This window comes from Chaetodon trifascialis, chromosome 9 (assembly GCF_039877785.1).
Source record: "Chaetodon trifascialis isolate fChaTrf1 chromosome 9, fChaTrf1.hap1, whole genome shotgun sequence".
NCBI classification, from domain to species: domain Eukaryota; kingdom Metazoa; phylum Chordata; class Actinopteri; order Chaetodontiformes; family Chaetodontidae; genus Chaetodon; species Chaetodon trifascialis.
This window is the reverse complement of record NC_092064.1, coordinates 11,158,235-11,230,323: the sequence shown is the minus strand read 5'-3', so window position 1 is coordinate 11,230,323 and position 72,089 is coordinate 11,158,235. Positions and strand designations below refer to the sequence as shown.

Below are 72,089 nucleotides of genomic sequence, written 5' to 3'. Positions count from 1 at the left end.
CAGGATAGACTCATCTGCTGAGGCCTGTGACAGAGCCTCTGAGGAATGTGTGTTAAATTTTCTAACACGTGGCCCTGTCTGACTTAGTTTGGTGTCAGTGTGGCACGTTCCAATGAGGTGCACGTTAGGACCTCGCTGGATCACAGTCTGTTGCTGTTGGAGCACTGGGCCACATATTTGAGCCACATGTGTGTTTGAGACAGAGAGCCCAAATGAAACACACATTGGGACACAGAAGTGCTGCGTCTGCAGTTGCATTCCTGGAAGCAGACTCACAGGCTGACAAAGGCGGGATGACTGTCACGGCTGAAATGGTATTCTGGGAATTATTTGATGGACATCACATTGTTATAGTTTTATTTCTTTTATAGTTTGAAATAGTTTGGAAGCTTTGCTACTGTGTCTGTTTTTCATGCCTCGCTGCAGTGGCCTTCATTTTTTGACAGAGGGCAGCAGTAAGCCATTAAAAACCAAACATGCTCTGTTTTGGTCTCAGCCCAGAGCCACATGCCAAAGACAAGCCATGAACTTAAGTTGATCACACTCTGCCTAATTTGTCCAATTTAAGCTCGTTTGATTCATTGGTTGAAAACTGTCTGTCTGATGAGAGCCAAACCACCATTTGCTCCAACTCCAAAGCATATTTGAAAGTCTGCCAGCCATATTTGGGGTTGCATGCACATTACTGCATTGAAAGAATATGTCAGTTTGGATAGTGAGCTTTGAGCAACAAGCAAATATGTTGGTTGACCCATCTTGATATTGTGCAACAAAGTGGATGACAAGGGGAGTTACAGGAGTTACAGGACACTATCAACCTTTTGCCCTTCACATTTTTTTTCTCTCAAATCTTAAAATTGTTGTGTTGGCCTCTTGAGACCTTTTTAATACCGCAGTCTGCCATATAAGAGAATCTAATGGTCCTTAACATCACCCTATGCCCAGTGTGTGAAATGTAATCTTCCCTATGACAGGCTGTAAAGACAGCCATAGGTTTGTGTGCCCTTCTCACTGCACGTCTGATCACAGCTTGAATTTAGGTTCATTTCGTTTGTGGCACTGATTCAAAACACTCGTGCTGCTGTCAGCTACAGACCTCGCCACTCACACTTGAACAGTGTTTCATTTTTACTGGACGCTGAGGCAAAAATGAGATGGTTTGTATGAACTGGAATTGAACTCAACTGGATATGATCATGCTTGGGTGTTCATTCTTCTTGTCTTTTTTTGTGAAATCTGAAAGCAAATGTGACAAATGTGTTGTACTTAAGTTGAATGTAAGGCATCTTCTGTCAGATCACTGTAACAATAGTGAATCACGGTGCGACCTGGTGATCTGTCAACCTCGCATTCTGAGTGCATGTCCATGACAGGCGTCATCTCTGACCTGCTATGTGGATCATAATGTTTCTGATCAAGTGTTTTCATAAGTTTACCTCCCTTCTCCAGCATTAGACTTCTTAGCAGAGTGAGATGGATGCCGTGGTGCCTGTTGGGTAGGACAGAGGGAGGGTAGAACATTAAAATACTCAAGAGAACTGATTGTACTTGTTGGTGTCCCCCAAGGCCCTGACAAGGGCCCGTTCTCTCTTGTCTTCATAAACAGTGGTTACTCAGACACATAGGGGGGAGGGTTCATTCCTGCAAGGGGTCATGTACTTGAGCTTGGCATTTTTCATATTTACATTGCTTGATAGTCTCAGTAGATCTGTTTATGATATTTTCCCCCCTCACTGTTTGTTTGTGGTTCTTTCTTCTGAACTAATGCTTTCCTCCACCTCCCTCCCTCGCTCCCTCCCCTGTTTGCCCTCTCTTTTTATCTCTCTCTTTTGTCAGTGAGATATCCTGCATGGTAGGTTTTTAAATTCAATCTTGAAAATCTCTGTTCAATGACTTTGTTCATTTTTCCCACTCATTAAAATGCATTGCAGCTGATATATTCAACCTAATAATAAATCTTTGTACCTAGCCTGCACCAGGACACGTTTATATTTCAATTGTACTGAAATACTGAAAATATAACTGCAGCTAAAAATGATGGGTGGCTTGTTTTGACAGCATTTCAGACATTTTACAAAAATATAGCTGGCTGTTGTGGCTGTGAAGTGAGACAGAAACCAGACTGTTTGTGATTGCAGCAGAAAGTGTATTTCCCCGGCAAACCTGTAAAAAAGAAAATGGGCCACAAAATTTTGAAGCAGATCCATTTCCACTGCACTCAGTTTACTTTTAACTGTTTCAGCCCGTCTGTCCCACACCTGGGCGCTGAGCGTGGCACTGAACAGAGCACGCTCTGTTCCGCGCCCTGACAAATCTGCCGAGCCATACGGAAAATAAATCAGCTCCACATTCATTAAACAAAAAAGCTGTGGGCAGATTTATTTCATTATTGGGTCTCTCATTTTTAGCATCCGCTTAGCTTTTTTCCCCTCTACCTTCTACTTTTTTCTGCTCACATAGGGCAATTTAACTCTCTAAGGTAATTCTCCATCTCATTCCTTTCGACTCCTTGTGGAGCGCAGGGCCTCAGCCTTGCTTCTCCAGTGGATCCTCTTCAAAGGGAAACAGTGTATTGGTTTTGCGTCTCCACCTCTTTGCTATCTGTTGGGCTGTGGTTTGTGAGGTGCTGTGAAAAATGCTGGCCCAGCCACCTAAATTGCTGCATAATGACCCAGTGAAATGTCCCCTACCAGGAGAGCCTTGGCTCTCTGAAACAACACAGACAAACCTGCACAAATACGCTGTTCTGTTTATGGAGAGGCAAAGCCCTCATGGAAATAATCGGCCTATTAGGGTCACATATTTCAAAGTGTGCTATCTGTTTTCCCTCTTTACCCTCACTCATGGTCTTTGATACAATTCCCATACCCCATCCCCCAGCGGCAGCAGTTCCCTACGATAAAATCCATCCCTCACTAATTCTCTCTCTCTCTCTCTCTCTCTCTCTCTCTCTCTCTCTCTCTCTCTCTCTCTCTCATTTTTTCTCTCTGTCTGTGTCTCTGTCACACGATGGAACGATAAAAGTGTTGATTTGTTATCATTCTGGCTTTGCAATGCTGGTGCACATTGAGGTCACACAGCAGAGCAACTGTGAAACCACAGCGCCCAAATCTGACATTCTTGTGAAAACAAACATGGAGGTATGTCAGTTTCATTTAAAACCATGCAAGATTGTGTTGATTCTGATTTTCACTCCCTTTCCTTTTTGAAACTTCTGCAGAACACTCGGATAATTAAATGGTGAAAGCAACATTTCAGAAAAACAAATAGTGCTTGCAGTTGGGCTTATTATTGTTAGTGGAACATGACTGGGGGCTTTGAGAAGTATCACCTGTTTTACACAAACCTAATGGCCTTTTCTGTGCCTTCCCAGCTGCTGACAGTATAACTAGCTTTGAGCCGCTATCAGCTCCATCCTCCCAGCATCCTTTGAGGAAGGAAGCAGGGCTGGCTGCATTAGTGCCCCACAAGTTTTGCGCTGCCATCTCCTGCAGGGACACCGGTTATTTTTGGACTGAGGGCGGATCACGTTACGACTACGAGAAGACCCCTCAGACAGGAAATCACCCAGCACGCCACCCAGCAGCTCCTGCATTCTTGGCCCTCTGCCGGACTGGCTGAACACTGGTTGGTGATTCAGCCCCGCATGCAGACTGTGGTGAGAGAGAGGAAAGCCCAACAGAACAGGACAGCCATCTCCTTTTCAACTCCGGATGACCTCTTCCCCACCGAAATATCTGCACACACAACCCATAAGCCCTGTGTGACATATATATATAGATATATATATATATATATCCACAGCCAGCAAGCTAGGACATGCAGTAGTTTGCCGTACTTCTGCAAGATATGATGGGTATATTGAATAGAGACTGTTGATTGTTCATCATACATGTGGCCAAAAAAAAAAAACACATTTTGAATTCATAATGAGTGATTTTACTGTACCCAAAAGCACTTTATTTGGCTCAGTACAGCAGGAAAGAAAGAAAAAAAATATCCATCCAAGCCGTCATTTTAGAATTTATAATTTGCAATAAATTTGTTTTTTCCCATCTTATTTCATTTGGTTGGTCTACTTGGCTCATCATAAGGTGACAGATGGGAATACATACTTTTCACATATCTCTCCATCAGTGTCCTGCTAGGCCATTCCTAATTGCACAGTAACTCTAAGCATCAAAAGCTTATTTTAGAGTTTCTCATAATGAGGAGGGCTAATGCCTGTACAAACTATGGTTTAATTCCACAATGGTCTGTGGAAGTAAAAGCAAGATTAAATCAAGTTTCTACATGGCTGAAATATTTCCTGGATCATTACCGTATGCCAGCAAGACACTGCATAATGTAGTCATGTGTTGTGCTATTTATTTCATATGAACATTCCTGGGGTTAACTGAAAAGCCACACAGTTATTATGTGGGGAATATCAAAGGCTGTGTGGCCACCAGGGCTGAAGTGGAGAGCGTGGGAGGTTTGTGACATACCCCCGATTTCTCTCCATCTGCCCACCAAAAACATGCATGTACTGTATTAGTGTGCGTGTGAGTGCAGCTTGCATGTCTGTGTGGCTAAGAGAGGGAAGCCATTCTGCATCTAATGAGGTTGTTTGCTGTTCTGCAGTGGACTTCTACCTAATTTAAATTTAGCGTCATCACACCCTCAGCCCAACACCTCCCAGGGGAAATCCTCAGTAAAGCCATATGAAATGTTTTTTTGATAATGGGTAAACCCTTCACATAAAAACAACATGAATATGCTGTTTTATATGTAAAGTTTTAGAAATGTTGTGTATTTAAAATACAAATAAACAATATCTGGACATTATTCAGTCATGTTATGCCAAGTTATAATTAGTTTTGTTGATGAATGATGAATTTCTGGAAATATATTCATATATTGCCTTTTCAAGGTTTTGAAAGGATTGTCTGCACCTCTGTGTTTTTGAGAAGGAGGAATGTGTGCCAGTGCCTGGTTTATTGGTGTTCACATCAGTCTGACCTCAGGGTGTAAAGGGCTGTTGCTCACCGTTACTTCACCAGCTCAGGTTACACACCGCCCATGCACTCTCAGAGCAAGCAAACCGAAGGTGAAACGGCCTGAAACAGTCCTGCTCTCTCACATGCAAATTGAGAAATGCATCTCCACTACACCACATACCTCGCTGCATTTAGCATCCATTATGGATTGCTATCAATGGGTAGATAAAACTTCAAATAGATCCCAAATGCACCATTCACTCAAGACACTGATCACTCCTTTCAAATACAGACACATATTAACACACAGTCCTTAGCCCCCTTTTTAATATCGGAAATTGGTGTTGTCAGTTGTCATTTGACCCCTGCCTTGTAACCACAACACAAGAATATCACCTTTTGGCTATAAGACAGAGGGGAACATGACACTATAATAAATGCTATAGATGTGCATGTTATGTGTGTATATATATAGATATACATATATGTATTTCAGCTCAGTAAAGGACATTGTTGGCTTTTGCAAGACTTTGAATGTTACTGACACCTATATTACTCAGTATTTATGGGTCAGGTTTCTGAACCTCACCACTACGCCCTCCTTATGTCTCCTGAAATGTGCTTCTCAAAAGATTCACACAAGCCATTGAAGCACAGCCTCCTTTCTTGCCCATTAGCATCACAAGTAAGGTAATGGCTGTAAAGATATGGAAACCTATTTGGGGGGGATAATGCATAACTATAATAGTGTCATTAATCTTATTGTTTTTCTAACTTTAAACAGCAAATAGCCTCACATCTCAGTTTTTGTGTGATGGACGTACTGCTGTCCATCCACTCTGTGCAGCTGAGGAAGCCAGAAAGCACTACAGAGGCTAACTGTAAAGTAATAGATTAAAGGTGAACTTTTTGCCCTGTAACGTTGGACACTGTACATTCCTTGGTTGGAAGGCATAGAGAGAGTGAGGAAGAGGGAGTCAACCATCTCCCCCTCTTTCATCATTTCCCCACTCCCTCCACACTGCTACTGCACCAGAACCTACCTTCATTAAAACTCACTAGAGGGTTATGAATGGGCCTGTCTGGCCCGCTGCAGATTCTTGAAAGCCCAGCTGGTTCCTATTACAGACTCTCAGTGTGTGTGTGTGTGTGTGTGTGTGTGTGTGTGTGTGTGTGTGTGTGTGTGTGTGTGCGGGTGTGGGTGTGGGTGAGAGAAAGAGAGTGAGAGAGAGCCCAGTCATCTGACACTGAGGGGTAACAGGTTCTGGTTAATCCCTGGCAGGTAGCTCTGATGAGACCCAGAATTCAGGTGCTGCCAGAGCAGAGCAGAGGTGGGGGAAGGGGGGAGGAGTGACCGTCTGTAGGTAGAGCAGAGGGGGTAAAGACGTATTACCTTCATTTTCAGGCCATATAGGGTGTCCATCTGAACCTCCACCTTCATCTCCCTCTCCCCTCCCAGTCCCATCCTGCTCATCCTTGTCCTCTACTTTCTCATCTTCCTCCTCCTGCTTCCTCCTTTTGCTGCCTTTCTGCTCTCCTTCTTTCACCTGCCTGCCCTCTGTAGCTTAGAGTAGTAAATAATAATAATAATAAAAGTTTTGTCCTTTTTCTTTTTCTTTTCTTTTCTTTTTTGGCCTGACTTTATTTTCCTGGATGTGATCCAAACACGAGGATGGGATACCAGGCCCCAAGCCAGACATTTTGGGCCCGTTTTTATGAAAGTGTATAAATCTGAGTGAGCCACAGAGGGGAGGTATATACGCTCAGTCCCATGGCCTTTTGTTCTCATGCTGGTCTCTTATTGCAGTGGAGGGGGGCTGAAATAAAAAGGAAGAGCCCATGGTACAGTAGCTTCATGTATCATCCAAACAAGGGTAGACTTCGTACATGTCTGAGTCTTCGTTTTTGAATTTGTTAAGGGTACTAATGGGAGTTACAAGATTACTGAGGTTATAGAACATAATTAAGACATTAATCCGTGTTATCCCATCATCTTTGAATTACATTCCTTCATAGCCTTTAACTCTGTGAGCCTACTTGAAGACAGCCCTTTATGTACATTTACTTCATCTACACAAATGGAAATCATGGTGACCATTAATAAAAAGAAGGAAACATGGGAGCACAGCTGGTGTAAAATTGTATTTGTGTCACCTGTGTGTTGGCGAAGGCGAGGCTGCTTTGAGTGACAGATGCTCGATAGCAGTACATCACTCTGGTCGTGGTGGCAAGGGAGAGAAAGATATGGAAACAGGACATGTCTTTATTTATGATAGCACTTTGTTGGACAATATGGTTTAAATTGAGTCCACTCACAATCACCCTCCCCGACACACACACACACACACACACACACACACACACACACACACACACACACACACACACACACACACACACACACACTTAGTATTCCCAGGCTTGAGTAAATCGCCTCACTTACATCGAGGTTTACATTCTCATGCCCTCCCAACCACCAGCCCCCAGCTCCCACCCCTTACAAACAGATTTTTTTTCCTCCTCTCTTTCTTTCTCCCATCAGTAACACCCTCATTCACAATAGTAACCTATACACCCCCTACCACCCTAAACTGCTGCACAGTGCAACACATGTGCTTCCAATTAGGTTTCCTTTTGTGAAGAAGTGAGCCTGCTCAGACCACCGCCTCCTTTTTGTATTCACACACCCCCACTTTAGTTCACATGAACATGTATGTGTACAAACATTAGGAGCAGCCTCTTAATATTGACTTACACCCCCTTTTGTCACAGTGCAAATTTGAGTCATCTCAACACTCCTTCCCATTCCATAGTTTTAATAGTTTTAGTGCATATTCTTCATCACTGTATTTGTCATGAGACACTATCAGATGTAAATGCACATAAAGAAATGCAGAAGTGCAAAAAACTGTCAGAAAATCTATTTATTTCATTATATACACCCCTAACTATTCATCTTAACTCATAGCAAAACAAATAGCCAAACTATGCAAAGCAAATGACTATACTACTATACTTTTTAAATTCTATTCCATGTTATCATATATACTTTTATACATGGGTTATTTTGGTTTGTCCCTCTGGAGCTGTTACTGTATTGCAGCCCACGAGAGTCACAAAATTTTAAGAAAATCTGCATTTTAATGAAGTTCTGGTTGTGACCACTAGAGGAGCCCCTATGACACATGAACACTACAGTGTGTTCAATGACAGTCGAACTAGTTGCTGATGTAAAAGTCTACAGCAGAGGAGGAATTTTAGATGTCACACTTCAGTGAAATCATTGCAATCAACTTTACAAATCGTCCTCCAACCACTAATGGTTAATGTGGTCTTTTCTCGCCCTCAAACAGCCGAGGAGTCCTGGAGGTCTTCCATCACGTATCGTTCAATATTAGATTGTGCATACAACTTTAATGTAATGGGAACATTTGAGCATGTGCATGCATTCATACGTTAGTTCATTGTTTACCAATGACTCACACAGCAGCATTGTTTTAAGTGTAGTTGTTTTCTAGGCCGCTGCTGCGGTTTGTGATTGAAATTACTGTTGCCAAGGAAACGCTCTAATTTGGCTTCATTGTAGACATTGTGGTTTGAGCAACAGGTGCTTGTTATTTTTGGTTTCTTTGTTGCAGGGTGCTGTGCGTTTAAGTACCTGTGTTTTTTTTTTTTGTGTGTGTGTGTGTGTGTGTGTGTGTGTGTGTGTGTGTGTGTATGTATGTGTGTCTGCAAGGGTGTACGCACGCACATTTGTGTGCTGATGTGTGTCCTACCATGCTACCTTTGCATCTTCAGAGGGACAGAAATACACAGCCGCAAGCTGAGGCGAGGAGGAGCGAATAAGGCTCTGAGCTCCACACCCATGGGATCCATAACATTTGTTTACCAGCCCTCCTTGAACATGTGAGATTTTAAAAAAAAGAGGTTCTTTTAACCTCTGTTCAGTTTGCATAAGCAAATCAGGCAAGAAGGGGAAAAAAAAATCAGGTTAGCAAAGTTGTCAAGTGCTCCGAATCAACCGCCACTCAACTTGACCTTTCAATTTTTCCATTCGTCTGTTTTACTAAGCTGATGTGTGAAGGGTTGAGCTGACAGGTACAGTCTGATTAGACTCCACAAATGCCAGCCCTCTATCTGTGATATGAAACCGAGAGCAGTCCATGCTTGCTTTTAATTTAAATGACAGATGTTAAGAAAGGTCTTCCGACTTTGCAGCCTGTTCACAACCCAAAATCAACATCTTGTTCAGAAATATAACTGATAATTTGGCATTCCAGAGATAAACTACTGAGCGTTCACCACTGCAGACTACAGTATGTTAAGCCAATGCAGAGCTTGAACACATTTCAGTCAAATGGGTCAAAGGGCAAATTTAGAACATATGTATGCTGGTGTTTTTTTTTTTAATGGCTGTGTTCTCTTAGCAATAATTGCTTATGCAAGGCTAACCTACCAGTCCATGTTCCTTGAGGATTTAGTGCCAGACAGTAAGCACTCTTGGTGGAGAGCTGCTATTGTACATCTCACTTCTTATCAGTTGATTGTATTGTTGCTCAACATACTATACTTCTTTGTTTGTACCTTATGTGGAGGTTGACATATTTACGCCCTCCTGGTTCCATTAAGGTGTAATTAACATTAAGATGCTTGAACTGATGAACATGGCTGAATAGGCAAGTTTATTTGTAAAGTGTCTTTCAAACACAGACACAGTTCAAAGTGCTTTATATAAAACATATATTACAGCAGCATTTAAAACACAGCAAAAGAGCAAAACATAAAAAACAGAATGAAAAATAAAAGATGATCAGGAAGTTGACCCCATCAGCGTGCAGCTCGCTTGCTAGTAGTGGCTCTGACTCAAGGCACACTACCAGCTGACAGCTTCCTAAGACCTAAGGGACCTACTGAGTCTGCATTCTTCCAGCATATCAGAAAGTTCTGCACAGTCCTGCCAGTTAAGTCTGACGAAGTCCTAATGGGTGCTTGGAAGAGAGGCTAATGGGTTTTACACAGCTCATCATTTCTGCCCTTCGCATTTAAGTCGGCTGCATACAGCGGCCGGGCAGAATTTCCACCGCAGAGTTGTCTGCAGGTTGCTGCACATTCTTACTGTAAAAGTGCTGAGGGCTTACTAAACTATTCTGATATTAACAAGGTCATACCAAATTCTTCAACCATCACACAGCAATTTAACCTTCTGGGAAGAGCAGCAAACTCATAAACCAGAGGCAGCAGAGAGGCCCATGCAGCGATGTTATCCACACAGCCAGAGAGCTGCTTTGGGCATAGTCCTGCCTGACACACACACACACACACACACACACACACACACACACACACACACACACACACACACACACACACACACACATTCATAGATGCACACTGGCATACACGTGTACACACACAAATATACCTCACTTATGTCTCTTTACACATTCAAAGCATTCAGTGATAAATGTCTCACAAACCGGGGGGCTCCTTTGACCTTAGCCACTGTGTCCACCCACCACAGGCCCTGGGGAGTCCACCTCCCTCTGACCTCCTGCCTGGCTGATCTATGTTTGTGGGAGAGAGAAAGAGTGAGGGGGGGGGGGGGGGGGGGGGAGTTCTCTCACCCTATGACCTCTCTCCGGGCCCTGAGCAGGGAGCAGGGTTGAGCCCACCACGCCACATGAGGCTCCAATGCATGGTGCTTTCCTCCTCTGTTATTTCAACTCTCTGGTTACAGTCCTAAACCCAAGGGGGTCTTTAACGGGGGCCTTGGGATTACAGGCCTGACTGTTAACAGCTCCAAGGTGAAAGGCCTCGGACACTGCCCTAAGCCCTCCATGTTACATACTCCCCTGGCTTAGCAAAGTCCTTGGAGACGTCAGCCTGCTCCTTGGGGTTCTCTTGTTGGCATGCAACGCCTAGTTAGTGACTAGCTATAGAGATTCCTCTGTGTTATATTAGTCAACATATAAATACATACATTCATTTTTCATAGATAATTCAATATCTTTATGTTGCTGATAATCAATAGTGACCTCTAAGTCCAAGGGGAGCCATCAGCAGTGTTTATGCTTGATTCTGGCACGTCACATAAGTCACCCAGCCTCTGTCAACATTGTCTCCTCCTCACAAAATGATGGATTGCAGAAGAGAAAGTGAACTTCTAATCATTCAAATATATGCATGCTTGTCAACTAAATATTCAGCTTTTGTTTCAGCCCTTTCCCTGACCCGCCAATTTATCTTTTTGACAGTATGTCGGTGTTCAGCTGAGGGAAATTTCCATTATCTCTGCAACCATTATCTGCTTGTGTACCACATTTAAACCTGTCAGAATCAATCCAAACGTGGTAATTGATGTGTGATCCGTTGCAAGCCCAATGACCCTCTGCTCTTTTTGTCAAAATTACACTTGTCATTTTCTATCTGAGGACATGCCTCTCAAGATAACAGTTGTTCTTCTTCCACAGGTGTGATTTGTCTCTGTCATTTCCATTTGACCCTTAAGACCCCCCATTCTCAGTTAATCATACTACTTTTAAAGATATGCACTCTAATGTAAATTCAGGAAAACATTTCAAGTTAAGTGTCATTTCATTCACGGCTCCCTGACCAAAGTAAAATAGGATAAACACAGTGCTGGAGCTCATTTGAGGCAATCACAGTATTTTTTAAATTGTCTGACATGTAAACACATAGAGGACATTAACACCCATTATCCTGATCAATATTTGATTGCGTTTAGCCAAATAGAAAGTTAAGAGAACATCATTGACAGCTATTGCATGTCAGTAACTCACACCCAATTGCGAACACAAGGACAATTATTTTTTATTTTTTTTACACGCGCTCAGTCTGACTCAACCTGTGCAGAGCAGCACTGGCAGATGGTTCATTGTGATAATAATTATACTGTTGTGTCTGGCCTTGCTGAGGATTTCCTCTGGGAAGTGTCTGGCTGCAGTTGTGATGATGCTCCATTGAAACTGGGTGGAGGTCCGTCACTTTACAGCTTAACAGGCTGCTTTAGGTAAAGAGCAGGATGACCCCTTTTCCCTCAGACACACATGGAGGGCACACACACACACACACACTCGCACACAGACGAGGCTATTGGATGAGTGATGCTTCACGTGTGCACCGCAAATTCAAACATGCCAACGCATGATGTCCAGTTCAGCAGTAGTCTTCCCAACATGTTTTACTAATTCCATGCCTAAACACATTGTTGTCTTCACCATTAACTACATCATGTTTCCTTTTTACATACTTGCCTGTTAAGAACAAAAACATATTCTAATTATAACACAAGAGGCAATTGTTTTGCTTTAAGACATAGTACTTGAACAACCTTTAGATAAGCTCACTCCTCTTGCTGACTGTTTGTTCCCAACAATGGAGTCTTGAATCATCATGCACTTCGGTCTTGTTTTGCAACCGCTTCTTGTGTCTCCCATGACCCTTGACGTTCTACTATCTCAGTCGCACAGACACATCACACCTACACTGGTCAGCCAGTGGCCTTGCTCCCCTATTGTCTCCCATCCCTGCAGTCGTGACCCCAAACACGGCACTGCAGGGGTCTGTTCCTATTTATAATGAGGGGGGTTTCCTCCTCTTGTTTTGTTGCTGTTTGCCAGTGCTTCCTCCTTTCATTCACTGACCTCTTCTCTACTTCCTGTTTGTGCGGTGGACCTGTGGTCATCCCAAGGGTAGTTTAGTAAATCCTCTTAATTATTCTGGGTAAAAGGGTGCGGTTGAGGCAGCACAGAGTGGAGGAAATCTGAGTCATGTCTGGATCAACTACCTTGAGTATTGGTATGGTCATATTATCCTGTTGGGCTAAAGGTAAGTAAGTAAGTCCAAATTGTATTTACTCTTATTATTATTATTACATATACATATGCTGGGTACAGCTTGAGGTTCAGCATCTTGCTCAGGGGCCCTTCAACACAGTAGCTGCGTTTCCATTACCCCTAGAAATGCGCAAAACCTAAATATCGCAATAAAATACTGGTAATGGAAACACCTATATTTCGAAAATCCTCTCAAATATCGCAAAAACATTTTTACGCTCTCATGAGGTGGTTTTTCAGACGTGTCGATATAAGAGTGTATCGCAAAAGTGTAATGGAAACACTTTTTTCGCATTTACAGTACATGTCGCATCTGGTGCCACAAGAGGTTCAAGAACATCGCAAAGCTCGTTGAACGTGGCCCGGGTCATCCGAAAATGTTGTATCCACAGTTTGTCTGTGAATTCCTCATTTACAATCTTCTCCCAGAAATCCCTTATTCGTGGCCGCTGCCACACATAAGGGCTTCGCCTTTGAACAGTTATGCGTTGCCTCCGCCTTCTGTTCATAATAAGTACAGCAACAGCCGTAGCGGCTCCTGAGATCAGTGTACCGAGACGCATAACGCTTTCGGCCATCTTCCAGTCTCGCGGGACGGCCGAGAATTTACGAGAATTTCGGTTAGTTCGCAAAACACCGTTCAATGGAAACACCTGCAAGTAGCACTTGAACTTTGTCGAAATTTCAGAAATATCGCTTTTATTTTGCGAACAACTGTAATGGAAACGCAGCTATTGACAGTAAACGGTCAAGATCAGACTACAACATTGCGACTGATGGCTCAAACTGCTTCCTGTAGCAGTTGGATATGACCAGCTGGAAGCACATTAATATAAAATTAATATCAAGAATGTAGATAATTGTCTTTCTCTTCCAACAGAAATTGTGCAACTAGTCCCTAATATATTATCTTTTATTCCTAAAATCTAAATCTGTTTTCTTGGTAGATGAAGTTTCCAGTTTCTTTATATAAAATACGTAAATAAATCTTTTGACAACATATCAACCATCTCTTCGATATTTGTCACTAATATTTAATCCTAACAAAAATGAGAAAAAGGTTGAATCTACCACTGACATCAACACATCCCTCCCTTTAAAACAACACTGACCTTTACAGAAGTGGCTTGACTGCTTTGAATTGGAAAAGTCCTTCTAACTGCATTGCTTATATTTTTCATATGAAATTATGTATTCACATTTTTGCTGCAACTAACTTTTCTCTAACTTTTCTCTGCCACCAAGGACCCATTATTTATCAATTTATAAAGATCCAGGCTGGTGGTGTGCAGTCGCCTCTGATTGCAGAACAATCTGTGAGTTCCACTTCAGATCTCGTGTCCCAAGAGAAGCCTTTTTATAGTTTAACAGGAACCAACCCTCCCATGTGGCTTCAACTCATCTCTGTGAATGACATAGTTTTCTTCATAATTTATCTTTGTTATTTTCTCCTCCGTTTTATTTTCCTCAGACAAAGTAATCAGCAGTCGTAAAGGAGGAGTGAATATACTGTATATTTTGTGATGATCGTGAGGGTGAAGGGTTAAAAAACTGGAACACTGTCGTACTTTACAGCTCCAAGTTACGATCACATGTGTACAAAGTTTTGCCAGTTTTGTGCCAGTCTTTTGTTTTTCAGAGACTCTGGCCTCAAGTGTTTAGATGAGCAATTGAAAATCAACAATGCAGTTGACACTACAATTCAATATCAAACAATCTCCAGCACAACAATGAGCTGAACCATGGGCAGTGGAAGTTAATGGCTGGCCATTGATGCATACTTCACTTTGTTGCCCAGACGATGCTAAAACTATGGCAGGAAATGATGTAAATGGTGACCTGGAGAGGCAAAGACATTGTATAATGGGGGTCTCATGAGAGTCTGGCTGACAATGGATCAAAATGAGACCAGGAACAATGGAACTGACAACATTCACAGCCTCGACCAGATGCTAGTGTGAGAAAAAAAAAAAAAAAAAAAAAAAAAACCTGCAGTTTGATTATTTGGACCTTTGAGCTGTCGGAGCCAAGGCTACAGCCCACCTGGATGTTACAAAGCCTCATCATACAGAGATGGGAGGCTGAACTCTAACTCATGGGCTCTTATCTCATTCCGACATCTGTTTGCACTAGGTCTTCCAGATGTTTCCTGCTTGGCTTCTGCTGATTCTGAGCTGGGCCAAGGGCCTGCGCACTTGCCTGTCCTCCCAGCTCAGTGTTGGTGCTAGACCTTTGGGTCCCATCAAATGTGTTTACCTAAGGCCCCACGCTGATAGCAACTTGGCGACAAGACTAAATCATATTCCAAATGCAATCATCTGTTAGAGGGAGAGGCAAGTTATTTTTGATACAGGGCAAGTGCTTTGGCCTTCAAGAGGAGCAAATGGGAGGATTTTTCACTGAGTACTTTATTTTCCAAAGGATATTATGTAATTGTACTTTTTCTATCTGCTGCACTGGGGTACAGTTAAAATAGTCAATCAAATGTAATAATCAGCGAAGCGCAGTTTAGTCAGTCAGGCCTACGTGACTCCATTCACTGCTTCAATACCTAATAATGTCCTTTGTTTTGCTCAAGAGATTGTGTGGAAGGCAGCCAAACTCACCTTTCCACTAAATGCATTTCCAGACTGAAATATGAACAATAACTCCATCATTACTTTTTTCTAGTCTAGACACGTACACAGCCTTGTTAGTATAAGGCACTGTAGCAAAATGTCTTCAGTATTTTGGTTAGATGAGTGTGCAGAGAAACTGTACATGTCGTGTTGATTGAGAGCAGAAACCAGTCATTATGAAACTGTGTGCCCAACCAGATGAAGATTTCTGATTATACATTTGAATTTAAGAGAAGATTTGTTAAAGCGACTAAAATCAAGATGATACACAGTCATTATCCGAATCCAACAAATCTAAACGATATCTGACCCAGCTGTGCCGGTGAATACCAGGTTTGAGCCTCCATGTGAAACAAGTAAGCACACATTGTGCAAACAGTACTTCAGCCTCATCATCATCAGTATCTTTTGCCCATACAGTGGGCTTATGTTCTCCTCACTGATGGCTCACTTGGTCTAACAGTACATTTACATTCTTTAATCATTATTTAGTGTCCTGAAATAATAATTAGTTGTATCTTCACCCTCAACCCTGGAATTACAACTGATGGTGACTTTTGAAAGTGTCCCCATGCACTGGCCCAGGCTTTGATCTTCTGCTTCAATGGCAAAATTAAGACTTACAAAGTCTGTATCTGAGCATTGCAGGGATCAGTATTTTACTGGAGCTTGATAATAGTTGGAGACTGTCCCTTACAAGATGCTGAGCTACTCTATCATCTCTGACAGTAGTGGAGACTGCTTGCCTATCTCCTGTCCAATCCTCTTCTTCCTGATATACTTCTCCTCCCAATTCAACCTTCCTCCCTGCTCTTTCTCATCCTAACCCCATTCCTCCTGCATGTCCTACTTCCTCTTATCCCTCTGTCTTTCCTCATACTCCTGCTCTCTGAACCAATATTTGTGTAACTAGGCAACAAGCTTTGATTAAGTTGGAAATGTACCATAATTGTAAATGAAACATGCATTTTGTTGCTGTGTATTTGTTGCTAATTAAATTCTGTCATAATTGTATTAGTTTTTAATTACAATTTGTATCTGTTGCCAGAGAGAACAAATGCATAAAAGTTTGCATGTAAAATAAAAGGGTTTAATTTGTACTGTTTTTTAAAAAATAAAATCTGCTGGAACGCTTTGCACACTGCTCGTGCTAAGCTGCAGCGCTGCAAGGCGAAGGCAAGGCGAAGGCAAGGCGAAGGCGAGAAGCCATCACACATATTACATCATGAAAGGAGTGTCTGAAGCCTACAGACAGATCGCAGCGACACTGTTTGATGGTTTTGCAAATGCGTAAGTGTCCCTTCTCCTCACCCACATACACAAACAAACATAGAAACCTGCATCACCCAAGACAGTGGTTGATGATGGTTTTTTTTTTTTTCTTCTCTCCTGCTGTAGATCATGAACACTTTTTGAAGCCAATGATTCCTATGAGTAAAACTGAAAGACTACATTTTTCAGTGATACATCATTGGCAGATGGCCGTCATTGCAGTGTTATGGCTAACAGCAGTGTTTTCAGTGTAACAATCCAAAGTAGTGTACTGTTTTGGTGCAGATGGCTTTGTGGTTTTTCATTTTTGCGTCACTGTCAAGCTGCAGTACGTCATTTTTCTTGCTTGTTCATTTGAAACCATTTCCCAAGAAAAGAGACTTAACCAACAAATTTCCACCGGCTGGAAATGTACTGACAAATACAGCACATTTGACAAACAGTGAAGTATCGTGTAAGTACATGAGTGTCTGTCAGTTCAATGTGACAAAGATGTGAGATGCACAGTACAGACGTAGCAAAGGAAATTGTAGCCTGTCTAAAGCCTTCTATGTAAATCTGTTATCAATTTTGAGTTATTTCTAGTAAGCGTCTATTCCTGGTGAGTTACTGTACTCACACCACTGGCACTGATATACACTGGCTTTCAGGCAATGGGATCTATTTAATATCCTCCTACGTTTCATTTGAATTATAAGGATCAGAGCATATTTATAGGATGTACTGCCAAGATGTGTGATTCTTTCCAGACCGTTTGGCACGAGGCTTTGCAGAGTGCCCTGCAGATGGTTCTTTTATTCACCTTATCTGCCTTTTTTCTCCTTGTTTCTCATTTTTCTTTCATAAAATGCTCCGGCTCAGTCTTTTTTTGGAGAACGAAAGAGGAAATCCATCAGATCTGCAGTGGTGCAACGTACCTCTGGGCTCATAAATTGTACATGCCTCAAAGTAGCAGGAAGTACAGGCCTAATAGGGTGTATCCTCCAGGTTTCCTGTTAGGTTAACCCATTGGGTCGGGGGTATTCAACTCCGCCATTGGATCATAAGACACGACCCCCTCTTGCCCTAACACTTAAAATGAATGGGTCCATAATGCAGTCAAGCTGCAAAGCCACCACTGAACACTTTTTTTGTTCTGTATTGTATTTTTGCACCGTGCTTTTCACAGAAACATAAGCCACCAAACCTCAAGCTATTTTGATGCTGCAGTTATTATTGTTGCCATTTACAGAGAGAAGTTGATCTGTGAGGTGAACTGGCAGGATCTTATTCCAAGTTGGCCATGAAATGTCTCGTTTGCATGGTAAAGAGTGATAAAAAAAATCATCCTTGGCAAACAGTTATTGAGTTTCCATCTCATTATAGGGATCACACTCATTCAGATGCACACACAAAGACACTATTTCATTGCTTGATTCAATTCCCAGCTCTTCATGTAGACTCTAGGGGTTGAAGTGTGGCTGGCATTGAAAGGGTTAGATCTGAGCGCAGGAAACTCCAGCCCAGAGCAGAGACAGAAAGAAGAAGAGAGGTGATCAGGTGCCCCATCTGGATCCAATCCCACCTGGGCCCAGATAAAAATAGAGGCTGCGTGATGGGCCATCGGCACACCAGTCCTTCTTCTTCAAAGGTGTTAGGGGGAGGAGCGTGGTGTGGGTCCACATTTGTCCTTGATGCTAACCCACACTTTTCTTTTAATTTTAAAATATTGTTTTTTTACTCTAATTGCATTTGACGTGACAGCTCAAATAAAAAGTGAGGCTTTAAAGAAGCTTACTTCCTGTCTTCCCCTTGGCTTTCTTACTCTTTCTCTCCGGATGGGTTGCAGGTGTTGGGAGAGGAGTTTTACGCCACATTTCCATCTCTCAGGAGCTGTCGCAGTTGGTTCGGCTGGTGAGGAGTTGGCCACGGTTTCATCACTGAATTGAGCTAGGCCTTTGAACCGTGTGGGTCATCCCCCGAGTGCCTCTTTTCACAGATAAAATGCTCAGATACGACATGTTGAAAGGATATGTTTCCAATTTGGCTCGTGCCACCCTTATCCCTCTCTGCCTCCTCCCCACCACCATCATCTTTCTTCCTATCTGTCTGCCTCCCTGTCTGCCTCGGTGCATGTGTCAGACAGCTGATTAATTCCCCATGGGGGGGGGGGGGGGGGGAGACAAGGTAAATTGATAAATCATTTCTTTATTCATTCACAGGTAAATAAAAAACATGCAAACATGGCCGTGCTGAAATACATAGATGTACCATGTGACACCCACAGATGCTCTGCATTAATGTCTTCCTCGCCTCAATGTAATTTATAAACTGCTTCAATGTGCAGACCCCAGGGACGACTCTTATCTCTGCTGTACTCGCATGCATATGTGTCTCATTGCTCCAAGAGGGATTGTGTGCATATGCATTAAGAGTATCAGCTAATTCAAATACACATTTATAGTTGAGATAAATAATTTGGTGCATAGCTCCAAGCCACTGGCAATGAAGAGTTCCAGTCAGACCTGAGTTAAAATGCAGCGTAAAACAATCTTTGCATTCAGATAAACCTACTTGGAATATCACAAGCAGGACATTTATCAGGCGAGACCATTTTTAAATCATATATTTGTCTTTCATTTACATCCCTGTGCCAGCGTTTACATTGTATTCACATATGTAGTGTATAACACATGCGACTAAGTCCATTTGTTGACATCTAATCATGATTAAAAATAATCTATTGGAAGTATTTCCAGTTGCTCCAACAGGTTCAGCCCCAGCTGTACAATCTCAACACTCTCCAACGCCAAAATCCCTTCTCCACAATTGCTATCCACACAGTGATTATTATTCATCACTCAATCATTTCTAAACATTAAGTTGTGGCTGTAATGAACGCATTTCGTGCAGACCTCTTCCTGTAAACGTTGTTCCAATTATATTTAACAAGGTATGAAATAAGCAACAATGTAAGGATTGTGTTTTGTCAGTTCATTGAGAAGCCCAAGCTGGTTTGACTTGCAATGCTTTTTATTCCCATCACTTGCTCTCTCTCTCTCTCTCTCTCTCTCTCTCTCTCTCTCTCTCTCTCTCACATGCGAACAGGACGTACTCTCCTCACAAGCTGTTGGAGTCTCGTTTGCACTGTTATTCGTTCTTCTATTCAATAACACGAAGTGTCACAGATGACAATTTGAAGTTCAGTTGTTACATCATAGTTACTAACGCTCTGTTACTTCGACATGTTGGGGGGCGGCTTGTTTATCAGTTTCTTCTCTTTGGGTTCTGTGGCATGTGTTATATATTAGCAGATGAGCTGGAGGCAGCAAGCAGGAGAAATACAGTAAACCGTCTGATAACTCTAAAGTTGTCTCGGGTCTCAGCTTGCTAGCTAGCTACTAATAAGACTGCATTCAGGAATCGGCAAGGTTTCGGCTTCTTGTATCCTTACGTGTCAACTAGTGCTTGTGATTCATTTGCTGTTAGGTTGGGTTTTAAATCACTAAAGCTCATGGGTGCACAGCACCAACTACTAACAGGGCATTGCATACAGTAAATGCCTTAGCTGTTAGCACAAAGAGAGGGTACAGGCCTTACCCAGGTGAGCTCAACTAACTGTCTCATAAAAATGTTTATATATTACTAATTAGCAAATGCATACGCAGAAACTTGTGTTGTCTCCTGCTTTCTGACTTTGACTATGACTTCAATATAATAATATATAATATAACAATATGCACTAGTCACATTTGGCAATACTTTGGAAACTCGTTGTAATAAGCTACTTGTGATGACATTAGGCTGAGTAACAAAAGGTAACATAACAACTAATGTACAGCAACTATGTTTTTGTAATAGTAAGGTTATGTAATACTTTTTTGTTTTGTAATATATAGTAATTAATTACATTTTTTTCATGTAACTTGCCCAGCACTGCTTGTCTGGCATCATAATCAAAGTTTTCAGTAACATGAAATTAATGAATGCACTAAATATTGTCAGCTCAGGAGCTCACTTTCAAAGCAGTATGAACCGACCTCTTCGGGGAGGGAAGGGATTATTGCGTCAGGACAACTCTTTCCTTTGACACCTGCAACCAAATTAATAAGAAATGAAACTTAGAAAGTGACCATTAAGAAATTAAATAAATGAAGTTAATGACAATCGATGGTAGTTTTTATCAGTCAGATTAGTCTTAGGAAAGCGAAGCATGTCTTGGTTTGTGGGTTTTTTTTGTTTTGTTTTGTTTTCATAACAGTTGTTTAGAGGAGGATTGTGGTGATGGGGAGTCACAGCGCTGATGTTCTAGTTCATGCTGGCTGAAGGCGTTTAGCCTTGCAGATGCAGCAAAAATGACTTGAGGGGTGGAGTTTCTGATAAAGGTGGTTTCCTGTATTTGCTTCTTTTAGCGAGGGAGCATGTGTGTGTGTGCGTGTGAGTGTATGTGTGTGTGTTTCAACCAGAGCGAGAGCTATTGAGGAGAGCAGTTCCAGTTAAACGGAAAGTGGAGAGGACTGTCAAATCAGCAGAGTGCATCCCCTTGGTCATTTAGTGTGTGTGTGTGTGTGTGTGTGTGTGTGTGTGTGTGTGTGTGTGTGTGTGTGTGTGTGTGTGTGTGTGTGTGTGTGTATCTGTGAATGGAGGTACATGTGCATGCTGATATGCATGTGTGACCACTCCACCTCTGATGCACTGTGTTTACAACTGTAGCAACAGCAAGTTGCTAATGGTTGCCTGGTCAATGACCCTAAAAACAGATCTCCTCTGCCCCCCGTCCCCTCCTGCTCACCAGGCCTTATCTCTGCTACCACTGCCGACCAGTCATCGGCTGACAGGGAGGGGGTGACTGAGTGTGCAGAAACTGAAAGTGCTGTAGCTGCTTTGCACGCCTGTTGATCGTTCTGCTTTAAGAATTTCAAGTCTGCACCCCTCCCTGTGGATTTTCACAACTCTTTACTACTTCAACTTGAGTTTTACAGTATTTTTCATTGAGTCACATCGGACAATATTTACTTTGGACATGCTTCTGAGCTTTGGATCAGAACAGGAAATCACTCGTAGTAATCTGGAAATTTGGAAATGTAATGTGCTTGAGAACAAACTCAGTGGATTTTTCTCCAGATCTAGATGAACTGTACCACTCATAATAAGGGCAGCTCATTATAGTTAATCCCTGCAGCCACAGCCAGGCACACATTTCGGTTTTGACATTGTAAACTGCTGAAAGGTGGCTCATGTGTTTGTGAAACATGTTGTTGAACAGAGGTAATGATTTGCTGTCCCGTTTGTTTGTTTGTTAGCGATCATGTTAGTGGAGTATCTGAAAATATGATATTATATAAAATTGACACAAGAATAACAAATAAGGTTAATAATGCTCAGCATCCTTTATGAAAGTATTCTTTGAAGATTGTAATTTGCTCTAATTTGTCGATTTATGCAAATTTTGACTCTTTACCACTTTGGCAGCTTCAAGCTACAACTGTGACCAAGAATAAACCACATATTTGCATATTTTTGAAAAGTAGTGAATTTGAAAAAATAGGCACACAGTTTGAGTGATTCATGCAGCAAAATGGAAAGTTGGTAAATCGTGTTGCAATTGATTTATTTTGATGAACTAGGCTGTTAGAGGGTGAGACTTACAAACTACTTCAAATATTAATAAAAAAATAATAATGTTAACAATGTATTATGCCAAAGCATGTAATACATCCACTGGTCCACTGTGCCTAGGCCTGAAAACTTCACCTTCTTATTCCGCTGTCAAGTTAGCAATAATAAATATGAAACATGGTTCGGTTTAGGCAAAAAACCTAACCAAAAATATTTGGTTAGGTTTACGAAATGATCATAATTGGGCTTAAAATAACTAGTCTACTGTGTTAAAGTTGTGTGTGTGAGATTATATTTACATTTAAATGTGCTACATTTCTCCTTCACTCCCATTATTATTGCCCCCTGCTGGTAATGTATCTTCATACATTCATGTACTTTTGACACCACTAGTGGATCAGTGGGCTGGAAAATATAGACAGTAATATTATACATACAAAAAATATTCAAAAAATATTAATCAAAGTAAAATCTTAGTGCATAATAAACTCAAGAGTGAGATCAGATTAGATTAGATTCAACATTATGGTCACTGCCAGCGCAGTTCAGCATCCAGCAAGTTTTAAGAGATGTGTGAAGACTAATGGATGTATACTAATCAATGGGTAGAAATAGTAGGAAGGGGTGTTTTATACACACGCGCGCGCACACACACACACACACACACACACACACACACACACACACACACACACACACACACACACACACACACACACACACACACACGCACACACACACGTTGTGTTTTTAACACTTGTGATTACATAGACTTACATTCATTTCCTGGAGCCTTACCCTAACCCTAGCCCTAACCATAACCACCATTTGTCTATTCATAACCCTACACCTAACCTAACCTTACCTAACCCGTAACCCTATCCTCAGTCTGCACCCTAAAATGTAATGATTTACATTAAGGGAACCTGCGTTTTGTCCCCATAAGGCAGGTGAATCCCCACAATGTGACTGTGTAAATAGATTTTTGTCCCCACAACATTATAAATACCAGGTCACACATCACACACACACACACACACACACACACACACACACACACACACACACACACACACACACACACACACACACATACCCAATACAATGATATGTTGGAATATTTACAGCTGAATATGGCTGAGTTGAATGCAATCATTTAAAAATAGATAACAGGAAGTGCAAATACAGAAACTATTGAACCTTAGAAGAAGCAGCAGTGGTGGTGGTGGTGCAGTGACAGTCTGAGGTAAACATCCAATGAAAGTCCTCAGGTCCATTAGAAGAATGGGTTATTTAATTAATTATACCAGAGAAATGTTTTCAGACAAATACTTTTTATTTGATTAATATGATCTACATTTAATTGGCCCTTCTATCTAGATCAACCTCCATGTATACTCCTAGAATATATTCAAATCCATCCTTTCCTCACAAAACATTGTTGCATGCGCTAACAAGTAATGACTGCTACGATAAATAAGCGAAACAAATGCAGAGACTTAAGCATGAGGTCCACATGTTGCAGAGGCACGCCAAGTTGTTAATGTTATGCAGTTGAGTCATTTGAAAAGGATGACTACAGTTTAGCTTTGGATACGGTGACAGACATAAACACAACTTCTACAACAGGAAAACATTGATGTTAATCTAATTTAGTTGCTATCTCTCCAAGATCACAATAAATACGTTTCCCAACTGAACTCAAGAGCAGTGTCTCTTTTGCTGTCGCTCTGCTCTGCTTTGTTTCAGTGTGTTATCACCTGACAGCGACTCCCCTCGCCACACATCAGCTGTCCTCTGACTCAGTACTCTGGGCTGATTCCCTGACCACAAATTTGCCTTGGGTATCTCTTCCTCTCTCTGTCCATCTCTCTCCCCCTCTCTCTCTCTCTCTCTCTCTCTGTGGGGTTCGTGACTGCAGGGGGAGATGGTGAGAACAGTGGGCTGTAGCCTTTCCCAGCCACAGCCCAGAAGATTGCTGTGGAGCAAGGAGCCCACCTCTTGCCTCAGCCCCTGGCCCCCGGGCCCCCAGTGATGTGGGAAAAGCCTGGGAGGGTGTCCCACTGAGCGTGCTCAGGCAGCCGTCCCAGTCTCCAAACCTGTCACTACAGCCCCCTCGGTCGCAGCGGCAGTCAGGCCGAGCCAAGCTTGTTAAAGATAGCTCGCTTCATGGTTGCCATTTATTTATTTATTTACTTTGTGCCGTGTTGTTTCACCTTGCCTCTAACCAAACAGAAAGTGCCACACAAGTTGCTGTGGGAGTCAGTGAGGTTGAATTGCGCCAGTGAGTCGTGACTTCTTGTTACCACTTAAAAAGATCTGTGTAAACATCTGTTTGGCTGGCCTGAAACAGTCACGAGAGGGCTATTGATTGACGTAGCTTTTGACAGTTGTTTTCCAGCTTTGAATCTCTGGGTTTCTGCTTTTTTTCAAACTTGTCACTATTGTTTCTTTTGGGGCTTTTTTGTCTTTGTTGTTCTTTTACTGCTTTTGCAACAAGCAACTGCTAGAATCATTACTACTATAACAACCACTTTAAGAGGAATTACTTGTCCAGCTGCATGGCTAAAATTCGGGAATTACACAACGTCCGTGTGGAGTGAGAGGGACTGCATGGTGGCTGGTGAGTAATCTCTGGCTGGCCCCCGTGTGTTAAACTGATAAAGAGCAGCAGGATCTGCACAGTGTCAAATCCTATAACAAGCCAAACACACGCACGCACGCACATGCATAGATAAAGCAACTTTGCATCACTGCAGAGGGTAAGACTGCCAAAATATGAGAAAAGAGAGAAATATAGCGAGATCATTGACCTTCATCTAAGCTTGAAGAACATTATCATTTTAAGATCCTTGCATGTCTGCAGCAGAACTTCTTGCCATGGGAACGGACATGGTTCCACATCTTACACCTCCTCTGTCACAATGCTCTCATGTGAGCGGAGGAGATCAAGCAGAGCAAAGCTGCTCTAAAGTTCCAAATCCAATGATTTTTCTTCTTCTCACAAAAACACAGAAAGAAGCATAAATCATGACTGCTATATGTCCACACAGACACCCCCTCAGCCAACCGATTACGCTGATTCAGCATTCCATATGCGAGAAAGCAGATCTATGGGAAACTCATGTGAACAGCAAGTATCCTCCCTCTATTCCCCATGCCCCCCTTACAACCTTTCCACCACTCCGTGTTAAACATGGCATTATATTTTTCTCTTGTCATCTTTAGGTTTCATTGTCTCAGCAAAGCAGCCATCAGTTGGCGCCAGACCAACCTGTGTCTGCTTTACATTAGCTGTGAGTCACCAGGACAGCCCTGTTTATACAGCCTGAGACAAGGACACTTAGGACGCCAGCCAGAGGAGAACTTGTCCTCTTTTTTTTTTTTCCCCCTCAAAGTTTCATCTTGGATCTTGTGAGATGTGAGATGACATGCAGTGTCAGAGTCTGGGGGGGAGGCAGTATAAGCAAGGATTGCCACAGTGTGTGTTTGTGTGTGATGGTGGGGTGGGGCATGGGGGAATGGTTTGTGGTTATGTGAGCAAGAACTTCTTGGCACATCATCATATGACTCTATTCTCTCTCACACAGTGAAAGAAAAAGGGGATGTGCGCACATTGTTTTATTGTGGAAAAATATCACTGTTGCAGAGTCACAGTAAACACATGATTACATAGCAACCACAGAGAGTTTTCAAGGCAGTTTATGTAAATATAGGTGCGATGTTATTGGTTCTATGGGTTTCCAGGATATTTACTGCTCCTTTAAAAATATAGTGGTGATGTTATTCTGTGGTTATGATTAAGGGAGAAATATTCTGCTGATACTGCTTACAGTATACCTGAGTGGCACTCAGAAGGAAGACTGTCAGTGTTTTCAGGTCTTGAATTTCTCTGAGCTTTAACTTTGAACTTGAGTTTTAATTCAGTCAAATATAGAAGATAATCGGAAGAAATGAGACAGACAGACCTTTGAGGATTTCCAGTGATGTGGTTACAGAAGTAGAGCATTCCTGTCACCTGCTTGATACCTACTTGAAGACAAGTTTAACTAAAATAGGCACAAACAATCACAAAAATCAAATTTTTGAACTAAAAGTGAGTTATATCTAATCTAGTTATATCTAGATTAGATTAGAATTATATCTAATCTAATATATAGTGTTTCAGTATTGTCTCTGTAGCACAGTGGCACAAGTGGTAACACTGTCGCCTCACAGCTAGAAGGTCCCCGGTTCGAATCCCGCTGTGGGCGTGCTCAGTGCCTGCTGCTTGAGGAAAAAAGGAGCCTTTCTGTGTGGAGTTTGCATGTTCTCCCTGTGTTCACCCGGAGTTTCCTCCTTAAATAACCCCCACTAAAAACATGCGAGAAGATCACCGTCTGACGAACGGTGACGAAGAAGGATGGGTCCCCACCTCATCCTTCTTCGCCGATGCCGGTGCCCGGGCGCGGGCACCGGCATCGGCTGGCAGCTGGCAGCCCACTGCTCCTGGTCTGCCGCGGAGGAACAACGGACCGAGGATGGGTCAAATGCGGAAAAAATAATTTCACATAGAGCATGGCGTGCGTACAGTCTCCTCCTCCCTGTAGCATGTGTGTGCTGTGATTAATAAAGTAAATCTTAATCTTAAAATTGAGTGAACATAGGCAGTAGGGCAACTTTTATTAGCTTTTATGAGGTGGAATAAAACTTTTTACCACATGATTGTTGTGTAATGAACGCAAATCAGCTTTTCTTAAACAACATATTATGTCATACAACGTTGAGAGACTATGCCTGCAAATAAATCTCGGGACTTACTGTTGTTGACGCTTCTAAAAATGAAAACCAAACACAAAGTCTGACTTTCCCAAGATCAGTTCAGCTCAAACTCAATTTAAAAATGTCTTCTACCCACGATTCCCAGGAGCTCTCTGTTTTCTATAAAATCACAGACCGGCTACTTTTGTCCTCCGGTTCCTTTGGTCTCCTTTAGCTGCCAAACACAATTACATTTCCAGAGACAAAAAGAATTACTGGAGACTCACATGATATCAGTGAACCATGTCTTTCCACAGCCTGGTGTTTCCGGCCAGTAGTTACTGTGCGTCATGAGTTGGTGTTTATCGCGCGTTGAGTGGAGTGAAGCTGACCATGGTGCTGCAGGTGAGCTCAGCGATACGCCTGCTAGACTCGATCCCAGCCACTGCAGGGCTTTGGTGATTGAAGTGATTTGGTCAAATTGCTAAATTAAGTTTGAGTCAAAATGATTGAGGTAATCGTATAAAATCATCCACTGGAACATGATCACACTGTCTGCTTTGGCACCATACATTTATCAGCAACATTATCAGCTTGGGAAAAGTTTCTCTTTACGGTTCGACAAAGATCCAAATGACTAAATGTCTCTGTCATTAGAAATATGGCTCTACTGGTGTCCATAAAAAGCTGAACCAACAAACAGTAAGAAACAGGACTAAGAGTCTTCATTAGCAGCTCTGTGAGGCTGTTTGGCACAGTGCTGCTTTGAGCTAAATGCTAACATCAGCCACCACGCTTACAGTGGCAATGCTAACATGCTGATGTTTAACAGGTTATATCGTTTACTGTATTCACCATCTTATTTCAACATGTTAGCATGCCAACATTTAGCTAATTAAGACTAAACACAAAGTACAGCTTTTGCAGTCCATTAGTAGCTATTAAGTTTTTCAGTCTGGACCAAAGTGGTGGATAGCATAACCGTAAAGCCATGCTAATAATAAAAAACAAACAAACCAAAATAACTTGAAATACAAGTGTTCAAAAGCATTTAACTCTTGTGTAGTAACTATGAAACACTGAATTTGGGGTTTTATCATTTTGTTTTTCGATCATCATTCTGTCAAGATGCCTTCCCCTGACCTGTCCACTTCTATGAGGACTCAGGGGCCTTCGTCCTTGGTGCCAGGGGAGCTGCCCTTCTCACTTCTCACTCCCTTCCTCTTCTCTGTGTTACTAGAGCTCATAGCTCATGTACTTACTGTGTTATTGCAACAAAACAGTTAATTCATGTTGTATACATATGCCTTCACACAAACCCGGCGTGTTGCTGTCCTTTCCCACAAAACCTTAACCTCTGAAGCGCCAGAGGTCGAAACAGCTTATTTCGCTCTCTGTGGTCTTCGCAGAAGGGGCTGTGCTTAAATTCCTCATGGGGACAAGATATTTAGTTGTTCTCCAGTCTGTCTAATCACAACAAGTTTTACTGGAGTTTTTCCAAAGCACTCAATGAACAGGAACGTTTAATTATAGCTTGAACCATTATTCCCTTATTTCCAACCATTTTTGGTACAGTTCCAGTTTTTCTTGTAAAACTCAAGGACTGAGCTAATGTGTATGAGGCAATTATTCAGCCACCTCCTCTACAAGGTAAGCCAAAACAAAGCATGCAACATGTCATGCAGCACATCATCAGCCAGTTCTCATGACTCACTGCAAACAGTGGGACAGCAGGTGTTGAGATTTGGCTTCTCGCAGGCTCCTCTGTTGTACATCGACCCGCACCATATTCGCAATGAACGTAATTTGTGTTTTCTGTGTTTGCCCTGCTCGGCCCAGTGAGCTGTGTCAGAAGACGCAAGGGAAACAGAAAGTGCCAGTGACTGTACTTCTTTCCTTGAGCAACATGCTTTGTTTTTATACTTGAAGGTACAGGGCACACTGAGGAGTTGATTTACATTTGATGACTTTCATTAACCTACAGCATTCATTTTTCCCTTCGCTCATCTCGAGGTTTCCTTTACCTATTTATTCTTTTCATCCCATTCTTCCTCCATCATCAACCCCCTTCAGTCTCTTTCTGTTCTCTTGCAAGGCATCCAGCTTGGGCAAAGGTAATTGCAATAGAGTTTTTGTCATGCAGATTAAAGAAAGACTGACAGAGATTGAAAGGCTGAGTGAAAATATGATGTGTAATTGGTATGATTACACGCTGTTCTATAGAGCAAGCAGTCAGCTGGGATGTGAAATCTCACCTTCCACAACTGTGCTATTAGCTTTGATTAGCATTCGTTCTCTGTAAATCATTGTTGATTTTGTACGTATTTCCATTGATTACGTTGTGCATTCTAAAACTTACTTGCACTGGTTAACATCATCATTTAGATACAGTATGTTCCAGAAATGTAATGACACAGAATACTACCCCGATGGTCGTGTAGCAGTTCTAGTCCGGGTGTCATTGGTGATTGCTCGTAATGCTACTTAATTACATAAAGATGGTGAATATGAAACTTTAAGAATGGTTTTAAAAAGCAGGGAAATGCAAAAAAAAAAAAAAATAAATAAAATAAATAAATTTAAAAAAAAAAAAGGCTTTGCAAGAAATGAAAGAAAGACAAAAAGGAAATCATGAATTTCATAAATCCTAACTGCAGCAAACTTTAGGTTATGCTTACCCTCTGCTGGAGTGACACAGTACAGATTTATGAGCTCGGTCTGACCCAGGATTACTCTTGAAGACCAGTCAGCACTACTGGGCTGTAAATCAGGCTTTGCTCAGCAGGAGTAGGACCACAAAACCAATGGTGTTAAGGGTCAAAGGTCAATGGGAAGGAAGCTCAAAATCAGGCAGCAACTGGAAATATCTTAATCTACTCTGGAAGCCACAGTTCTTTCATAGTAACATGTTTACAGTGTGACTTGGTTTTGCGCAATTCAGAAAATCCTGGAAGCTCAATAGAGTTTCATCATATATTATGATACTGGTGGTGCTTTCATTTCTCTTATTGCTGTCTGTGAGAAATGTTTACATTTAGTGAGGGCGAGCCTCTACAGTTTGGTCTAACTGTTACACAGAACTGTTTGTAATAACTCCCAAATTTCACTTCAACAACCTCATAACCTCCAAGTTATTTCTCCCATGATTGTTTAGCCATGAGGGCCAAAGCCTATTAAGCAGTTTTCTGGCAGAAACAACACAGTCAAGCCTTACTGATAATAGTGAGCTATTGCACAGAACTCAAGTAACTGCTGCTCACATTGTGTGTTTCTCTTTGGCTACAGTGAATCATCGTGCTTATTCCTGAATATCTGTGGAAAGTACCTGCCATAATAAGCAGGATTTTCTGCAGTTTGTTGACTTGTTGTAGTTGAAAGTCACGCGAAAGGAGCAGCAGTAATGACCACACAGAAAAGCCCGAGCTATGAATGAAAGAAAGTAAGTAAGTAAGTAAAAAAGAACACTGACACTTAAGGAAGTTGACCCTTATGCTATTTTCTCATGAAAAGGGTGGGATGAAGTGCTGCGGGCAGCAGTCACAAGGATGTTCAATGTGTATTTGAGTGTGTGTGCGCTTGTGAAAATATTTTTCTCCTTACCAGTTTCTGCCCTCTTTGCTCCCAGTCAGTTCAGTCAGATCTGATTCATGAATTAATAGATGAATAATGATGTGTTTTTCTTTGCAGTCAAATGTTATAACTTCATGCATGTTAAGTCTGTCATGTATAAAGACAGAAAAAATACATGACGCCATTAAGAAGGGCAGTTGAATAAAGTTGTATCTTACCAGAATTTGTGTGTATAATGCACGTTTAATGTCATTTACAACTTAAAATTGCCTGGAAGTTACAACCAGAAAGCTGAAGGAAAACGTTTGCCTGGTGTTAGTGTGTGTGTGCGTGTGTGTGTGTGTGTGTATATGTGGGGGTGTGTGTAACCCAGACAGCGGGGAGAAAGAGAAGCGGTCTTTTCACTAACGTTGATTGGAAGCAGATGTTGGCGAAAGCCAAGACAGAGGAGAAAATGTTTCGGAAAATTCTCAGGGCACAGCCTTCTCTTTCTGGGCCCTGGCCCGGGCGGCCAATCACTGCTCAGTATCCGCTGGTCTTAGGGGTGAAAGAAGCGCTCCTATTGGATGGAGATTCAAACGTGGGCGTTGGGAGCAGATGTCCTGGGAAAGTTGCTGAATCCCAGTCGACTCATAGCAAAAGAAAAGCGAAAACATTTGCTTGTTCAACTGGACAGTGACCAAAGCCTGTTTAAATCCAGCTGAACTCTCTCTGCCGCTCTTTCTCTCTCATAGTGCTTGTACAAACACTATTATAGAAATTTCTGTATGCCCCAGTTATGGGTATAGACCGATAGATTTCAAATAAAATGCCTTTCAAATGGGTAGTTATTCAGCTGCCTCATGAAAGGAAGTAATATTTTGTAAGGAAAGACCGCTGACTTAAAGACCTCTCTCTTTTCTTCTGTCTTCTTTCATCTAGTTTGGAAACTATGTTTGAAATGAATGCAGTTGAGAGCTTCCATACCTTTGCCATCTCCCACCACTCACTCACCCAACCCTCAGCACCTCTAAACCGTCCACTCCTCCTTTGCTCCTTTTCACCCCCTAACCTTCACCCTCCCTTATTCAACCATCCATTCCATTTTTCATCTCTCTTCGTCTCTGTCCCCAAACCCCTTCTTCTCTCCTCTCACCTCTCCTCTCCCCCCATCATCAGCCCCATGATTCAGTCTCACTCTAGTTCACGTACAGCCTCACCTGCACACAAAGCCCCATCTCACTCTTTTATTGTGCCAGTCTATTGCCTATTCACAGCAACAGCACAGCACAAATCAATCATCTTTCCTAATGGAAAGTCCACATTAACATGAGAGGACACTCCATTTCCGTCCCAGAATGCCAGGTCGACTGGTACCTGAGCTTCAGCCAATGCAGATCTGGGGGCAGGCAGGCACTCTCATTTCAGGTGGGATAGCAAGGTGATGCCGTTAGGTCCAGGGGTGGCTCTGGGAGTCAATGGTGTATTAACTGAGGATGCGACAACGGCAATAAAAATGCAAATTGGCAGCCAAAGCAGGGGATGGCCTGGAAATGCCCTTCATAAGCCTGGATAATACAGTCACCACACCTGCCGAGACATGTGGTTCAACACATCTCAGACACAACAATACAATAAAGGAGAGGAGAAGAGGAACAGGAGAGGTATAGACTGTGTGAGAAACCTTGAGACCATAGGTGCTATAAGAAAGGAACATGCTATTTTATCAGTGACAGCTATTATTGGTTTGTCAAATATCCTCCATTATATTTGGTTTGTGTTCTGTTTAATAAGAGGGTTAATATTCTATGCTACTGTAGACCATACACTTGTTTTGGCATTTCACAGTCCTGCATCAGTGTGTTCAGCAATTCTAGTGCTTCTCAGTCACTTGTGCTGGTGTCTCTCCATGACAAACGTGATATTTGTCAAACTAAAGGAGCTTATCATTACTGTTAGAGTGCAAACATCCTGGAACAGCTTGGTTGATTTTTTATGTCTCGATCTAATTTGATTCATTGCTTTTACAAAAAAAAAAAAGCTCCAAGGTAACCTAAGAAATGGTGAAAGTGTCTGCATGTCCTTGCACGTTCCTTCGCATACTGTTGCTTATCCTTCACCTGTACCCAACTGAGATTAGCAGTGCACACTACCAGCACAGCCACAGTGCTGGGTGATGTTCTGTTTCACATTCACTCACGCTCATTCCACCAACCTGATGTGTCAAACTTGGGTCAAAAAACACAACTGTAATAGGATGAAGAAGAGAAGAGACGTACTTTATTAATCAATCCACACAACCACATGCATTACATGCACACGCCATCCTTCTGTGAAATTTATTCCTCCGCGTTTGGCCCATCCTGGTAGTCCTTCCTCTGCGGCAGACCAGGAGCGGGGGGCTGCCAGCCGACAGCGGTGCCCGAGGACCCAGTTCCTGTTTGCCACCATTGGTCAGGTGGTGATCTTCTTGCATGTTTTTAGTGGGGTTTTTTTTATGGAGGGTACCCCAGGTGAACATGGTGAGAACATGTAAACTCCACACAGTTTGCATGTTCTCCCTGTTCAATAACACATTCATTGGCTTTCCTGTGAGTAAAATAACAATATATTAATATTTAATTCATGATCTGAACTGAGTTTACATTATGTGACATAAGTCCATGGCCCAAGTAAAATGATCAAGTTTATCATGAAGACGTTATTTTAGCCAGTCAGAAGGTCAGATGACCAGCATGGACACCAGTGAGCTAGTGTGCTAAACCCTATTCAACTCTATCAGCTCTACTCTCTGCCTGTCTGTAGGTCTCTCTGTATCCATGAGAAGGGTCATATCTGAGAAGACACAGAAGATCTCACTCTGTTTATGTTTGTCCCTGGACGCCGCTGGAGTCCATACTGCACCAAGCCAGCCCAACCATGATGGACAATAGGACATGAATATATCCCCAGGCAACTGTGTCTTAAGTTGGGCCATCAGGGCCCTCAGGGACACACTGGTCATATTTCACTACTTCTCTGCGTAATGGAACCACTGAGTTGGTCTCTTGTGCGTCACAGGGATTCTCTTTCTATGAAGAGGATGTTAATTTAGGACAGAGAGAATAGATATAGTTGTCTTATCATGACGGAAGGTCCATTAGGTCTTAAATGGAAAGACTGTGCAGTATTAAAGCGATTTAAGATAAAAGCTGAGAAAAGTTTTGCAGTAATGATGTATAGATTGTCATAGTTTTCCTCCAATGTTCAGTTTTTGTATCCATTAATGTCTATAAAATTTAAAAAAAAAAAAAAGCTTTCTCTGGAGGCAGAGGGTGGTGAGCCTTTAATTCGCCATCATTAAAATACTCAGTTCTGCTGCACTGATCTTTACAGTTCATTTAGATGACATACACATGTACTGTTACAATCCCATATGGAGATTTATGTAACTTTCTTTGGAGATTTATGATGTACATACACCGTAGTTTCACCACAAAAGCAGTTTCCTCTGGTACCTTTCACCAGCTCTGATGAGTGTGACTGGTTTAAGAGATACGAGACCAGATTTACTAAATCTTTTGCAAATTACTATCAGGACCACAACACTTTGTGCTGACACATGTTTTCAATTTAGTATTTAGTATTTGCAAAGACTGATTCTGTAATTTGGCACAGCCACAGTGTTGTCTATTATTTCATTTGAATGTTATGCTACTAATTAAGACTTGAACCAAGGCAAAGGACATGTGTGCATATCTGGAAAGTAATGGGGCGCAACAGAAAGCTCTGCTACTGAGCTTGAAATATTTGAATGGTGTTAAATACTTGAGTCCGCTTGATAGAAGCACATTCATTTAAAAATTCTGATAACCGGCGCTTCTCCCAGAACTTCAATCACAGCCGCGGTTTGCTCTGCTGCAGCAGTCAATCCTCATTCCTGAGTCACTTTCCATTCCATCCTCTCGTATTTTCCCACATACATATTCCCGAAAATGCATGTTGTTTTAACTCAAACATCATTTTGCTCTGTAATTTCACCCCATAAAAAGTACAGACAAGTGCTATTTGACCCATTAACATTTAAAAAGTGCTTCATAAAGCAAAGCCATGATGTTTTTGGCTTCCTATCTCTACCCCAGAAGCAAAGTGGTAGCTTCAGAAGTCACGGTATAATATGAAGCACAACCCCAAACCTCTCTTCTAATGATACTATAAACTATGTAAAACCTTTTGAGAGCTGGTATAGTGTCAGAGTGGCAGCAGAGAAGTAAGTGTGACATAGAAATGGCTAAAAAGCATATGGAGTACATGCTATGTAGCCTAATGGGTTCTATTTATAATGGGTTGTGTGCCAGCATGCAGAAGCCTACAGACATACACAGACCAAACCCTTTTAATGCAACAGTCTGATAAAATGGATCCAGACTGCAGCTATGAGGATTAACTCATTTCTCCTAATATATCTAGTTTTTATTCCAATTGTGTCTCCAGTATGCCCAATATTCTAAATTCATGCTTACACCAGTGCATGATTTAATCTCCCTCCCTGTCTTTCTCAGCCATGTTAAGACCACATGCAGAAGACAGATGTAGCTCAGTAAGACCCTTTAGATAAATATTTAGGTTTGAAATCTGACAAACGGGCTGCATTCCAGTGTCAAGAGAGCTGTAAGCTGCTGACGACAGGAGGTGATATTTTTTGTCAGGAGAGCTAGAAATCATCCGAAATGATTCTGTCACTGCAAGGTGTGACAGTTCTCACTGTCTGCATAGACTTCCTCCTCTCTTTATGTCTCTCTCTGCTGTCTTTCACTTTGAAACCCTGCTTTAAATCAGTGGAAGCTTTCTTTGAATGAGGCAGGGACGGGGGAAAAAAAGCAGGTGTTAAGTGTGTGTGTGCGTGGGCCAGCTTTGTGTCTGGGTTTGGACGTTGAATAAGCAGGTATGAGTGGTATCATAATGGTTTGGATTTTGTTGCAGGTCTGTTGGAACATGCGCTGCCCGGGCAAATATTTCAAAATCAGCCCAGTGATCACGTCTGGTCTGGATCATCATCCCAGGCAGAGGGAGGGAGGTGGAACAGGAGAAGAACCACCTGGGTAACCTCAGCCTGCCCTCAGCCAAGAACACCACCAGCAGGTCCAAGAGTAGAATCTGGGTGTGCTTTAGACAGAAGACAGCTCAATGCTTTGGGGTGACGTTAAGTATGTATCAGTCATGTATATACATTCTGATTCATGTGATTTTTACAGCATTTGTGTCTTATTTGATCCGCATCATTGTCATTTTATTGCATTTGTCATCTAAGTTTGTCCCAAACTGAATCTAAAAATCTTGTTTCTACATTCAGATTTGCAGTTTTCCAAAAGCTGAAAAACAGCCTACTGGATCTGTGTTTTGGCCTTATTGCTAGACTGCTGCAGTGGGGCCAAACAGCTGTGCTGCTTGGGGCAACAGGCCATGGCCCTGTATGTTTTCTATCTGCAGTGGAATTTATATGAGCCCGGAGTTACAAGCACATGAATGGGCCCCAGTGTGTGGGTTCTGTTTTGACGTCACCTCATCAGTGTGCACGGGACACACTCGTTAAAACTGGGACACACCATGGCCTGCATGTATTTCAAAGGGAACCTCGGCCCCCTTTGAGGGACCAGAGTGATTGATGAATTGAACAACAGACAGATTTGTTTGACTTATTTGTGCCACTGTGACTTAGGGACTATTGTACAATGAACCATTCACTGAAACCATCTGTCTGTCTATGTATCTATCTATCCATCATCCATCCATAGATTCATCGAAATCTGTTAAGAGTTACTCAGTGATTTTATAAAAACCAATTGTTTTGTAGATGACTCAGATGAGTCGAAATGTTGAACCAGTAATATTTTATATTAAGCTACACATATTCACTATTAATTAGTTGCTTATGGGCTCTCTATTAGCCATTATAAAACACTCATTAATGCCATATTCTACATCTACTACACCATAAACTAAGTTTTCTCTCTATAACCTCCTAATTACTGTTTATTGACACTAAGCAAGGAGGTTATTGCACATGAATTTGAAAGACATGAGAGGCATTAATAAGGAGCCAATATGTTACTAATATACATGCTAATAAGAGACTAGTTAATGGTGAATATGTGCACCTTAACCATAACCATATCAAATAGCACATAACAATATGTTTGTAATACTTAAATAGTATAGCAAAACTAGTGTGGTATAATTACAGTATAGCATAATATGTACAATAGTATATAGTACTGTAACGGCACTAATAAATGTCAGTGTTACATGGCATAGTATACTTATACTGCATGTGGTACATGAATAAAAACGTAACACCACACAAATATGAAATCTTTGTTCACATATATTTTATAACATTTTGAAGTACATTAAGTACATTTTAGAAATAGAAGCTACAGTTTATAAAACCTTTCCAGCAGAAATCATTGATGGGCCAGCATCAGCCTTTTTTCTCTAGCAGACAGGTCTATTTTCTGTATAAAAAAAAAGAATAAAAAACAAAAACAAAACAAATAATCGCTACATTATTTTGTCCTGCGCTACCTTTAAATTCCCATGAAAGCACCAGCTGTCTGCGTCTCCTGTCTTTTATAAAATATAAATTATTGAAAAATATTCAAATGTTTGTGAACTAAATACAATAAAAATGATCTCATAACAAAAATACAGAGACACTATAAAATATACAAAAAACAACATCCAAAACAAAAAAAAAAGGTTTCCTTCTGAATCCATTCTGAGATATGCATATGCCACAAACTACTGGTGTGAATACACTTGTCCGACTAAGGTTCATTAATACATAAAACCTGCAGTAGATTGTTATCTGTGACACTGAACAACTGTATATTTTCCTGACAAAATAATTTTCAAAATATCAACATTTTAACAGAATGTTTTCTTTAGCACATGAATCTTCTGAAGCCAACCGTACTAATATTATGAACTTGTGTGGGGGGGGGGGGAGGAAACTTTTTTCAGGGCACTGACGACCATTGCAATTATATTTAAAACTCTGTAAAGCTCTCTCTAACATAAAACACTGACATCAGAAAAGGAACCTGAACGAAACAAACAAAACAGTGTTTTTTGAAACCTTGACATCAACATGCACAAAAGACTGAAAGTACAGTGCAGCATTACTAATGAATTTGTTGAGTCATTTGTGTCCGATGGCAAGCATGGGTGAGGGTTTGTGAGTCAGTGCTTCATGATGGCGGACAAGCTTTTGCCAATCAATTAAACTTATGAACATATGCAGCATCTCTTCGCTGCACTCAGTGGGAAACCCAGATCAGCAAAGGCGTTTCTCTTTGTCCTAAAGCTGTGTGCTTTCCAACACATTAACAAAAGATGAAAGAAGAATCAACACTTGCAAAGATGTTTGAGAATTCTGGTCCCTGTCTTCCAACATCGTGGATGATACCCGAAGCACCGTGGCCAAAGACCTCACATGGGTTTTGGTTATTATTCCTGCTTTGTCTCTTGCTTATTTGTGTAATCTGGGTCTCAATAAAGCATTATGAAATACAATCTGTACAAATAGACATCTCAAAAGCTATTTTCATCCATATGGGTAACATTCAGCCACTGTAAACAATAACATTACATTCTAAGATGATATTCCACTTTGGCATTTCCCATAAGGCCAGTGTACAGCCAGTGTTCCCTCTGTAGGGAGGAAACTGCTGCCAATGTGCTCAAACATAACCAGTGAACCTTGGGTGTCTTCTGAGCAAACGGCACAAATATGGGTGGAATCATACACGAGTTACTTACTATGGACTGAATATTATTTTGCTCATAGACGAGTAACACACAGAGCTGAAAATGGAATACAAAATGCCTGCCAGTATTGAGTACACAGCCCATGTAATGCAAACCTCCAAGCAGTGCAAGCTTGCATCATTTCTCTCAGACCTCACGAGTGATTATCACCTGCAGGATCCACTGATTCTTTTCAGTCACCTTCATCTATCCCATACAACTTCCAAAACACTCTAATCAACAATTTTCTATTGCCTGTCCCTTTTTCCTCCACTGTACCTTCACTCCATGCTGCATCCGCTTCCTTATACCCAAAATGTACTGCATAACAAAAGAAAGGAAATCTGACATTCTTAGGATTTTGTAAAATCACCCCCTCAACTATTTCACTTGTGATTTTATTGTATAGACATACAGACAGATGGACGGACGGACGAGACTATTCAAACACTTCTAAAGCAACACGAACATGGACAGTGAACTGACAAATGATGCATCTAATCTGCACATTAAACAACTCTTCTTACCAAAGACTCCTGAATTTCCCCACATAAGATTGTCTACAGTTTGCTAATACTGGTGGTATATGCAAAAATGCATAAGTTTCAGTCACAATATGCGTCTCTAACAAGGTGGCAAACATGTACGTAAAGGTGAAAGCGTCAGTTTCAAAAGCAACGGCTACTTTCAGTTGTCTGTCTATCAGACACTCTTGGTATGAGTAACCTCACCAGGTCCTCACACCCTCCAACACACAGGGCCGGCGTCTATAGTGTTGTCTGATAACGAATCTGCAAATTTCAGTTAATGGCTGCTGGAGAACAGAATGGTTCAACTTGGCAACTAATGTTTGGTTCCACTATGATACCTTCATTGACGACGACATAAGAAAAAATAGTATTTCCAATATATGCCTGGTGGGTTTTACATTGGGTGTTCTGAACATCAACAATACGTATAATACTGGCACAAGCATACGCTTCTCGAAAAAATCAGAAACAACACTTTTTGGTCCGAGCTGAAAACTCTCTCTTTGCCAAAGAGAAACAATGAGCGTGTATGTAAATATGACATTATACCTTCCTTAGTTCAGCTTCTACATTTTGGCAACCGCTTTTTTTTCTCAGTGGGAACTTTCCACCCGCTATCTGTTTACCACATCAACGAAATGAATCAGTTTTAGTTTGCTCCTTTTCTCGGTTCTTTCAGACTGTCTGTCTTGGTCCTCTTGTCTCCCCGCTGTGCTACTTAGGCAGAACGGAAGCTGAACTTTATAGTGCTCCATCTGCCTTGAGCTGCTAAATAACGCTCTGTCTCTCTCTCTCTCTCTCTCTCACACACACACACACACACACACACACACACACACACACACACACACACACACACACACACACACACACACACACACACACACACACACACACACACACACCTCAAATGCAACAGGGTAAGAATACAGGCTTTTGGCTTGTGTCTTCATTTTGAAATGTGTTCTGAGAGACAGGAGCTCGAAGGTGACAAAGACCATAATTAGTCATCAAAAACATTTTGGTCCCCAAAAAAAAAACGGTTTACTGACTCTATCAAACAGTTAAGACCACTTTATGAGCCACAGTGCATGCGGCTCCTTAACTTTTGTCTTCACTTCCTTCTTCTTCTATGCTTTCACTCGTCTGTATCGGGCTTTACGTCCAACATGGCATGGAGCTCCTCCGGAGTGTACCCCAGCAGGCTTTTTAAGTCACAGACAAAGCGGTAGACGTAGCGTTTCCCTGATGTCTTGTGGATGATATTCTTGTCATAGTAGTAGCGTAGGCCACGGCTCAACTTCTCATAGTTCATCTTCGGCTTGTTTTTCCTCTTGCCCCACCTCCGAGCAACCTAAAACAGCGCAGGGAATGAGTCTGTCAAGATGATTCATAGACACTTAGAAATATGCCTTGGATGTTTCGACACGGGCTCAGGAGGACTTTGTGAGACTGTTTGCAAATGCAAATGTCTGCATTCTGTATTTATTAAACTTTACACTGCGTCCCAACTTCTTGGGGACTGGGGGGGTCGTACATAACAAATGAAGTCAATTTCAAATCAAAGCCACATTTCTTTTTTAAATCTCATCGTCATCTGAGAATGCAATCATCCACATTTTGAAATAAAACACTACTCATGCAAAACCAGCAAAGCTGACCCTTCCAAAAAGATTGATGGAGTCAAACAAGGCATGCAAATGTTTTTAACAAAGTCAGAAGACATCTTGTTCATCTGGCTAACTACTTAGGACCTCCCAGCACGAGTCCCAGCGACCAGCGGGGTCAAGACCTCTCACCTCATCTGGGTCAGACAGCTTGAACTCCCAGCCGTCGCCTGTCCAGCTGATGAAGGACTGGCAAGACTTGTCGGTCAGCAGCTCCAGAAGAAACTGCCACAGCTGGATGGGGCCGCTGCCTGCAGAACAGATGGGCGAAAAGGTGTGCGTTTAGCTAAAGCTATTTACACTGAGAAGACACATTGTTGTTGATGTGACACTGCATGGATTCAATTTAATAAGTGTGAGGTCACAGACACAAATTCTTTGGTCTTGTTATTGTTACTATTATTAGTTCAATGTTCCTAAGTGCTGTATGTATATATTAATACATCTATTTTATGTTGAGCCTAAATGAAACCCAACACTGCTAAAACACATGTTTAGGAAGAGGAAGACACATAGCATAAAACTAAACAAAATCTATATATTGTTAATGCACTGCAATGATAAGAGATTGAAAGTCCTTGAAAAGTGAAAGAAATACAATCCAGGTCAAAAGGAGGAAAATTTAGTGTCTCGAGAGAGAGAAGACTTTTGCTATGTATGGAAGTGTTAAATATGCATGCCAATTATTCACTTATGTCTGAAAAGGGACAAAGTAAACCTTCTAATCTGGGCCAGACTGAAGTACAGCAGTGGAACCAAATGTCCTCATACGTACAACAGTCCCATTCATCATGTATTCCCTTGTCTGCTTGTTGCCCTGTGCAATACGTGAATCCAGAGCCTGTGTCTCCATGAGTTCCATGCTGATGAAATCACTAGTTTAAAATAAGAGGGGCTGCCTTTGGGCTTCAGCAACACATCTTAGGGACTTCAATCCAGACTGTGTGTGTGTGGGACAGAGTGGTTGCTATGTCATCTGTAATGTTATAATGGATTGCATTTTTTCAGAAATGAAGAGTAATACAATAACCTGTTAAAACTTTATACATCTTGTGGAAAAAAAGGGAGGGAAAGCAGAACAAAGACAACCCAAAAAGAAAAGGCAGGCCTCGTCTCTGAACTAGATTCACTGCAGTACACTTTGATCTTGTGGTTTTTTCGGCTCATACTCGAACCCACCCACTTTTGAGGTTCGCATGTAGAAATCACACCTGCCTATGCAGCACACCGCCTCAGCAAAACTGAAGCCGAGCAAAAGTCACCCCTCTCGAGTGCCTCAGAAAACCAAATGTGCCCTTATACAACACAAACAAAAGCGTTCAAGGAAACAGACATGTGGGCTGAACGCTGAAAATGCTGCTTGCAAGCCCTCTTTGCTCCTGCTAGGATTGGAGAAGGTGCATGACAACAGCCGCCACGACTTTGGAAAATAAGCAGCAGCACGACACTGGGTCTCTTTCAGACAGAAAGCTTTGACTCGCATTCCAAAGGTCTGCTACTGTAACTGCAAGCCCACATAAGGGTGATACAGTGGCCGTTCACCAGCCCCCTGTGCTTTCACGCCAGAATGTAGGCGACCCTTTGACAAAAAAAAAAAAAGAAGTTTCCAAAAATACGTTACAAGTCTGCATGCACAATGGGCCTCATTGAAAAACCATACAGTGTGGCTAAAGGGAGGGTGGAGTGGGGGCTCACATTCACAGTATCTGACCCATGGCACGTCAAATGGGTCTTGAGCATATGCAGCTATAGCAAGACAGCTGGGGGGTGACTGTGGCTGCAGCTGAGGATTCATTTCTAGATTTTTCAAAAAGGTATTTGAATCATGATTCTCACATTTATAAAAGGTAGAACCAGATGATACATAATGTTTTAACTTGATAAATGACTGAAGAAGCAAGACAGAGGAGAGAGAAGATTAAGAGTTCACTGCGTTATAGGCCTGCCTGATGTTACTGGAGACAGAGGTGTGAATGGCAAATTGTCACAGGAAACTAGAGAGATGACAACTGGAGCTTCACTTATCTCTCTGCAGCCTTATCAGGCTCCCTGTCCTCGCTGCAAGTGTCACCTGTCACCACGTGACTGGGACAGGAAACCAAGCAGAGCAAGCTGTCATAAACATCGATCTGGAATTTAACAAAAAACCTGTGTCTTTATTTTGAGGTTTGATTTTTTTTTTGGGTTGAGGTTTCTCTCTCTCACACTCGCTCGCTCGCTCTCCCTTTTTTCCTCTATTTCTTCATCCACCCACACACATATGCACATGGGCACGCACACACACGTACACTCAGAAAAAGCTTCCCTCTCTGAAGGACTGCACTCAACCTTTACGCTGCGCCTAATAACAGCTAGGACCAGAGCAGGCTGCTTGCCACTTTTGCCTTTCAGGAAAATTGGGGTACTTCAGCATGATTTCTTTTTCCATCTTGCTGTTTTCCCATTGTGTAAAAGCTCAGAGGAAGTACATTCTCCTCACTGAGAATACATTACTATGCATTAGGCAGCAAACACTCACCAGGCTTTCACACACGAGCTGTTTGGAGTCTGTAACAACTATCCTACCATAACAACTGAGACATGTAAGACGACAAGATTGAAAAAACTGAAAGCTGTGAGGGCATTTCCACAAGCTTAGGGCAAAAGCAAATTTCAGAAAAAAGGTAGACGTTGTCATAGCTTGTTTAGAAAATCCTGCATCAAACTCAAATTTACGTTAATCTGAGACGTTTCATCCAGAATGTTAATCCTATCTAAATCTGACTGTATCGGTTTATGCATAGTATTTATTTTTATCTATTTATTTTTAGTTTCTCAAATGGGGTGCGGGCAGCAATACAGCCTCTAATGGGTACTAGAGGGGCTTTCAGACTGCCTTGACTCCTCATCATTTGATTATATGTACATTACGACATCTTTCCAGCGTCATTACCGATGAATGACTCATTGTTGTACAAGCGGCTTTTGAACTAATACTCATACAGATGACCAATTAAGATGTGCATACCAACTGTGGGGCAGTCTGCTGATATCTGATGTATGCATTGTGAATGATGTTGCGAATTTGCTTGGATTTCCCCTTTTCCAATGCTGCCAAACTTGCAGCCTTGTGACTCTATTTAAACACTGATGAAAAAGTCCCAAACATTTTAGCGTTAAGAGGCGATTCAGTGTCCGCACTGGAGTTGTTCATCGCTTCTTACGATGCAGATTTTAAACAGCAGTGTGTGTCATACAGACTCGACGGGAACTAAACCCTCTACTCATGACTGCAAAGGTTTAATATGTATTTTCTTCGGCAGCACATGATTTGGAAAGTATCATTTTCAGTGTGTTAATACAAAATTTAACATTAAGAGGCAGTTTGTAGAATACAAGAATAGTTTCATTTGTTGTCGCTAGGCTCACATAATTATAGCAGCAGTGTTTATGGCTTCATGTTAACATGCAAATTCTGGTGAACTCTTAAAAGTAGTAACAGTGGGAGTTTTTTCATGCACCTTTTCGTGACCAAAAACCATGACAGGTGATAAAATAGTGCATTTGCTTTAGAAGAGTTTGCAGATATCTCCACATCTTACTGAACCTGGAGAACATATATAAACCAGCTCTTTAAGCATGCACGAGTATGAAGATGCCTCGTGAGATGAGGAGATAATTCTACACTTGTGTTATATGCAGGGGCAGGCATAAAGTCTATATTTCACCAGCGTTGCTAGGACGACCTGGAAAAATAGGTTGAGATGCGGGCTGCAGATAACAAGAAGTGAAGAGAAGTGAAGACACAACAAAAGAGTGCAAGAGACAGAGAGAGAGAGAAAGAAGAAGAAGGTACGAGTGAAATCTATTCTGTTTCCTGTAATGTGCATGACTCGGGCTGTCAGGGTAAAAGGTGTTGGGTTTTTTTTTTTTGTTTTTTTTTTTCTTTTGGTCTAAAAGCAGTACATTAAGGCACCCCCACATCTGGGGCTTTTGCAGAGCATCAACAAGTTTGTTTACAGCTGCACTGAATTTTATTCCCTGTAGAACTGGTGGCAGGAACTACATTCTGCAGCTTTTGAGAATATTCAATACAAAATACAAAAAAAAAGAGCATGCAAATACAAGTGTGCATCTGGTTTTATGTGCACAGTTGCATTCTGTGAAAAGGACTTGTTAAAGTCTCACCTGAGCTTTTTCCTTTTTTCACTTATTGGTAAATTAATTGTGTAGTCACGGAAGTTTTTTCATGATGTAAATGCCAACAAACAGGATCTTTAAGACTCTGAACTGATAGCATGCAGACGTGAAAATGGTATTTATATCATGAATATCATAAACACTATTATCATTATTATCATTAGTATTAACTGTGTCTCTTACCATGTTTGGGCTCACTTGCATATTATTTATAATAATAATAATATAGTAAACACATGAACCATATAGTTCCACAACATTCAGTAACTTTTAATAATAATACATTTTAATGTATTCAAGTTAATATTATATAATAGAATTATATAATATTAAAGTTAATAATGCATGGATCCCTTTAAGGTGTACCAGTATCAAGGCCCTGGGACTGTGCATGCCGGCTAGCTTAATGACACACCTGAATTGAACAGAGCTATGACGCAGGTATTGGTTACCCTGTGCTTTCCCTGCCATGACATTTTAAAAACGTCTGCCGTGAAAAGGGTCTATAAACTATGTCCTCTAGACATCTTACCTGTGTATCCAGCCAGTGCCGCTGCTGGGATGACGGGTTTATCCTTGCTGAGGTCTGAGCGTTCCCTCACATAGTCTTTGAAAGTGCCCTTGGGCTTGTGGCCATGCAAGGCAGTGGGGTAATCTTCTGAGTCAAAGCTGTCGTATGAAGGTACCCGCTGAAGGCTGCTGAATGAAGACTGGCTGCTCCATGACTGGGTCAATCGGTCACAGCTCTCAAAGCTCTCAATGCTCTCAAAGGAGTCCTGGCCACCGAGCTTACCTGTGAGGAAGGAACCAAGGGAAATGGCAAGAGAGAGAGAAATAAAGTTGTTACAAAAGGAGCAAATTTCAGCATATGACATTTTAAAAACTCTTAAATTAAGACTTATTATATATACACTTATATTATGTATGACTGTCTGACTGATGGATGTGTAGCTACTTTTCATTGTGATGCTTCAATGCATGAATGTTAATTGCTATTGTAAGTTCTCTAACATTTGATGGAGGAGCAATATTTCTATGAGTGACATACACAACACCTTCCCGGTAATTTATGTTCCTTCTCAATGAGCTATATTGTTTTGTACAGTGCTACGTCTCATTCCATTTCACACCTCATTTCCCTTTCACAACCACCATTTGGATTTGATTTTAAATGGAAGACAATCACGCAAATTGCCTTGCTATTTTTGACCTTGGGAAAGATAAGAGGAGTCTTTCAATGGTGAGTCATTATCAAGTGACAGATAATGCGGCACCTCGATTGATGCAGAAATCTTCAAGAGCTGAAATTGAAGCCACATGTGGATCTCAGTGGTGCTAGAAAATTCTTTCCCACGTTGGGAGAGCACAATGCTCAGAAGCTTGGTATGTGTCATGCATGGGGATTGGACCTCATACCTTACAGACAAATGCTTAAAGCACTGGGAGGGAGGCTTGTATAGTGTACATGGCACATGCTATTCATTTATACAGCTGGGGATTTGTGAGGAGAAAATCCTGGCTTTATAGCTATAAATGTAAACCATGCTACTAATTCCTCTGTAAACTATCACTGGGAGAGAAAACACGCTGGTGCATTCAGAAAAGCAAACAGTTTCATGAGAAAGCCCCACGCTTGATAACTGAGGATGACACCTCTATCTCCTTACCCAGAAAGTTGAGTAGAGGAAAGGAAAAAAAAAATTCTTGAAGGTTACACCACTAGAGCTATTTTACATAAAGGACAGGCGGCAAGAGAACACGTTGTGGCTTTGGTTCGTGTATCACTCTGACAAAAACAATAGAGTTTTCTTTTTTTCCCCGACCCAGTCTAGAGTGTACAAGACGGGTATGCTTGAACCACAAACCATCTAGCGGGGCCTGCTTTTCTTCTAATACATGCACACTGATGTGGCATGACATGATTTTGGTAGCTTCAGCACAATCACACGCACACAAGACACCCACACAAACATTCACATGCACTCACACACGCACACATTTATCAAACAAACTGTTAATTTCAACAGAAATGCAGCACACTGTTCACTGCAGTACTAAACCTACGCTGTGCTTACATCTCTACTATATGCCTCATATCTAGTGTGTGACCCCTCACCTCTGCTGAGGCGTCCCACGCACATGTTGTCAGGGGATACCACCTCCTGCTTGACAGAGAAGTAGTCCCCCTGTAGCGGGTTGAGGGGCGTGTCCCGGAGGATGACAGCAGGGTATTCACTCTCATACTTAAGCGTCAGCAATTCCTCTGAGCTGATGGGATGAAGTGTCTGGTAGGACTCTGTGATGAAGCCGGGCTCTGAGTATTCAGAAGGAGGGACACACTGAGCATGCTCAACACCGTAGCCTGGAGACACAAAAGGGAACCGAGTGTAGATAGAACGCAGGCAAGGAAAGCAAGGGGCAAAGCAGAAGAGGAAGATCAATCTTTGGAGAGTGGAGTCATTATCTGTCTTGTGCTGAACTGCTTCCCATAGTGTGAGAATAGTTCATAACAAAACAGCCCTCTGAATGCATAAGATGAATCTTCTAGATTTGAAGCAGAAACATTGATTGAACCTATAGCTACAGGTTTTTTGCTGGGATCTATATCAGTTTTTTTTAATCTTGTACAATGGGGAAAGGTCACTTAATCTTTTATTCACAACACTAAACGACTCCTTTAGCATTTCCATTCATATTTTAGGCACGTATCTTGTGCTATTATACAGAGTGACTGGCTACGAGAGAGACGAGTACTTACTGACAAAGTAGTCTGAGGTATAACGTGATTCCTGGAAGTTGGAGGTCAGTCCATTGATGGGGTAATGCTTTGTATCCTCTTCATGAAAAATAGATAGAGAATGAGTGTCAGTGACCTCGTCATTGATTTCATGTATCATGTTACTGCATCCAGCATTATCAAAAATTAATGACCTGAGCTAAATAGTGTCTTCCCGTTTGGCTCCTGTTACTAAAGCAAATGCCAACATTGTCTTAAACTGGTGCAAGCAGAGATATTACCCTCTGTGACACATGGTTTTCTCACATACACAAACACATGAGATAAAAAGTCTCTGTCTTAAAACCATCTTATAACTCACAAAAATGCCATAAACAAACAGAAAATCAGTATGGTAACTTGTCTCCGGAACAATGTGGTCTTACCTTTCTGAAGCATCTCTAAATGTTCCCAAAGGATGTCACCCACAAAGTCAGGCGCTAAGTCCAGGAAGCGATCCTTCCCCATCGCACACAGGGTGGCTCCGTTCATACAGAACTTGTCAAAGTCAACGTTCTTCAGGCTGAACTCATTTACTGTCCACGTTAGCCACTCAGCCACATGGTTTTCTGTCCACTGTCTGGGATCTGAGGAGGATCGTGATTGTTACATTCACTGTTTACAGGCAGTATTTATGCAGTTTGTTAAAGTAACTTGACATGTATTCAGACAGAGGCGCACATACATCACATACATTCAAACATTCATCTCAACCCCTGATTGTTATGACAATTCAGATTATAGTTATAGCACTACAACACTGCACCACAGCCTGTATTATCACTGTGCGAAAACTAATATCTTTTGTTATGCCGCCAACTATCAAATCGCCTCTGTGGTAAATATATCTACCCATAACAAGTCAATCAACAACAAACGGGGAGGCAGCGGTGGATGTAAACAGCAGCGGTAATGACAAGCCAAAACCATGGTTTGCAGATATAGTATGATTACATAGACACACACTGAGAGTCCTGCTGTTTCCACACAGCATGAAGAGGCTCTGTGGTCGGCCTCCATTTAGAAGGCTAAGTCGTTATTTTACTGTCTGTCTCTGCGTCTACATTCTCTGGATGCTGCAGTCAGTCAGTCTGCCTGGAGTGAAATGTACAGTATGTAATGTGAGGGCACTGCTGGAATAACTGGGTGTCTCCTGGTTTTCAGGGAATCCTTCAAAGAGATGCCTTTACTGAGTGATCTAAAGCCGTGATGTGAAGTGATCTGACGACTGTGCGTGCCTGGCATGTGACAAATCCAGGTGGTTTTGAGGGCTCATGCTTTACTGATAAGATTTCGTTTCCCCAATGAAAATGTTTAAGGTGTTATAAGAAGAGAAGCAGCTTACCTTTGGGAATACCCAGCCGCTGCTGTTCCTTTGTGAAGCCACTGAAGGTGGCCTTCAGAGCCTGGGACATCATCTCTTTACTTCCTGGAGTTAGCAGGGGGACATCTCCACACTCCGGATCTGCCAAACACAAAATGCAAAGACCATTGATTATGATATTATTTTGAGTAATGTCAATATCTATTCCGTTTGGGATTACAATTAGTAATAGGCTAATATTATATATTGCTTTAATTATTATTGACAATCCAAGCCATGACAATGCATTCTGCATTTCATGCTGATAATGCTTACTGAATGAAAAATTGAATTGAGACGGGGAGAGGGCAGGAAAGACAGACTTGTAAATGTGGTTCAGTTAGATACCCACACAGACACACACACACACACACACACACACACACACACACACACACACACACACACACACACACACACACACACACACACAGACAAACAAAATCAACACAGTTGTATTTGACCGTGATCAACAGCATGGCTCAACAATTACATCTTGTCTAGACAGACACCGTCTCCGTATCAGAGCCGATCCATGTAAACAAGAGCTGTCACACTGTCTAATCTAAAGTGTTTAAAAACTGAGCATGTGGACTACTTTTGCACAAAGATACACATGTTTCAGTAGGCTGAATAACAGAAAGTGGAAATTATTTTATGTCGTTTATAAACAGAATTTAGCGCATGGTGAGTTCAGGAAATGTCCTACAACCACTTTTTAACAATTGCCTCCAGTTTCTGGCATTTCAGGCATTGTCTTGAGGTAAATCCCACTCATCTGGCACTCTGCATTAAAATAAACACAAGTTTATTTGCAAATACTACAAACACAAACCTCAAACCTATCCGCACATTCTGGGTGGGAGAGCCGCGCCTGGTGCCCATCAGTGACACCATGACCCCCTCTAGCCCTCCTACCATGTTGCCCCGACACAGTGGGTCTACTGTCACCGGACCAAGCAAGGGGTCAAACATTCTGAGAGGTCAAGGGTCGAGAGATGAGGTGATGATGTCACCGTGGCTGCTGGCGGGTGGCTAGCAGAGTTGGGGGTGGGCTGTCTTGATGGTCTCAGTCACACACTAGGGTTACTGTTCTCTGCTCACAGCCAGTGGGCACCCTGTGTGGAACAGAGCTCCCTTTGATGGCTTTAAACAGTGCCTGATGACTCGCACTCATCTAATTAGATTGACCAAGCTGCAGAAGTATGGCATGAGGGGGGGAAAGCAAGGGCGATGACAAGGGGAGAAAGGGAAAGACCCCCGGGCCACTAACATTAGAACAGACTGCTAAAGACTAATCTGGCCAAAACTGAACAAATGACTTGTAAATAGGCACAAAACAGCTCTGTAGAGTTCTGATTAACTGACATGCCTTTATCACCCAATCTACAAAGCGCCCACACTCATTTACACAACAAAGACAGACATGATCTGTTAGCGAATGCAGTATGGTCGACCGGTCTTGTCTAATCAACCTGGGTGGGGTAAAGTGCAAAGCTTCAACAGACCACAGGGCATCTAGGGGCTTCAGCAGGTTACCAAGGGTTCAATCGGGCTTTGCTTTTGGCAGCGTTTCTCATCCCTGTTGTCCCTCTCCATTGTTAATCATTGAAAAATAGATCACCAAAGGCTTGAAGGCAAAGTGGTGATGAAGATAAGTTGTGTCACTCCTCTCGCAGCACCAACATTCGTCGAACCCAGATGTCCTGGCATCTCCTCCCGCTGGTGGTTTCATCTGCCAGCAGTGCACTGGGGCAACATACAGTTCATGCTTGTTTTTGCCACTCGCTGACGTCTCGACCTCGTCTGGAATGCACAGCAGCTGTCCCTACTTCGCCCATGTAACCAATGTCTGTCTGGCTGTTTGTAAAATTAGGTCTCCCACTTTCTTTTTTCTGTCTTTGGCTCTTTTTTTCCCTCTCTTTTCTCCCTCTAAAGAAAGAAACCCCACAACGGGCCCATGACAGAGGACAGACAAGAGCTCTTCGCTTCTTCATGTGATTCAATTAGGCCTGTAATAATATATTGCTCTCTGTTACACTGTGAACAAACAGAAACTTATTCATTCAAGTCAAGACAGAAGAGCTGAGAATAAACACTGTTTTACAGTCTCACATAAGGCCTCAGTTAAACTATTGTCAGACACAGCTCACACACCAAAATAAACTGTGCAGTTTCACAGTGAAAATAAGACCTGAGCGAGCTGTCTTTGTGTATAAGTTAACCCTGACAGCAAGACAGTGTGAGCCTCTGCTGAGCTCATTTTTCTTTTAAGCAGTGTTGGTAGTACAAAAACGTGCATGTTGCAAACGGCTGCAAACTGAGATGGGACTGGGGCTCAGACAGTCTGTGCTTTGATGTGAAGGCGAGGGGCGAACTGCGGCAGTTTATTTAAGCTGGATCGAGTGGAGTTTGTCTGCACTTTCGAACCGTTTACGCCCCTCCCTCTCCATCGCTTTTATCAACCCAACCCCAGCCTGTATTTGCCTACACAGACTTGAACCCACTTAAGCACTAAATCCTCCATCAAAGACACTCAACACCATCGCGCATGAGAACTACCATTAGACTCTCTGAAGAGAGAAATATGCGCACCATGATTATAGAGCAAATTAAAATGTGAACTGCAATTTGTGTGATTTCTTTTGTTTTTATTTTCAATGACTTGTTCCCCCCTGTTTAAAATGAGCTTGAAGTGGCATTTTTGTTTGTTGTGTTGCAGCAATTTTGGACTGTTCAGTGACAAAGACAAATTGCACTTTCAACAAAGCATTTTACTTTTTTAAGTGTATCGTACACAATTAAATGCTTTGTGGCATTTTTGTGAACTGATTTGAAATCTGAAAAATGTGAAGCTGAAGACAAAGCAACCCTAAACGGCAAATAAAAGACCTAAAAGTGCAATGATAATAGAGCAGTCTCCGTGGTGAATGATCCATATGAAAGTTATCTGCGGCAGAGCTAATGTACAGTGCGCATCCATTAGTGAGAGACGAGCTCAGATCTAGACAATCTCTAGTAAATGATGAAGTCCTGATAGGATTTCAATGCCTGCGAGTCCCATTAGATACAGAATGGTCAGTCCGTACTGAGAGTTAGAGCATCCACAAGTCATCACTTTCCACATTAGACGGTGTGGGTCTGTCCGCAAAATGAGTCCCATCCACTTAGCTCACGAAATGTGGGAGTGGGTGTAAATCACGGGCAACATTATGGTATTCGCATTTCACTAACAAGACTGAGAGTAAAAAGAGCGTCTGAGGTGAAAAGTAAGAAATGAAACCAGTTTCTTCTAATGATGTAGAAGGAATCATAAGTCAATCTATTCTGAGAATGACTGATAAAATGAGACTGACTGTCTAGATGTACAGTAAAAAGGTATTGATTAGCCACTCCCCTCTTACCATGAGATGAGTAATGGACAGGCTGCTGAGTGTGACGATGGTATTTTCCTCCAGGGATTCTCACTGACTGACTGTACACACTCACTATCCTGCCCTTGTGACCGAGCCCCAGCCCAACCTTAGACGGCGGGTCTGTTAAACTGACACACATACAAGTGCATATCTATACACACACATGAACTAAATTAGCAGTCCACTCCGCCTGTGCGCCAGAGCGTGGGCGTGAAATTGGGATTTTTGTGACTGGGGCCAAAGTCTGTGGGGCTGGAACAGGCAGGGCTGGGCAGGGCAGGATAGGGCTGGGGAAGATAGCAAGGGAGCATCTTGGGTGGGTGAGCGGAGTGGGGGGATGAGTCACCAGCCTGTAATATGAACCCATCACAGGACAAGAGAAGCGGGGAGTGGGCACAGCGGAGAGAACAAGACAGAAAGACGGAAGAATGAATGGGAGGTCTCATAAAGCTCCCTCTCTTCTCATTGTCTCTGGAGTGACATCACAGTGGGATCAGTGCCATCTCCCAGCCTCTGGCGGAGACTCAGTTCATTCATAAAAGCCTGGACTGCTGCCTCCACACAGAATGATGCAACGATACAAGCAGAGCAGGCAACCAGACCCAACAAATAAGGGACAATATGCTTTCTATCATGTCACAGAGCTAAAAATAGCCCTATAGAGCTTATCCAATGAGTGGGTGTGTGTTGCTGTGTGGAAAAGAGAGTCGGCTGTGGTATAAGAAATGAGAATGGCATCTAAAAGGCTATTCAAAGCTGGGCTTTTGAGTGGTGATATACGTTACGGTCAGACAGTCGTTTGTTTATATCAGCGTCAAAGTATGTTTTAATCCATGTCTCCCTCTCTATGGCCTTCTGTAGCTGACTGTATGGTGGGTTTTTTTTTTCATCAGCACAAGAGTCAATTTCCTGTGGCTAAGTTGCCATTTCCTGTGGGAAGTGAGGTGAGTTGTGGGTTCAGGTGAGGGTCAAATATTTCAGAACCACCACTAAGGCCTCGCACCTTTCCTGAATAACCCTGCATGCACACAGGTATATGTCAGCGGGGTCACGACATGCTGCAGGGAAAAAGAGAAGTGGTCTTGGCTACTTGCCAAGGGCTGATAATCGTGTCTTTAAGGCAGACCAGTCTGCCCACAGCAGCCCAAAGGTGACAGTGGTATCTGAGAGAGCCTTTGATGGAGATCCATATCTGGACCCCTGGTCTCAGAACGCAGGGTCATAAACCCAACCAACATGAAGGGGGCCCATTCAGTGCTACAGGGTGATAAAGTGGTAGCTGAGGGCTGTAGTGGAGCGAGAGGAGGAGGACGGGGTGGCAGTCTGGTTTTGAGAGGGCTGCTTGTTCAGACAGCCACTCCGCTGTTTAGATTTCCATCTCAATGCCAAGGACCAGGAATAGATGTGTAGGCCTGGCTCAAGCTGATGTGAAGAAGCCAGACCAGGCCTAAACCCAAGCCTGCTGCAACACAGGACAGTGCAAACCTAAAGAGATCCAATTCACAGTCCAGAACTGTCCCACTATCATGTGCTGAAACACTAGTTTTATTCTTAGGTCTTCACCACTGGATTCTGGCTGCCCTCTGGAAGCACAAGCCTGTGGTGGTGAACAGCAGCTGTGCGGGACAAGGCCACTACTGCTGACATCTGTCTTTGGCCATGTAACTAGAGTTGTCCAGGATCATCACCACCACAGACATACCGGCTACTGAAGCAGACTGTAAGTGAGACTAATACTCCATAGCTGCCTTGCTGTCTTTCTTTCTTCCACTCCCCCCATCTCTGCAATCATATTAGCTTCTGATGTGAAAGTGCATTAACTCTACTGTTTATGCCTAAGTCTCAGCGCTTGATATGACATTACCTCTGAGCTTGAAATGATACGCGCCATTGCCAACAGACGCTAAACATATTTTTGCTAAAAGCTTGATGGAAAGTCTTTCCTTTCCAAAAGAACGAGGGAAACTGAGACAGGGCACTTTCAGCAGGATTTGGCTCTGTGTTGCTTACTTAACTGCCAACGAGCTTTGTTGCCCTGTGATCCTTAACAGTGTGAAAAGGCCTGTTTTTTAGGCATGCCTCAGCTGTTAGGAGGTTGAGCAACAGTACTGTACTTCTCACAACAGTCCATGGTACAAGCTTTACTTTGAGAAGGCAGACCAATCATTCTGGAACAAGCTAAAGCCTGATATGCACTCATGCACACAACGTGAAGGTTTTCCGTGGCCTCCATATGTTAAATATTTACAATGAAAGCACCAGTTAGTCCAAAAGGATCTGACTGTCTTGTTTTATCCATCAGTGGGAGACATAGTGGCAAGAAAAGGGAACTGACAAGCGAGCACCGCACTGGAGAGTGCAGGTGGTGCAAGCCAAGCTGCATCCAGGCTCGCTGCCCTCCCAGGCTCCATCCCTGTTGTAAACAGACAGGGGATGCTCTGGGGGAACTGTTTAGGCGTTAAACCAAACACACGACATATCTGACAAACAGTTTACGCTCCGTGTTGCATTTTTTCCACAAAACATGGTGCCTGCCCCATTTTTAGTCCAAACTGATACATTCCACAACCAGGTCCCTGATAAAAGTGTGAATTTTGTGGGACAGTACGCAGCCACACATTCGCACACAGCGATGGGATAGGTTGCAGCTTCTTTTGTGCAATATATACGCCTATAAGTGTTGTAGTGGCTGGGTCTAATTATACATCACTCATATATAAGAGCTTGTTGCTTGTTTGAAGGCAAGCTATGGGCGACAGATGGATACTTGATAAATAAATTCCCTCCAGACCGCAGTGTTTTCATGTTGCGTGCCTCACATTCCACCTCTGTTTTACAATCACTAATGTGCTTCTCACAGCTTTCTTGTTTTCCTCTAATGTGACCAAAAATGACTTGTGGTCCAAGTGGCAAAATGGTTTCAGCTCAAGATGATGAATTACCCTTCTATTTTAAGCTCAGAGTAGGCTCCATGGCTAATAGGAGCATAAAACATCAAACATCTGGCCACATCTCTCTTCCTTTATCTTATTTAAGATATGCGCGTTATTTTTCATGACGATATAAAAGCTTGAAGCTTTGGCTGACTCTGCTGATTAGAAGATGTAAACCGTGATTTGATAACTGGAAAGTTACAACTCGGCGTTTTGCAATAAGAGATGGAGGTGATTTCCTGAACATGCGCATATTATTGCAGATGTGTAAACTCATGCTCACCACTTCTATCTATCTCCCTCTCTCTGTTTCTATTTCTCTCTCTTAGACTCACACACGCACGCAGATAGGCTGTGACTCATTCCAGCAAAGAATGACTGGACTTCAGGGGATATCGTGCTGCTTCAATTGACAATGTGACTGGTTATGATGAAAGCAATGACCATATCTTGTAAAATTCCTGCTCAATGACTCAGACTTTGTCATGGTTAATTGTAACTATGCATAAAACAAACACATGTTTCAGGCAGCAAACAGAGCATCTCTAATGAGGATGTATCGGAAAATCACTTCATCAAAAGATCATGTTTCACCAACATGATGACAACCCATGTCTGAAAAAAAATAGATACAAGGCAGGTCGGGATAGGCAAACAAAGGAACCCTGCTGCTTTTACTCGCCTAGCTAAACTCCAGCGGCGGCCTAAAAACTTCCACTGAGTCCCGTTCCCCAACCTCCTCCATGGCTGCCAGAACACACATGTGCCTCCCATTTCACTGCACCGCTGAGGCAAAACTCATCATGAGCGCCACAGAGTCGCACCTACACAGCAGAGCCAGCCACCCACGCAAGCACACCCTTCTTTATCATTCTTTGCCTTGGCAGGCCAGTCAATCAATACAACTATAACTGCTGTAGGTCTGATACACATGAAGTCTGTGGCTGTGCCCCATTTGTTCACCTGATTACAAAAGCAGCATGCAATGCGTGTTGACTCCACAAACAGGTGGTGTGCAGCAAACGCAGACAAAAGCGAAAACAAGGGAAGAAAATCTGGAACATACAGTGCACAAAATGAGTGACATGGCCCTTTCAAGGACAGAACATCTTTGGTGGAAAAGACCCGCTGCCTTTCAGGACAGCGGACTGATTCTCAGAGCAGGCACGTTTCTAAACTAGCCCAGTTTCCATTCCATTATAAGAAACTGAGCTGCTAAATGTGGAACCATAAAAACGAAACAGCAACGGAGCAAGCGGACAAAAAAAGTTACAAAGCGCTCAGGACGATGTTGAGATGAGTGGGCGGCTGTGGAGCCATTTTGGGGCAGTGTCAGGCCGGTTAGGGTTCATGGCCAGACTGGTAATACAGGGAGGGGAGAGGCCTGTGGTAGCAAAAGCCAGTAAGTGAGCCAAACAGACGCACAGCGTCGGACAGCCAGTGGCGTGTGGTGCAGCAGGCGTCTAGTGCCATGACTCAGGGATTACAAGCAAGGAATGACTGGGGATGGGACAAAGTGCACTCACCAGGAACTCACTATACACCACATCAAGGCGTCATGAAAGAAACTCATGTGGCCAACAGAAAGACACTGGAAACAGAGGAAGAAAGGGAAAGGAGGGGGAGGAACACAAGAGGAGGAATTGTGTGTGTGGGTGGTGAATGATTGAAAAGAGTTGTATGTTATAAAAAAAAGCTTGTCAATGCTTTATTTCTCCTGCCAAGAACATGTTTTCATTTGTTTTGGTTGTTGGCTTTTTGTGGAATGTGAGTAAAGCAAGATGCTGTTGAGGACATTGTATTTTGATCTCTCATTAATTCTTCTAGCATAGCGAAGACTATTCACTAGCATCATATCAACCACACCTTGGATGCCCCCCCCCCCCCCTCCCCACCATATGCTTACTATTTAGCAGACTGCTGTATCTGGTGCTAACACGCCTTACTTTGTGACTAAGCTTTATAAGTAAAGATTAAGGCGTGTAGTCACCAGGGAAGTGCTGTGATAGGACCACGCAGTATAATGGTTTTATGTTTATATGGGCAGCGCAGCAGATGACTGGCTGAAGGAGTAATGAATGAAACGCCGACTGAATGGGGGATAACCCATTTGATGTAACACAGTGGCATCACTGAGCAGCTCAGGGAAGAAAAAAAGACAAGGTCATTGTGGAAACTCACAGACAGCTACTTCACGAGTATATGCCCAGTCTGTTGACAAGTCTGACCAACACAGGGAGGCCCATTGAGGAGGCTGGTATCTGTTGCCCTCTAGGCACAAGCATGGCCTGGTCAGACACTATTCAATGACATATGGGTGATGCCCTGAACTCTGGACTGACTAATCAAATTTTTGGCCCATATCATCCCCATTTTGACACATCAAATGGAAAACGGACTGGTTTGCTCAGTTTGGCCCGATTCATTGACAGACCACATCAAGAGGAGACTGGATCACCCAAACAGTGTTTGCACAGCTGCCAGGCAGCCACGCACACTCAAACATTGGCATACATTACACTGTGCTACTGAAGGAGTGCTGACACAAACACACCGAAGCAAAAACCTGAAGCTTATGTAACACCTTCTATTCTAACACAAGCTACCCCTCTCCACACCACACCAACATGGGAGGCACCCTGGAAAAGAAAGTCAGCGAAGCCGTTCTAAGAGTCATTTGTGTGGCATGGCCTGTGTGTGCTTGTGTGTGCATACTGTATGTGGTCGGGCGTGGAGCGGGATGCCTTATAAGGGTTCACAGCAGAAGCATCAGGCATGCCAGTTATAACAAACAAGAGCGTTTTGATCAGATAAAAGCGGGCCTCCCACTCATGCTCCTTCTATGCCTCCATGCATGCCACCCAGCAGGGCACAAGCATTCCTGTCAGTCGCTGAACCCTGACCCTGACGAACGGAGAAGCAAAGTAAGAGGGGGACGACTCACTCAGGTCTACAACAGATAACTCCATGTGCTGTAAATGACTGGCAACTCTGTTTGCTCGGATAACCACAGAACAATGTCACTGGAGTACACTTTAAGACTTCACATGAACTTCAGCAACATCAGGTGCTTGTGCTTTCATGTCTATAATTTCACAATCCAACACCTTCACCCTGAAGTCATGCCCTCCTCATCTTTAAAACCTGCCTCTGCAGAGCTGACAGTTTTGTTATGGTTACATGATGCTTTCGATAATAAGCTAGCATGATCTGTGTTGCACTGAAGTAACTGTGCTCTGTCAGGAACTGCGTGCTATAGCTGAGCAGAGGAATGAAAGCTTTGCGGAACTTTAGATGCCTTGTTTGGATGCACCTCTGACCCTGGCAGTGTGTGAGCACTTTAAAAGGAATTACCTCCACTGGAGCCAGGGAGGATAGGCCTCGGTTAAACTGACATTAGCTGCACTTCTGTCACAAGGAAAAACAAACAATATAGTAAGGTGGGTCGGAAGCCACTTGAGCCTGCTAGTGGGGGGTATATGTATGTACAGTATGAGGTTGTAGGTGTTTGGAGAAGAAAAGAAAAAGAAAAGACAGCATCTGTAGATCTCATATTGCCGTGAAAAGGCAAGCAGCCTCGTCCAGTGGGACGGCTGCAAAACAACAAATGCATTCTGGCTTTGTGTGCAGCACTTATCTCTTCAGCAAGTTATAAGCAAAGAGGCTGCCATGCTCCTTGACATGCCTGCAATACAGAACATCACTGTTTTGTCTCTTTAGGATCAGGAACAGCCTTGGACTTTGCACTTATCTCGTAAGCATGGGAATACCAAGGAGAGAACAGAACAGTGTGTGTGTGTGTGTGTGTGTGTGTGTGTGTGTGTGTGTGTGTGTGTGTGTGTAGGTGTGTGTGTGTGTGTGTGTGTGTGTGTGTGAGAGAGAGAGAGAGAGAGAGAGAGAGAGAGAGAGAGAGTCGTGGAGAAAAGATGTGTTTGTGTGAAGTTGCGAACTGCTCCTTGGCAGCCTCAGCTTGACCCAAATGCACCCGAGTGAGTGTAAGCAGGGGCGAGCGTTGCAAAACCGTTTTGCAAGATAGCGCTACTCTTTGGCAATTTAACTGCAGCTGTCAGCACTTTTTATGAAGTTTGTGAGATGTGTATGTGTGAATGTATGCTCTGCAGGTAGTGAAGAGAAGGTGGTTAATGTGGTGAGTCACAGCCCCTTAGTGGGTCAACACGTGCAATTAGTATCAAATTTCCATGATGCATCAATGTTGCTTGCTGCTGTACTAACACCACCTGAGCTGCAAAAGCACAAGGGGGATTAGTTCATGTAAAAAGCTGCTTAATGCAAATTATCCAAACATGCCGCCATGTATAACACCACTCTGTGTAAAAGTGAGAAGTGAAACCACACAAAAGTTTAAAGCCAAACACAAACACAGCTCACAGTTGTGGGCTTCCCTGTACGTGCCCTGGACTACCCCTGGAGCAAGCCAAGTCTTCCAGGCGGCGGGGTCAGAGAGGCAAGCCTCAGCACTGCAGATTCATCACCTCAGCCTGCCTCTCCTTCCCTCTGGAAAGTCAGTTTCAACCACTGTGGAGGAGGGGGAGGTAGAGGAGACAGTGGGGCTGGTGGGGAGGGGAGTGATTAGGCACTACTGCCTGTCTCCCATGCCGGCTGGGCAGAGTGCCCTGGCTCTCCCAGTGTAGCACTGGATATCGGGTCAGAGATGGGCGCTTAGATAGAAGAGAGAGAAGATGGAGATAGATCCCCAGTGAGACCAAAGCAGGATGAAACAGAGGGGTATCACTTGTACATCAGAGCTGCAAAGCATGTATCAAGAGCCAATCTGAGCAGCACAAGTCCAAAACAAAACTGAACTTACAGGAGGCTGCACGTTAAAAGCAAATCAGAAAATAAAAACAATTCACATGATTACTTTAAAACATGCAGTGTGTCTTATAGTGTGTCAGCAGCTTGAAAGCATATCAAAACACTGGAAATGTCACAACAATGTCTGGATGAATGCAACCTTTTTTGTTCATGTGACCATTTATTTTGCCTACAGTACGTCTACTTTTGTGATCAATGTCAACAAATGTAAGAACTTTTTCATTATAGCCCTCGTTTCACAAACATCACAATGTAAATTATATACATATAAACGGCACACCAGTCGGGGCCGATTCATTCAGTCAAAATAAGTAACACACACACTGGCTCTATAGGCTATTGCATGACTGTAGAGCCTCCGGCGTGACTGCATTTCTCTCAAGTATTGCGTGCTGTCCAATATTGAGCAACCAACAGCGTCTTCACACTGAAACACGTTCAGGACGTTATGTCCCTTTCGGCGCATCTACTGTAATACCGAGAACGATCACGCAAATCCACGCAATGAGCCATCTGGTTACGTTACAAGGAAACATTGCGGAGTACTGTTAGTCTCGTGTTAGCTGTCACAGAAGAGTTGTGTTACTCACCATCCGTTTTTTCAGTCTTTATGATTGTTAACGTCGGTTTCATATCGACAGCTGCCGTCATGACCATCAGATCAGTGGGACTTAACACCGCCGCGTCCCTCTTTTATTCTAACAGTTCCAAATAAAACTCAATGTAAGGGGAAAATCTTCTCCTCCTGTGGAGCCCCGGTTAATTCTAGTGGCCGGCTTGGTTTTAAGCTCTCCTCTCGTTCTACAAAAATTAAAAAAAGAAAAAGGAAAAAAAAAAAAGGAAACACACAATTTCAGTTTATTTTAGCCCTAACTTATCTTTCTCTCTCCGGTACATGTACACACTCCCTCTTTTCCTCGTTCTTTCTTACTCTCTCTCTCTCACACTCACCCCTTCCTCTCTGTCTCTGGCTATGGGCGTTGCATTGCTCAGAGCCGGAGTTCGACGACAGCTGAAGGGGGCGGTGTTTGGGGCTGACTTGCCAGTTGATTCACAATTCAATTATAATGCCCCCCCCCCCCCCCCCCCCCCCAGCACATACACTCATATACACTCACAGACACACACTACTCCCACCGACTGTCTCTGTGAGAATCCACTTGTACCAAGACCCCTTCGCGTCATCAGACGCAGTTACGACTCAACACGTTCCCTCAGTTTGCTCGCCTTTTCCAGGGATGAGGAACACTCTGGAGATGTTCGAGCTGCTGAGGAGCCTGAGGGAGGTCTGCATCCACCACTACCCAAACATGACAACAAACAATTTGTTCAACAACTCACTCAATAAAATATTGAAAATCAAGTCTGAAAAATATTAATAAATTACAAATGGCAGCATGTGCTGGAATACCGCAGACACACTGAAGGGAACAAAAGCAGCATGTTGGGGTACAATGAATGCTAGCTGCCATGTTTGGCACTGTGAGCTCTTATAGGATCATTTTTGAACAGCATTGTAATCTTTGGAGCTGGTTTTAGATTTTAACATAGCTGCATGACAACACGTTTAGGTGTAGTTCACGTGTGAGGAACCGTTAAAGAGAGTCCGGGACCGTCTGTGTCCTGGATTCTGCCGGTCTAGGCCTCCTCATAATGTGTAACTCACCCTCATAAACACCTCTGAGTATTTCCTGTTCACCTTGTGCTGATCAATAAAAACAACCATGTCTTTTTTGCTTTACTCAGCTGCATGAGGTATTAGTAACGAGGTACACCTTCGCAAATACTGTATGTACAGTATTATGTATCCAAATGAAAATGAGGTATACAGACACATACACGTTTTTAAAAATCATATGGAGATTATACTCAATCAGACCGGGTGGCCTGTAGCCCATCAATGAAAATTCAGTTTAAACAGGCCTATCTCCCCAAATTAATTCTCAGCTTGCATTGCTTTTCTGTTTTTCAGACTTTTGTGCTTTCTTATCTTCGATCATCAGGAGCAATGACCCTGCCTTACTGGAAATCAAATCAAGAATTTGTTCTGCCAGTGCAAAAGAACAGACAAGAGAACGACTGAGCTTTCCAGCCTCAGTATGGCTCCATTCTGAACAAATCACTGCCGTTAGAGAGCACCTCCCATGGCAACCGAAACACTAATAGCAGATTGTAATAGTGACTCTCACCTAAGTTTCATTGGAAACGACTGCTTTTAATAGAAGTGAGAAAATTGAGCACCACCAAGAAATACTAAATGAACAATATGAGCCTTTTTAATCATTACTGAAACAATCGAAACGGTTTCCTCTGAGCTCAGCAACCTCTTTTTCCATACATCCAACCTCATCACCAGCAACCTTGTTAGGATGAGTCATATTGCACAACCTACATTGCACGTCAATATTATACTTCTGCATGTACAGTATGCAAGTGCATATGGAGGCCGGGGAGCCAGGGATATTGATCACACATGGATTTTCAAACCGGTGGTACTTCACCGGCTCCATTAGCAGCCCTGGATCAGGTTTCATTGGCCTGATAGGAGCCTCGTCTGGGAAGAGTGCTGGTGGGTTCTGCGGTGAGAGGAGCTGGCTCACCAGGGGCAAAGTGGAGGGAGCGATGAAGGAGAAGAATGGGGGGGGGGGGGGGGGGGGGGCAGTACCTCTCACTTCATCACAGTCAGTCAGTCTCTCACTCTCTGTGACTGGACCTCTTTGTTTTCTGTTAATGAACTCCCTCGTATCTGTTCTTAAAAGGACAGCGCGGGTCCTTTCGTGCCTGAGGGCAGCCATTAGGGGTTTAATGGTGTTGCTGACTAATATCTGGGCTGGCGTCACTTTAGCTCATTTCAGTTTTCCTCTTCCTGCCTTCACTTCTTAACATCGGATTATTTAGTACCCTAAAAACAAAACAAAAAAAACCTTGTATTTTTATTGTTCATTTTTTTCAAAATGTACTGATTAACTATTCAAGTGAAATCAAGTCAGTTAAGTAAACAAGCAGTTTGCTGACAAACTGACTGCATAAAGCATTGTTGCTTTTAATTCCTGTTGCCAGGAAACATCTGAATACATTTCTGCTTCTTGTATCTGAGAACAGTGTGTTACTGATCTGTTCCTCGGAGCAATGGCCATTTCTCTTGCTTTTAGTCAGCCCAGTGTTCAATGACCCTCAGGATAAACACATTTTCATGAACACCCCGCTGACATGAGGAAAATGATTTCAATAAAGAAAGCAAGGGTTAAATGCTGAACATTTTGGTTTATCTTCACCGAGATCTCTTCATCGACCGCAGGAATGGCTTGTGTCAAAGTTTTGCACAATACAGACCCAAAAAAACAGCTATTGTTGAAACCAACTGTGTCATTTCCTATTTAGACAGAGAGATTGTTAATTGTCTTACACTCGTAAAACAACCAGCCAGCGTACCATAGGCACCAGAACACTTGAGGACACATGTCCCAGATCAAACAAGTTTTGGTTTCAGTGTCTCTTTTCTTCACCTGACAAATGCTGTTGCCATGGTTTTGACAGTTAGCTGGCTTCACTCATTTGCGTTGCAGTATAGCACCCCGAGCGGCTTTCTCTCTCCCGCTCGCTCTCTGTCTCTCACAGGCACATCTGTGCTGTCTGCCTGTCTATAATCCTTAGATGTAACCGTCGCACCTGCTACTTTTCACAGAGTTAACTGAAAGGTTATTCGATTTGGAGCAATCCATACAGCTGTCAAGTGATATTTGTCTTTGATGTTAGTACCCTCGCAGCCAGTCACAAGAGTTTTGCTTGTGTTTCAGTTTTAAACACTGTGCTTTCTCTCTCGTTTCCAAGGAGAAAATCTGAAATGATGATCTCAGATGATGGATATGTTTGGTGTGTTGTGTCACTGGATAGCATTTGGCATGTAATCAGTCAGCTGCTCATTTACAGACTCTCAAGCACACACACAGACAGAGAGAGAGAGAGAGAACAGACACTAAAACAGTAAAACAGTGGGGTCCTTGTGGCCTCTGTCTAGTAGCTCAGTCTCAGCTCTATCTGTGGTGGATGCTGTCTGAAGGTGCCACAGGCTGGATGCACTCCTGCTGAGATCAGAGGGTTGGCTGGCACAGGACTGGTGTGTGTGTGTGTGTGTGTGTGTGTGTGTGTGTGTGTGTGTGTGTGTGTGTGTGTGTGTGTGTGTGTGTGTGTGTGTGTGCGTGCGTGCACCGTGCATGTGTACGTCTTTCTTTTGTGCCTCACATTCCAAAATATCCTCTGAGAGCATGTGTGTGTGTGTGTGTGTGCGTGCGTGTGTGTGTATGCTCTGCTAAATTGTGTGGTGCATGTAAGTGCACTGGGAAAGTAGCAGGGCCTCCCTGAACAAAGGCTCAGCTCTTTTCTGAACAATTAGCTCCGCTAAAAAGGACATCTCTTCCTCCATTAGCGGCACCACGTGCCCCCCATCACTCCATTGTGCAGATAATTCAATTATCCCCACCCCCCTCCGAGTCTCTTCGCCTCCCAGACCTCCCTCTTCTCGTCTTGCCCTCCCTCCTCTCTGTTACCACCGCGCTCTCAGATGAAGCTCCGCTAGTCCCTGAAGCTAAAAGGGAAAATACATCGGTCTGCGGTTTTAATTTATTTCTCATTGAAGAAATGAGGGTTGTACATTATAGTAAGTCGCAACACTCAAAAGAAGAGTACATTCTGAAAAGATGATGGCGACGGTGAAAATACAGTTACTGGTTATCGTATTGTGGTAATGGTTCTAAAAATGCACTTTATATTGAGTGATTATAGGGAGGAATTGAACTTTACCTACTATAGGATGGACTCAATTCAACTATGAACGCACATTACGAGACACAGTAAGAGGTATTCACTCTTACAATTACCAGTGTACACTCATTGTAGTTAACAGTCTGTGAATATTGCTAAGCTCATGATACAAACATTAAAACAATGGGAGGTCTCTCTTAGGATTCATTAAAGCACCACCTTTCCTGATGAGCTGGCATCTGTTGCATCATCACCCATCAGTGATTGCATGCGTTTCGGAACTGCATGTTCTCCAACTGAAGTGGTTTGTAATTAGTCACTACACTATCGAGAGGAACTTACCACACTAACACTTGTGAGAAATAAAACTAGCAGAACTTTGGGAAAGAGAAGTTTAAGAATCGGGCATCTGATGCTGTGAGGCAGAGTATCCCTTCAAACACGCAAACAGGAAAGGAAGATGTCTTTCCTCAAGTAGGGTACATAGCCAATAGATTTTAGCGAGGGAAAATACTGAGGCATTTCTGAAGGTCAAGAGTGTTTATTTAGAAGAAACACACACATTAATGGCTTATCAGGAGAAAAAGTATATTCACCAGAAATTATTCTCTGACATGGTTTCCCTTTAGTTGATCAAAGCACTACTTTGAGTTATGGGCTAGAAATTCCAGAATGACTCACTATAAATGCCAAACTTCAATGCACAATGCAACCATTTCTCAGAAGTCTAATGTGGAAACTCAAATGCTTCAGATTTCTAAAAATACTTCAAAACCTACAAATGCAGAGTGTAGTAGTAACACATTTTCTCTTTCCTCTGTTTATTGACCAACACGTCTTGCCTCAGAACTACCATCACACTGTGCGGTTCAAATGTCGGCAGTGGCGTAGCCCATTCCTCCACAGTTGTCTGTCGCTTTTCCGTGTTTCCACTCTTGTTTTGTTTTATTGTTGGAGGGGGAAGTGTGCGCTGGCCTGATTAGCATCACTGTTTCCTCCTTTCCCATAACCCCCCAGACCCCCGCAGGCTGCCTGTTTACTTTTAGAAATAAAAAATGGGCCTGCGCCCGTGAGGACGTGCCCCTCATCAGAGGCGAAAGCCCCCCCACCCGTCTCCCCCCTCAAGGCTCCACGTCTCAGATCCTCCTCCCCTTGTCTCCTCTCCTCCCACCAACGCCAGTCCCAGCCCTGTGACTTATCCCTCTCCTTATCCATCTTCTCTCCTCAAACTGTATTCCGCCCACTCTCCCTTGCCTTACACGCCGTTCCCCTCCTCTTCCAACTGTCCAGCTGTCAAATCACATCAAATAAAACAGGCCAATGGTCCCTGAGTGCCAGATCACAGCTGTGTCTGCGTGTACTAAATGGGAGGGCATGTTTAAATGTACAGTGAACTCATGAGTGCCTGGGAGTGGATGTGCGTGTGTGTGTGAGCGTGTGTGTGTCTGCTTTACTGAATGGGAGGATGCAGTAATACAATACACACCAGAGTGCAGGGTGTGAATTTAATGAATGAATATGTGGAGTGTGTATCACTGCAGGATGTTGGTGGAGTGTGTATGCGTGTGTGTGATATCTGTGCCTGGATTTCAATGAGATCACACAGAAATACACACAATCTGTTTTTCCCACGCACACACACGTAGTGAATTTCCACAGTGGGAGTTTACAGCAGGCCCTGTGGTGTGAGTGCTGGATAGTGAAGAGTAGAGCTGGGTCAGTGTAAACATCACCATGGCATGGCTGTTGTCAGGAAGCAGTGTGTGTGACATTGGGCTCTGGGCCAAACATGCAATGGTCCTTTAACATCCAACATCCCCGCCTCACATCTGCTCTGTACTCTTTCTTTCTCACACTAGCACATTTCATTTTTACAACACCCAATCCATTCCCGGAGAAGTGACTTGAGCTTGTTCACTTTCAAAGCTAAAAAAAAAAAAAAAAAAAAAAAAAAAAAATCAACTCATATATCCAGGACGCTGCATTCAGATAGTGAGATAGTTCGGAATGCTGTTAACTAAGGACTTTTTTTATTTCTATTTATGATCACTGTAACTATTGTGCCAGTAAAATAGTAATTTCAGTCCAGTTTCAATGGAAAAACAAACAAAGCTGCTAAAATCAGTATTTATATATGTATCAAATGAAAATGTGAGGGGGGTTGCTCATAGTGATGAACCTACAGAGTTATCACCTGAATCTACAGCTGCCTTCTGCTTTATAGAGGGTTTCAGCTCATTGTTCGGCTCTTATGGCATCACGGCAGACAGCTGTGGCCAAGACAGCCCTAAAACCCCGCTGCACACTACCTACACCAAATGGCAGACAGACAGAGTTAGCGACATAGAGGGATATTTAAGAGCTAGATATTTCTCTAAGGAGTTGGTGGAGACCAAAAACGCAGCTGAAAGAGCACAAATCTTCACCAGGTGACCAGACATACAACTCGAGATGAGCGCTAATGTTGCTCCGTAACATCTGGATGTGTAAATAAACAACAGATTGCTAACAAGTTCACTTCATATCATTTAACATAAGATCATATGTTTTCCACTCCCTCAAGTAATTCAGTTATTGCAAGTTTAAAGAATATAGTCCCAGCAGTTTGTATCAACACTGATTAGTTTTCATGAATGTCCTGTTGCCGATGACAGAGTAACAGAGTAAACTCATCATATTTCAGAGAATCTTCATTTGATCACAAAGTAGGCTCAAAGTAAAAACCTCTGACGTGCCAAATCACTTAAGCAGCAGGAGGAAGCTGAAATCAGCTGTGCCCCCATTTCTAATTATACACTAATTGAACATGAGAGTTCTGTAATAGCAAGGGCAAAATATTCAAGGGGTGACTGCGTTTTCAGTTTGGGAGAAATGAGTCAAAGTAACGGCTATGGGGTGTGTGGACTGTGTCAGAGGTTATTTAGCTGTTCTTGAGGTTAGCGCAGACTCATAACACCATATGCTGGTAGCAGCTCTGTATGACACCAACAAACCAAATGACTGTAACAACAGCTCCAGGTGGCTCGAATGCTCTGAGACCTGTGATTTGCGCAGTGCAGGATGGAGGATATGGATGAGAGGGAAAAAAAAAGGTCATCACTCGGTCATTTTTTTCCACTCAGCAATGTTTATGTCAACGGTTTAGCGCTGGGAGCGATGAAGTGAGGGCTCCAAAGGAGTGTGTCTCTAGCAACAAACATCAGCAAATCCCATCAAATCCTGACTCCCTTTCATACAGACACACACACATATGCACACTCAGCCCGCCTCCACCTCTCCAGAGACCAAACAAGAGGCTTGGGAAAAAGATGGCCGCCCTTTGGCCCCCTGTCTTGCCCCCTGCATCCAGCTCAGGGAGGTGACGGAAGAAAGCTTGTGCCCCCCAGCACCCCTACCCTACTCCCGTGGCGTGCGTCCCGGTCCACCAGCATCAATCTCTTTTGAGGACGAGTAGAGGCCAGAGTCAAACACAGGCAAATGCACTGGAAGGAATGTTCCAGTTTAAAATAAAACTCATTTGAAAAATGAGGAAGAAAAAATAGAAAGAGAGGGTTGTAAGCAAGAAAAAGCAGGGCATTTGGTTGTCCCCAGAAGAAAAGAGGGAGAGAGACAGAGAGTAAAAGAGCGGGGGGAGGGGATATCTGGTTAAGGCATTGCCCTCAGGGTCAAGATCACCAGCATCAGCCAACAGGCCGAGCTGAAACTGTGTGCGTGTGTGTGTGTCTGTTCTAAATGACTAAATAAGGGAGTTTAAATGTGTGTGTCAAGATCACAGACATGAATGCCAGAGTGTGACCAATTGCTCATTTAGCATTCCAGCTAACAGAAAGCCTTTTGTTTGCTCTAAGTCATTTAATCACAATGAAATACTGACCATGTTTTGAACATTATGAAGTGTATACAGTATGAGTAAAAGAGAATGTAAATGATTTTATTTTTATAGATCAATGCTAAAAATACTTGGATTCCCACTAGCTGCATCACAATAGCTAACAAGCAGCTATCTACAACTGATGTGGTTCATTAGTAAAAGACAAAATATTGTCAAGTTATGTGTCCAACAAATACAGTGTACTTCTTCCAGTGCCGTGTACCATGTTTGATGTCAAGCTGTCCATTTCTTACCTGTAGGGCACATGTCGTGTCCATTGGGTACCTCCTGCAGAGGTATATCCTGCATATAAAGGGGCTGTGATGGATAGTACTGCTGCTGAGGGTGAACCACACCTGGGAACTGGGTGTGAGGGCCCACTGCCACCCCTCCACTCTGCCTCTGGAGACAAACAACATGTTTGATTGAGCCAAAATGAACAGAACAACATGCAATAGATGCATACTCTTACAAAGTCAATGAGTGGTGTTAGGAGGTGTTGTTGAAGAGCAATTTTGCATACCCCACAGATGTGAAACTGATACATGAACTGATCTGAAACTAATAAATGAACTAAATTCAAATTAAATCAAATCACTTTGCCTTTACAATGATTTACAATGCCAAGACAGTGAGCTGTGGAAATATATCAACAGGGCATGGGGTTACATTAGTGTATCTATCAATAACTGATTGGTTCTTCTTAGTTGTGGTTACAAGGAGGATCCACCTCAACTAGCATGAAATAAAAGATTCAGGTTTTGGATGAAATTCCAGCTTTAAAATCAACAATTTCAACAGCTGGAACAACTTGAATTCCAAGCACAATTTCATACTTGAACCATGAGAGGGGCAGTTTAGCCAGAGTTTTATTTGCTAACCAATGAAAAACATTTATTTCGGCGCTTGGGGACATAGCAAAAGATTAGGCTGCAAAAAAGTGCTGAAACTATCCAGTGGCTTTGGCCGACAGTGTAACCTTGGATTTTGAAAACAACTTTTTTCATTGTTTTCCCGCACAGATAACCCTTGCAGCTAAATTTGACTCATTCAGTTTATCATTGCTGTGTTGTTGTATCCTGCTTATCACAGAAATGTCCACGTAAGAGGCTGCACTGAGGGGGAAGTCTGAAGTCAGCACTTGACAGGGGAGCCAGGAGAGATATGAAATTCTATGTGGATACAGGGAAGAAGATAGCCACTAGGCCATTTTTAGCATATCAAAAGGCTCATTTGACAACAAACAGAAAACTCAATGGATATTGTTGGATGCTTCTGTTTGAAAGTGATGTGAACAGGGGATTGAGATCTTTCTCACAAGAGTGAGTCCAACCAGATGAAATGTGCTTTTTATAACATACCGTAAGTGTGTTCTAAAACGTGTTTTCATAATAAAACAAACCATGTTCCCTGCTCTGTCTTTGTGAGGTATGTAAGATCCATTTAAAGAGCAAGAATTGATCATTTCATATTTGTAACATGCAAAAAGAGACTAAAAGCAGTGCTTCAGTTAGTCTTTCCAATGTAGCCTCCAATAAGAGAGACATTATATATCATGTATGTCATATGTTATACGTCATGGGTGACAGCCTGGCTGACAGAGTGACTGTTGATCTGATAAGGAGTACCCTGTTTGAGCATAGCAGCAAATTTTATCAGTAGCCGACCAGTTTTATGGATGGCGAACATGACCGGAGGATCAGGGGGGCCAGTTTACGAGGTCCCTTAGAGGTTTGCGTGGGACGCTGATTTCTCCTATCAGTCCCGTCAGCATGGGGAAAAGTTAGATGGGCATGGAGGGAGCTACATGTGTTTATGATTTAGGCATATAGACTTACATAGATAACTTTCAAGGCAGAGGTCTATAACTTGGAAAATGAACAGGCTAACAGCAACCACGAAGCAGCCCTGTATGCCTTCTCAGTTTGAACTAAATTACAGCATAAATACTACGATGCACTGTAATGTGTCTCCAGTCCACAATGAACATTTTAATGTTCACAATATACCGTAGTCATATTGTCATTACACTCAACCTTTGTCAGCCCTGTCTTGACTAAACTGTGTCATTTATTTGATTTGATCTTCATAACTTGTTTCTCTTTTTCTTTCTCTCTTTTTTGTCCATTTATACTCTTTAGTGCTGCAGCACAGCAGCATGGTCTTAAACACAACTACAAAAAGCAATATTATACATAAATACAATAATTAGAATGGGGGGGGGTGTTAGAGGCCAAACATTGCTGACAGGACAAGTCGATAGTTTGAACAATAATAAAACCATGCTACAACATATTGCTAGGGTTTTCACTCCTGACTGAACTGGCACAGTGACTTCATGCTTTTTCTCAGTGTGTTATTCCTGTCCTGTTCAAATGATCTGACTGATCTGAGTATAAATCAGGTTTGTGGCTCAAGCCGAAAGCTTTTATAGCCTATTTTTTGAGTTGAGTGCCATAGTAGAATTGCTAGTTTGTGCCTGGTTTCCTATGAACCTGTTTTCATTCACGCTTCACTAAAACCATGGAGCGACTAAACAAATATATCGAAGGGGCATATTTTTTAAATCAGTTTTTCAATATAGGAACATAAAACCTATAGCACATTATGTAAACTCACAAATTAATTTATTCGTTCATTGTCATGTTTGGTTAGTTTATCTGCCCCCTAGTGGTTCCAAGCATGAATTGCAGCATCTACAGTTAGCGGGCAGGTTTAACTAAATGCACCTGTTTTTAAAGGAAAAGCACAGATGTAATTAATAACCATAATAATAGGCTTCGTTCATACATGCTGTTCAGAATCGTTATGAAACTGAGTTTTTGTTAATGTTATTAGTGACTTCCTGCAATGGCAAATTTAAATATATGCCTTAAAACTACCTCTGCTGTGTCTGCTGTTGTGTTTTGAATTACTTTACCAATTACTGCATGTAAAAGTAATTAGTGACTGTGTAAAGTAACTTTTGCATTACTTTTAAGTGTCTGCTTTAATGCTCACATTAACATAGCTATGTTATTTTAGTGTTGCTGTGACTGAAATCTCAATTTACTACTCACTTGATTGAACTAGTGTCTGTACTGTAGGGGGTCATGAATGAGTGAACAAGGGGATGATTTTGGTCACGTGCCGCCTATATACTTCTGGCATTTCGTAATTCAGCTCAGAAGCCGTGACGCATATAAGACACGGACAATCACTAAAGTGTAAACACATCAGGCCCTGCTGCTTTTTGCTGATAATTCTTGTAAATTCAGGAGAATATAGCCACCGTGGTGACCCAGGTCCACCTTTTGACCAAGTCTGTCCTGGTATACAGTAGTCTCAATTTCAAAGGCAAGCCCCACCACCTGAGCC

General features: G+C 42.6%; 1 protein-coding gene across 2 annotated transcripts; it reads right to left on the bottom strand.

The window, feature by feature from the left end:
- Positions 1–39,783: 39,783 nt before the first annotated feature.
- ets1 (v-ets avian erythroblastosis virus E26 oncogene homolog 1) lies at positions 39,784–61,050 on the bottom strand. 2 transcript variants are annotated; one of them, XM_070970898.1, is made up of 8 exons: positions 60,691–61,050; positions 48,898–49,017; positions 47,939–48,139; positions 47,535–47,612; positions 46,893–47,138; positions 45,309–45,569; positions 40,730–40,848; positions 39,784–40,284 (listed from the first exon to the last, which is right to left on the bottom strand). In XM_070970898.1, the coding sequence occupies exons 1-8, from the start codon at positions 60,755–60,757 to the stop codon at positions 40,069–40,071; spliced, it is 1,308 nt and encodes a 435-aa protein (XP_070826999.1). In that variant the 5' UTR covers positions 60,758–61,050; the 3' UTR covers positions 39,784–40,068. The 2 variants fall into 2 exon arrangements, with proteins under 2 accessions (XP_070826999.1, XP_070827000.1); XM_070970899.1 differs by having other exon boundaries at positions 46,893–47,090.
- Between the last annotated feature and the right edge of the window lie 11,039 nt (positions 61,051–72,089).

Bases quoted from the DNA above. Each gene is read 5' to 3' on its own strand.
- ets1 (XM_070970898.1), bottom strand. From the start codon at position 60,757: ATGGTCATGACGGCAGCTGTCGATATGAAACCGACGTTAACAATCATA. The intron at 49,018-60,690 runs GTGAGTAACACA...TGTGTTTGGCAG, and splicing joins AAAGACTGAAAAAACGGATG to ATCCGGAGTGTGGAGATGTC. The intron at 40,849-45,308 runs GTAAGATGTCTA...TCTGTTCTGCAG, and splicing joins GGCACTGGCTGGATACACAG to GCAGCGGCCCCATCCAGCTG.